The following is a 72,089-nucleotide window of genomic DNA, read 5'->3' on the forward strand; positions in this document are numbered from 1 at the left end:
ATGCTCGATATGAGGCGCGCAAGTGCTCAAGCTTGAGTCCGTTGGTCCCGGCAATGGAACCAAAATGTGGGAGCTTTCGCTCAACCGCCAAGACCCACGGACTGCTTATTGTTTCAAGCATTCCAAGCGAGCTCTAATGGCTATCTCTCACCTAGCCGATGCGTCGTCGATCCTATGAGTGTAGTGAGCTTACCTTGATGCTCGATCGAGTACCCTCCTCTCTCTTGCACTCCGATAGCTCCACGATTCTTGATGCTAGCTCAAGCATCCTTAAGCCTCCTCCATCTCCAAGCTCCATTCTCCATAGCCGCGCGTGCAAGAGAAGAGAAGAGAAGAGAAGAGAAGAAGAGAAGAGGAGATGGTGAAGAGCTTCACCCTCTTGATTCCTCACTCTCACACACACTCACTCCCTCACACTCTCACACTCCCTCTCTCAAGAGCACACACAAGCAAGAAGGAGAGAAGAAGAGAGGAAGAAGAAGACTCTTTTTGCCACACACCAAAGAATGAGCTTCTCATTCACTTTTCAACTTTATATACAAAGCCCTAAATCCTTTTTGGGCGGTCATCCCCTTGTTGAGATGACAAGCTCAACACATGCGGACATTGATGATGGACCGCCTGGTTAGATGGGTCCACACGTCTACACTTAGCACGTCGGTGGTCATTAGGACTCTCACATGGCCACTGACTCATTACTTATTATATTTAGGTCGTTACACCTATTTACAGCTGGCATAGTTATAGCGCCAGTCGACTAGTGTAGTCGGTTATGCATTGTTTGACTTAGCAGGACACTTTCCTTTTATGTTGTATCTTATCTATACTTTGTGTATATTGTAAAGAGTGTGGAAGAAGAAGAAGAAATCAGCAAGAAAACGTTTTGGCCTCCATCTCTCTTCTTGTCTCTTGAGTGAGTTTCTCCTTGTGCATTCTGTGTGTGTTCGGCGCAGCATCTTGAGCAACTCCCCCCATCACGCGATTCTTGACATGGTATCAGAGCCGCGCCATTGAGAGAGGCTGATTTCGAAGGTTGAAGCAAAGGAGAAGAAGCAAGGTTCGAGCAAGCAAGCCACGGGTAAGAAGCTCTCCCATCCTTCAACTCTTTCTCTTGGATAGTGCCTGTGGAGGCACCGGAAGCAGGGCAGAGCAAAAATCTTAGATTGCAGTGAGATTTGGTGTGTGCAAAGAGCACTGTGTATTTTGCAGATAAGCCCTTTTAGGGCTTACCCGCAGTTATTTTGGGCATCTGAGGCCGTTTCAGGGCCCGTTTTAGAGCCACAAGGTTGCGGACAGCAGTTTCAGGGTACGCTGTGACTTCCACTGTATTGACCGAACGTGGGTGCGCAGGTTACAGATTTCAGATCTGTAAGTTCAAAGGTGTTTACCAGTGAGTAAACACAAGGTTTATCTGCAAACAGGTTGCAGATTGCATGTACTATTGAGCAGACAGTGAAAAAGGCTGTCTGGTGTATTGCTGTGCACTACAGGTCGAGTGTTGCAGAAGATTTGCTTGCTGTTGGTATTAATTTTGTGATAATGGCAGAGAACAGTGGAAGCTCCATCATTGAGAAGCTCGACAAGAACAACTATCCTTCATGGAAGTTCCGTGTCACGAACTTCCTTATTGGAAAAGGCCTTTACGAGTTCGTTTCAGGTGAAGAAAAGGAGCCAGAGATGAGTGATCCTCCAACTGCAGAAGAGACAAAGGCACGGAAAGAATGGAATGCAAAGGATAAAAAGGTCATGTATTGGTTGTTTGCAGTAATTGACAATAATATACTGGGACACATTAGAAATGTAGAGAATTCATATGTAGCTTAGACCATACTTGAAAGTATGTTTTCTGTAAATACAAAGGCACGAAAGATTCAACTCAAGCAAGAGTTGAATACATTGAAGAAAGGGAAGATGTCTATCAATGAGTATGCACTGAAAGTAAGAAGCATTGCAGATGCATTGGCAGCGATTGATGCAATGCCCGATGATGATGATTTGGTGTCGTCTACCTTGGGTGGACTTAACAATGAAAAGGCTTGGAAGTCTTTTGTAACTTCCGTATATGTCAAAAAGCCATTTCCAGATTTCGATGAGTTGGTCTCTCTAATGATCACTGAAGAAATCAACATGCAGAGTGAGACATCTGAAAGCAGTGGTGAACAGGTCCAGGCTTTCTACTCTAGTTCAGGAAGGGGACGTGGCAGGTTCTCTTCAAGAGGCCGTGGTACAAGACGTGGTAGTGACAACCAGCAAAACAGATTGAATCAGCAATTTGGCGATATGCAGGTTTCAGGAGGTCGTGGTAACTTTAGAGGCAGGGGGGGCTTTAGAGGAAGAGGTGGATGGCAGAACAGAGGTTCTAACAACTCTGGTATTGTGTGCCACTACTGTGGCAAAACAGGTCATATTGCAGCCCAATGTTATGCTAAGAAAGATGATATCCGCAGTGGTAAGTTGCAGCAAGGAAACTATGCATCGTCTTCACGACAGAATGAAGACAAAAATGAACGTTTGTTCGTTATGCAGCATATGCTGAATGCTGTTACAGGAAAGGGAACACATGAAGATGTTTGGTATGTTGATTCAGGTGCATCCAATCATATGACCAGCCATGCAGAATGGTTTGGAGAGATGCAGAATTTGCAGAATGTAGGTTATGTGCAGACGGGTGATGACTCATGCCACCCAATTTTACACATTGGAAAAGTTCCCTTGTCCTTGCATGATGGTAAGACAAAGAGTCTTTCAGATGTATTACATGTGCCATCTATTACAAAGAACTTGGTGTCAGTCGGTCAAATGGTAGAGCAAGGGCTACAAGTCAGATTTAATGCAAAGGGCTGCTTTGTAGAAGATTTCAATTACAAGTGCAGGTTGGTAGCAAAGGGAAGTAGAGTTGGACGTATGTTCACTCTAGATGCTGGAATTCCTACTATGAATGCTGCTATGTATGCCAAAGGAAAAGGTATTGTTGCAGACATTGAAATTTGGCACAAACGCATTGGACATGCAAATGTACAAAGGCTGAAATTAATGCAATCCAAAGGGTTGGTTACAGGTTTGCCTACATTTAGAGTTGCAGAATTTCAGAAGGTATGTGAAGCATGTCAGTTTGGTAAGCAGGCAAGACAACCTTTTCACATGATAGAGATGTAAGCAGAAATATCCTTGATGTTGTGCATACAGACATTTGGGGGCCTACACAAAATGTATCTCTTGGAGGCAGTTCATACTTTGTCACATTCATTGATGATTGTTCTAGAAAGCTGTGGGTATATTTTATGAAGGAAAAGAGTGAAGCGTTTGACCACTTTAGAACTTTCAAGGTTGTAGTTGAAAGAAAAACAGGCTTGAAAGTAAAGTGCTTAAGGTCAGATGGAGGGGGAGAGTACCTCTCAAATGAGTTCAGTGATTTTCTAAGGTCTCATGGGATAAAGAGACAGTTCACATGCAGGTATACCCCACAGCAAAATGGGGTTGCAGAAAGGAAAAACAGGCATATTGCAGAAGTTGCACGTGCCTTGATGGCTGAAAAGAATATGCCTAAGTATTTTTGGTCTGAGGCTGTTCATACTGCTGTTTATATTATGAACAGAACTCCCACAACTGCAGTTCATGGTATGACCCCCGAAGAATGTTTTACAGGTAAGAAGCCTGATGTTTCACACTTGAAAGTGTTTGGCTGCATTGCGTATGTTCATGTGCCAGATGAGTTGCGGAGGAAATTGGATCCAAAGGCTGAAAAGTGTATCTTTATTGGATACTCTTTAGAGCAGAAAGGGTATCGCTGTTACAACCCTGCCACATGTAAGTTCAGAGTGAGCAGGGATGTCATCTTTGATGAAATGAGTAGTTGGTATGCATCTAGTGGTGATGCATTGGATGTTGATGATGATCATGATACTCATGTGTAGGCTGAAAAGCAAGAATCACAGACTCTTAGTGGACCAGAGACATCATCTAGTAGTCCTTGTTCTGGGAGACTAAGGAGTACCTCTACATCTTCACGTGCATCTAGTAGCACTACAGGTAAAGACAAAGGAAAGAATAAAGTGTCAGAAGGCATTGATGCAGTTCTTGATGGAGACTCTAGTGGCTCAGAGAGCTTGGATGATGAGCTTGGCATTCCTTCAGTGAGGACTCCAGGTGTGCAGAGAGCACGCATTAATGTAAAGACTCCATTGAGTGATCCAGTGGTACGCAGGTCTAGCAGGGTGAGATACCCAGTTAAAAGATTTGGTTTTGAAGGTTATGCAGCTCACCATTATGCTTATATGGTGAAACTAGTTGAGGATGTTGAGCCTACATGTTTTGAGGAGGCTGTTGGTCATGCTCATTGGGATGCAGCAATGAATGAGGAGATGGCTGCATTACAGTCCAATAAGACTTGGGATCTAGTATCATTGCCGAAGGGAAAGAAAGCTATTGGATGTAAATGGGTTTATAAGATTAAGCACAATGCAGATGGTTCTATTAGCAGGTACAAAGCTAGGCTGGTTGCAAAAGGCTATGCCCAAACATATGGTATAGATTATGATGAAACCTTCAGTCCAGCTGCTAGGATGGCAACCGTCAGATGTGTGATTGCTTTGGCAGCAGCCAAAGGTTGGAGGTTGCAGCAAATGGATGTAAAGAATGCCTTCTTGCATGGTGATTTGCAGGAAGAAGTGTATATGGATCAGCTAGCAGGTTATGAAGATTTAGAGCATCCCACGTATGTGTGCAGGTTGAAGAAGGCACTCTATGGGCTCAAGCAAGCACCTAGAGCATGGCCTGACAAGATCAGAGAGTATCTTGTCAATATTGGCTTTTATGTTTCTGATGCTGATCACTCACTTTATGTGAGAAAGGTAGATGCAGGTTTGGTCATCATAGTCATCTATGTGGATGACTTGATTATTACAGGTGATAGTGATAGTGGAATTGCTGAAGTCAAGGGCTGTTTGAAGATGAAGTTTGAGATGAAGGATTTAGGTGAGCTAAGGTACTTCCTTGGCATTGAGGTGATCAGATGTGATGATGGTATATGGCTGTCCCAAAGATAGTATGGCTTGGATATGTTGTCCAAGTATGGTATGATAGCATGCAAACCACTTTCAGTTCCGTTGGAGCAGAATGTAAAGTTGAGTGCTGATGTTGGGGATGAGATAGAAGACCCTACTATGTTCAGGAGGATAGTGGGGAGTTTGATCTACATGACCATTATAAGGCCAGACTTGAGCTACGCTGTTGGTCTTGTGAGTCAGTTTATGCAAGTACCTAGAAAGCCACACTTGGATGCAGTCAGACGCATATTGAGATATGTGAAGTCCACATTACATTATGGACTTTTCTATGAGGCAGGTACAGATGTACAGGTGTTTGGATACACAGATGCAGATTGGGCTGGTAGTATGTCTGATAGAAGATCTACCAGTGGATACATGTTCTCTCTTGGTAGTGCAGCAGTTGCATGGAGCAGCAAAAAGCAATCTATAGTTGCTTTGTCGAGTACAGAGGCTGAGTATAGAGGTGCTGCTGTTGCAGTATGTGAGGTAGTATGGCTGCAAAAGCTATTGGCTGATTTGGATGTGCAGGTGGAAGGTCCAGTTGTCATTTATTGTGACAACATGAGCAGTATACAGTTGGCTAGGAACCTTGTGTTCCATGCCAGGACAAAACATATTGAGGTACACTACCACTTTGTGAGAGAGAAGGTACTAGCAGGTGAGATTGACTTGGTGTATGTCAGCACACAGGATCAGATAGCTGACATCTTCACGAAGGCATTGGGTACAGAGAATCTTCAAAAGTTTCGAAGCTTACTTGGAGTTGCAGAGATGCAGTTGAGCTTGAGGGGGAGTGTTGAGATGACAAGCTCAACACATGCGGACATTGATGATGGACCGCCTAGTTAGATGGGTCCACACGTCTACACTTAGCACGTCGATGGTCATTATGACTCTCACATGGCCACTGACTCATTACTTATTATATTTAGGTCGTTACACCTATTTACAGCTGGCATAGTTATAGCGCCAATTGACTAGTGTAGTCGGTTATGCATTGTTTGACTTAGTAGGCCACTTTCCTTATAGTTGTATCTTATCTATACTTTGTGTACATTGTAAAGAGTGTGGAAGAATAAGAAGAAATCAACAAGAAAACGTTTTGGCCTCCATCTCTCTTCTTGTCTCTTGAGTGAGCTTCTCCTTGTGCATTCTGTGTGTGTTCGGCGCAGCATCTTGAGCAACTCCCCCCACCACGCGATTCTTGACACCCCTTTTCCCTCTTTTACATGGCCGGCCGTAGCCTAGGCCATTTTTCCCATTTCCCACCATTCTAATTTATCCTATTCCTAACTAATGCGTACACTTTGCACAGGAGGGAGCGTGGTACTCTTTTACAAAGATTCGGGGGCGCTCCCGCATTTTAATGGTGCGCTCTTTTTCTCTTTTGTTGCCTCGGGCCGACATCGAGGCTTTCTGAGGGTCGTGCCCGAACATTTAAATTTTTCAGGGGACTGGTTACCGGTCAAGGCGCCTTTTTCTGCTTTTATCCTGCGCCTTTTTTGCTATTTCCCTTTTTTTCCATTTTTCGCTCCTTTGTGTTGTGGGACACACGTAACACTAAGGTGGAGTAACAAGGGTGTGCACTTGTAGCATGTAAGATAACTTGTCTACACAAGCTACTTGTTGGTGATTTGGGAATCTATTTAGAAGTTCAATTTCATTCATAAATTTATATTTAAATGTAATTAAGTTAAATTGGTAAGGCCTAACTTTATTCATATTCCCTTATAATTGTAGGAGCTTCATGGTGAGAGTGACATGGAGAAAATGGTTTGTTAGACTTAAGTGAAAATGGTTTGTTATACTTAGACTAAAGAGAGGAATCAAGAGCAAAAATAGCAATATCAAAGAGATGGATCTTAGGATCACAAGAATAATGATATTGATTCATAGTGCATGTGTATCTAGCTTAGATAGAGGGTTACGATTTTGTAGTATACTTGTAGGTAGTACGAGGAGGCATCATGTTACTCGCTTCATATATCATATCATTGTATGATATCATGTGCTTCATATTTATAGATTTTAGTTTGTTACACATTCAACTGTGTTCAATGTTTCTAATTTTTGTTTAAGAAATTTATTCTACATTTAATTAGATAAGAAAAATGTACCTACTTACTATCTTAGAATGTCAATACGCACCCTTCGATTATAAGGACATCAAGCTATAAAGGTCAAGAGATGGTCTTCATACTATAGGTGCTCAAATGGCTATGGATCACAATCTTCTACTACTTGAGCAATCACAAGAGAGAGAAAGACCACATAGAATTTTGTGTAGTGTTTCTATATGCTTTCTTCTGGTGTGAGAGGAGAAGAAAGTGAGTTAGAATGAGAAAGAGTGAGGGTAGGAAGGGAGAGATAGATTGGGTGCTACAAAAAGTATATTTGATATGTCACTTAAGTGATAGCAAACATGGCATAAGCAACACAAGTTGGCTGATATCACCAAATGTAATGCATAAACAATGGCATATAGCAAACCCTTCAAGGAACCAAGGAGGATTCTGGAAAGTCAGCCATGGAATAATTTTTAGGGGTAGCATCAGAGTGCACAAACTAGAGCATCCTGTTATTGTGGAGGTCAAGTATGCTTTATTGGATCCAATTGTGAACTATGGGCAAGGCATAGGACTGAGAGAGGAATGCTAGTAGTAGCAAGGACCCACAATAATGGAGACTTGCATGAGCACCTCATTAGTAGCATCCACCTATCCTAGTAGCAATAGTCTTAATAGAGCTACCTAGCCAAAATGAAGAAAGGAAGTAGCTAGAGATGCAATCATTCCTTCATGAGACATTAATAATCAAGTTGAATAATAGGGAGTGGTGGATGAGATGCTAGGTAATCTAAATACTATGGCTAGCATACATATGCAATGTGATTGCTCTAACTATATTAAGGTTAAATATTGTCCTGCGGAACCATTAGTGTTGCTAATCATTAGAAGTCGGGCTCAAAAGAAATTGGATTGGGAGAAGGAAAAAAGAGGTATAAAATGACCCCTAACTATACAAAGTAGGTTAAGGAAGAAACTGACAAGTTTTTGAGGGTTGGTTTTATAAAACCTATAAATGAAGTGACATGGTTGTCTTGCATAGTAGTGATTCCCAAAAGGATGAGAAGATCAAGGTTTGTGTTGATTATAGGAAGTTAAATATAGCTACCATCATGGATCCTTTCCTGATACCATTTATTGATACTCTTCTTAATGATGTAGTGAGACACGAGATGTATAGCTTCTTGGATAGATTTTAGAGTTATAACTAGATTAGGATGCACCTACTAAGCTATATAAAACTTTTGGTCCATATTTAACAACCTTTATGAGAGTGCTCATTGATGACTTTTGTGCCTTTGGAAGCAAGAAAGAGCACCTAAACCATTTTAATCTAGTTTACAAATTGAAAGTTGATTGTTGTGCTTATGATGTTTGTAGTACCTAGTCTGAGAATTGTCGTTTTGCACAAGCTAGAACTTGAAAAGCCAGTGCAGCGTCAGTTGGAGCAATTACTAAAGCTTGAAGAGGATAGAGTGCTTGCATGATATATTTTAGGAGTAGCTCACTCACAAAGATCAGCATGGGTGAATAGACACGTAAAGACAAGCGTGGGTGAATGGAAACATAAAGAATAATATTTTTGAGAAGGGAGGTTGGGTTATGGTTTATAATTCTAGGTTGGGTAAATTTCATGACCAATAATATTTTTGAGAAGGGAGATTGGGTTATGGTTTATAATATTTTTGAGAAGGGAGATTGGGTAAATTTCATGACCTTTCAAGATTACCAAGGATTTGAGATAGGAAACATTTTTTTTGAAAGGCCTTTAGGGTAATGTTCTCAAACATATTGTTAAGGGATTTAATTAAAGAGACCGGTCTAGCCTTATTAGCCAATTTAATCATTCCATGAAGAGATATGTTTAGAGAGAATATTTGACTATGTGAAGGGTGGAGTCTAAATCATGAGTGTCATGAATCGCATGGTGGGGGACTTTCTCAAGCTACTACACTAAAGCCACATAATAAATGTAAGGAGAAGCTCACTCATAACACAAAAAGAGAGATGGAGGACAAAACACTTTTTTACTAATTTTTTCTTCTTCTTTCACATATTTTCAATGTACACCAAGTATAGATAAGATATAACATAAATGAGAGTGTCATACCAAGTCAAATAGTACATAATGAACTATGTTAATCAATTGGTGCTATAACTAAGATAGTTGTAGATAGGTGTAACAAACCAAATCTAATAAGTGATAAGTCAATGGCCATGTAAGAGTCATAATGATTGCTGACATGCTAATCGTAGATGTGAAAACCCATCTAACCAAGCGGTCCATCATTAATGTCCACACATGTTGAGCTTGCCATCTCAACACTCCCCCTCAAGCTCAACTATATCTCTAAAACTCCAAGTAAGCTTCGAAACTTTTGAAGCTTCTCTCCACCCAATGTTGTCATGAAGATGTCAACTCTCTGATCCTGTGTGCTGACATATACCAAGTCAATCTCACCTGTAAGTACCTTCTGTCTCACAAGATGATAATGCACTTCAATATATTTTATCCTAGCATGGAGCATAGGGTTCTTAGCCAATTATATGTTGTTGTTGTTGTCACAAGGAATGACAACTAGACCATCCATTTACGCATCCAAATCACCCAATAACTTCTACAACTATACCACCTCACATGTACATCCATATCAACACCTCTATACTTAGCCATTGTACTCAATAAAGCAATTGTTGGTTGCTTTTTGCTACTCCACATAATTGTTGCACTACCAAGGAAAAACATGAATCCACTAGTAGAGCTTCTATATAAGACATGCTACTAATCCAATTTGCATTTCTTTATCCAAATACATGTATATCCTTACATGCCTCATTAAAAAGTTCATAATGCAAGATGGACTTCACATACCACAGTATGCATCTAATTGCATCCAAATGAGGCTTTCTAGGCATCTACATAAATTGACTAATAAGAACAATAATGTAACTCAAATTTGGCCTTGTGATAGTTTTATAAATCAAACTCCCTATTATCCTTTTAAAATAGTGGGTCTTTTATCTCATCCCCAACAACACCACTCAACTTTACATTTTTCTCCAACGGTTCTGAAAGAAGCTTACATGTTGTCATACCATACTTGGACAACATATCCAATCCATATTACTTTTGGGATAAACATATACCATCATCGCATCTAATCACCTCAATACTAAGAAAGTACCTTAGTTCACCCAAATCCTTCATCTCAAACTTCTTGCTCAAAAGATCCTTGACTTCAATAATCCCACTATCACTTTCACATGGAATAATCAAGTCATCCACATAGATGACTATGATGACCAAATCTACATCTCCCTTTCACTTAGTGAGTGATCAACATAAAAAAAATTTACTCAATGTTGATAAGATACTCTCCAATCTTGTTATACCATGCTCTAGGTACGTGCTTCAGCCCATAGAGTGCCTTCTTTAATGTGCACACATATTTGAGATGCTCTAAATCCATAAAACCTATTGGCTGCACCATATATATCTCTTCTTACAATTCACCATCCAAGAAGGAATTGTTTACATACATTTGGTGCAAAATCTAACCTTTGGCTATTGCTAAAGCAATCACACATCCAACAATGTCCATCCTAGCAAATGTGGACTGAATATCTCTTCATAATCTATCCCATATGTTTGAGCATAGCCTATTGTAACCAGCCTAGCCTTATAGATGCTAATAGAACTATATACATTATGCTTAATTTTGTAGATCCACTTACAGCTAATGGCTTTTTTGCCCTTAGGCAATGGTGTTAGATCCCGAGTCTTGTTTGTTATTGTGATAGCAAACTCAATATGTGTGGATATTGATGATGGACCACCTAGTTAGATGGGTTCGCGTATCTACACTTAGCATGTTGGTAGTCATTATGATCTTCAGATGACCATAACTTAGTAGGCCACTCTTCTTTATGTTGTATCTTATCTATACTTTGTGCATGTTTGTATTGTGTGAGAAAGAAGAAGAAGAAACTAGCAAGAAAACATTTTGGCCTCCATCCCTCTTACAATGTTCTTGAGTGAGCTTCCTCTTGTTTGTATGGTGTATGTTCAATGCATTAGCTTAAGCAAGTCCTGTGCCTTGCAATTCTTGACATTGCTGGCCTCTAATGCAACCATCTCCTCATCCATTTCTACATCCCAATGAGAATGACCAACAATATCCTCAAAAGAAGTGGGCTCAACATCCTCAACCCTCATTATCATGTAAATGTAATGGTGAGCTACATAACCTTCATAACCAAATCTTTTAATAGGTATGTGACCCTACTAGATATGTGTACCATTGGATCATTTAGTAAAGTCTTTACATTACCATGCACTCTTTGTATACCTAGTGTCTTTACTAAAAGAATACTATGCTTATCATCAAACTCTCTAAACCATTGGAATCTCCATTAAACCCCAAATGACTAGCAGATGCATCATTACCATCATTTGACACTTTTTCCTTCTCTTTGTCTTTACATGCGACACTAGTAAATGCACTTGAAGATGTGGGATTGCTCCTTGGTCTCCCAAAAAAGGGATAACTATAGATCTAGTAGCAAATGATATATTTAGGCCATAAGATTGTGTGATTCCTACTTTTTTTTGCACATCATGATGATGATGATCATCATCATCATCCAATGCATTGCAACTAGATGCATCCCAACTGGTCATCTCATAAAAAATAACATCCCTGCTCACTCTAAACTCACTTGTGATAGGGTTATAACAATGATCCTTTCTTTTGTAAAGAGTATCCAATAAAAATGCATTTTTAATCCTTTGAATCAAGCTTCTTTTGTAGCTCATCTTGCATATGAAATATGCAATACAACCAAACACTTTCAAGCATGATACATTGGGCTTCTTGTCTATAAATTATCTTTGGGGGTCATTCCATAAACTATAGCTGTGAAAATCATGTTCATAATGTAAATAGTAGTATGAATAGCTTTAGACTAAAAACATTTTAACAAATTCTTTTTAGCCATCAATGCCTGTGCAACTTCTATAATATATGTATTTTTCCTTTTGTAACCCCTTTTGCTATTGGGTATACCTACAAATAAATTGTCTCTTTATCCCATGAGAACTCAAGAAGTCATTGAACTGATTAAGGAGGTACTCTTCCTCTCCATTTGACCTCAAGAACTTAACTTTCAATCATGTTTCTATTTTAACACTAGCTTTGAAAGTTTTGAAGTACTCAAATACATAATTCTCTTCCTTCATGAAATACACCCATTACTTTCTTGACTAATCTTCAATAAATATGATAATATATTTGTTGCCACCAAGATATATGTTTTGTGTAGGCCCTCAAATATTTTGTTAACCCTAGTACAAGACAGAGAAAAATGAAGCAAAAGAAAATTCAAGAAAATGTAAAAATGCGAAGCAAAGAGAAAAATGTGGCCCAATAGAAGGATAAGAGAAGAAAAGGACAAAAGCACAAGGATAACCTTAAAACTCAAGGCAAAGGAAAAGTCATATTTTAAAATGTAAAAGTGCCCCCAAATTTTTGTGAAAAAGTGCTAGGCTTCCTCCTATGCAAGTTGTAAAGAGTAGACGGGCATAGGTGAAGGCATAATGTAAATAGAAGGGAAAAGGAAAAGAGGACCTTGGCAAGATGTTCGATCATGCAAAAAAAGGGATGGGTGTCCAAAGGGATAATGGCATGTATAAAAGCAAAAAAGTAAATAAAGAAGCTCATTCTTGGTATATGGCAAAAGTGGCTCTCCTTCTCCTCTTCTCCTCTTCTCTTCTTCTTCTTGCTTGTTTATGCTTGTGCTTGAGAGAGAGTATGTGAGAGTGTGAGGGAGTGAGTGTGTGAGGGCGAGGGATCGTGGTGGAGAAGCTTTCCATCTTCTCCCCTCTTCTTCTTTTTCTCTTCTCTTCTCTTATCTTATCTTGTGCACGTGGTGTCATGCCACTATGTGGACACGGTGTGAAAAAATTTAGAATGTATCATCATCTAACTTTCTTATTGATTAAGAGAGTCAATGTGATATGAGTCATTAGTATTAGTGCGAGTGACATGAATTATCTAAAAATACTAGATTTTTGGATAATTTTAGCATATTTTTTATATTATTTATTGTTAAAAAATCCGAACAAGTTAAAAAATCTTGTAGATTAGGATGTCATGCAAAAAGCAAGTTGCTTTTTTAGCCAGTTATGAGATTTTTCATTTAAAAAAAAGAAAGATTGGTGAAATCGCGTGTGTTGCGATTATTGTTGATAGGCTGAAAATTGCAGTTTGAACTAGAAGAGGAAGAAGAAGTGATCTGGGAGATTAATGACCAGGCATCCTAGGGTTTTAACCCCTTTCAGAGCCAACGGAGCCATTAGATTTGGGTTCTGAGCAGTAGAGAAGGAGCTGTAATTTTGATGCACGTTTTGTTCTACGAAGAAGCTCCAAGGGATCTAATTGTTGCCTAGAGATTGCTTCTGAGTAGTGCAAGGATTTCAGGTTTTTTTAATACATATTGATTCAGTTCATTGTGCTTTGTCATTATTGTGTTTACCTCTTGTGTATTCTTTATCTTCTCTTCCATCTCATATCTCTACTTCCTTCTACCTCTGATCCCCAGCGGATTCAACCTTTTGACAAAAACCCCTCCGACATTGGTGAACCCGACGTGAAAGGTTGTCAGAAAAAGGAAAGACAAGATGGGAGAACCTTCAAACACAATCTTCAGTGATGTTTTGCAACAGTTGGTGCAAAATATGAATATGCTTATGTAGGTACAACAACAACAGGTGATGCAAGCTTTTGCTCAAACATAAAGTGTTGTGATGAATACTTTGCAAGCAATTGAGCATGAGGTGAAGTTATTCAATGGAAAGAATGTATCTGCATATGTACATACCTATGATCAAAATATGGAATTCTTTAGAGTGGCTCAACTTCATGAAGCTGGTATTTTGTATGTGTTACTGTATATGAACTAAAAGTGCGAATCACTGAATTATACATGCAGGATGCTGACTAGGTAGCTTTCAAGAAGACACTCAAGGAAGAATTTTACATTGAGGATACCAGTTTGATTACACACAAGACTTTTCAAGAGTGGGTTTTACAACCCAATAAGGGTCTTGTGGCTACAGAATTGTTAAGAGAATTTGAAAGTCGATTTGAGCAGTTGGATCTTGTAGGATCAGACTACAGAGATAGGTCTGAAAACAGAGTGGAGACATGTCAAGGAAGCTGTTATTGCACTTGTGAAGAAGCATAGAAGAAGAGAAAGATTGTATGTCTCTAGCTTGCCCACTGTTATGGGCAAGACAACTGATGTATCCAGTAAGCCACCTACTTCCATGGCTAACCCTATGGCTGTACCTGCTATTGTTCCCTATGTTAGGGAAGATGTCTTAGATGAATTGGTCAAAGGGATGCGGGATCTTCAATTGAAGGTTGCAAAATTGGATGAAAAAGGACAAGAGAAAAGGGGACAAGCAGCAGGCCCTAAGCCAGGAAAAAGATGTATGTGGTGTGATAGTTTGTAGCATGAGAGAAAGGATTGTGTTGCCTATCAGGAGGCCTTGGCACGACATCTCATCTTTTGGAAAGATGGCAAGATCCATGCACAAGAAACAGGATTGCCTCTTGCTTTGAATTTCAAAAAGGGAGGTATGCAGAAGTTGTTGGAAGACTTGGTAGTTCGAAATGCTTATGTGGCGGTACATGCTTCTACTTTTGGTCTATAGTTGGATAGAATGCATGACCAAGTGATGGTTGGTACAAAGGCTGAAATATGGACACATGCTTTACGTGCAGCTAAAAAGAGAAAGGTCACTGATAGTGAAATGTCTCATGTAGGGCAAGATATTCATGGCATAACTGGTTGGGAATCACCAGTAGTTGCATATTCAGTGTATGTATGTTTAGCAAAGGTACAAAAGACGGATGTACTTGTGGAAAAAAAGTGAAAAAGAGATGAAGATAATGTAGGGATATCTAAAAGAATGATAAGAAGAAGTGTGGATCAGCCTAAAGCTGCAAGTCGAGGCATGTCCCGAGCATGTTATGAAAGAGGTCAGTTAGGAGCAAAAACAGGATAACAAACAAGAGGGAAAAAAGAATGGTAAGCAGTCAAGATATAAGTTGCAATTTGACATTGCGACAGCCACATATCTTAAGAAGGTTCTTGAAGAACGGATCTTAAACAGTCGGGTGGAATTCACCTTGGGACAGGTTCTTGGCATCACCAAGCGAGAATTTCATGGTGAGATCATTGACATAATTAAGAGAAAGTGTCTGTTTCTTGGTGATACCACTAGTGCATTACTACAATTTGAAGAGAAAATTGGTTTCTTGGGTATTCGGGCTGAATATAAGCATGAAGTAAGTACTGGATTATCTATGCAGGATGCTACTAATCAATGGACAGCATGTGGAAAAGGGAAGAAAGTGGCTGAAAATACATTGTCTTGTAGCAATATGCATGGTGGAGTAAGGCAGATTCAACAATATGGGGAAGAGACTCTAGGATTTATTCCTCAAAGTCACTACACAAGAAATCATTGGGCTAGAGCTACCACTGAAACAATAGTGAAAATAGGGGAACGTGAAACTCCTTGTGTTTCTTTACTTGACCATGGGTCTGAGATAAATGTCATTGAGCGTGGATTGTATGAAAATGGTGCATGGACTGTAGACATTGATCATGGTTGGCGTATAAGGGCTACAAACAATTATTCGGGAGAGCTTTATGCTGCATGTCCTAATGTAAAAGTGACAATTGGTGATGTACAAGAAGAGCAACACTTCTTTGTGCAAGATAATTCCTCATATGCAGTGATTTTGGGATAGCCCTATATTACAAGAGTGCATATGGAAACAAAGGTGCTTGATGATGGTTCTACTTATGCAAGAGTCAGAAGCAAGGATGGGAGGAAAGTAGTTCAATTTCTTACTGTTTGTGTTAATCATCCTAGAAATCAGGATACAATTCGAGAGTCTCCTTTGGCTCCAAATACAAGGGAATTCAAAGACCTGGATTTTCACTAAGCACTATTGTAATGCAAGTGTGGGAGCTTTTGCTCAACTGCCAAGACCCACGGAGCCACTTATTGCTTCATGTGTTCCAAGCCGAGCACTAATGGCTACCTCTCACATAGCCAACATGCCATTCATATCTACGGGTATAGTGAGCTTACCTCCATGCCGATCGAGTTACCTCCTCTCCCGCGCACTCCAGTAGCTCCACAATCCAAGTGCAAGCTTCAAGCAAGCTCCATCCTCAAGCTCCAAGCTACAAGCTCCATTACCGCAAGCAAGACAAGAGAAAGAGGAGAGAAGAGAAGAAGAGAGGAGAAGATGGAGAGCTTCTCCTCCTCGGTCCCTCACCCTCACACACTCACTCCCTCACGCTCTCACTCTCCCTCTCTCAAGCACAAGCTCAAGCAAGTAAGAAGAAGAAGAAGAAGAAGAAGAAGAGGGGAGCCACTTTTGGCCACACACAAGAATGAGCTTCTCATTCACTTTTCAACTTTATACACAAAACCCTAAATCCCTTTTGGGCGGTCATCCCTTGGTAACCTTACAATCTAATGAGAATTCTCCTTCCCATAAAGAAGTGTTGAGTACAATTCTTTCAACTTTGTTGAGCAAGACATGAATTTCTTGTTTAGAGTTAACTTACCCAATATAAGTGAATTTTCTGAAAGTTGATACTTAGAAAAATATTGCGACAATAACTTAGCGAGAGGATTCAAAAGACCCTTAAATAGGCTTTCACTTTTTAAGCGTTAATGAACACTTAACCTTGTCACGTTTGACAATAAATATATTAAGTTATTTTACTTATCTCAAGTGTGTATATAGTCCTTTACTCATTTCATGCAATATTCTCCTATAACTATTTTCATCATGATTCTACAAATTATAATCTCAACTAATCTAACTACAAATCATAGGTAGCATTTAATCCTAGGCCCTTTTTCCCATTGTCCTCCTATCTTCCTAGCTTCCTTTCCACCGCCTATCTACATTTACAAATTGCATGGGTGAGAGGCCGATGCTCCTTAAATTAAATCATGATGTGCTTGTGCTCTTTTACAAAAGTATTGGCTTGCGCTTTTCCTTGTGCACCTTTTCCCCTTATTTGGGACTTTTCTGCGCTTCTTGTTTTCCAGATTTTTCTTGGCGCGCCTTCATCTTTCGTTTTACTTTTGCATTGGCCTTTGTCTTCTGCTTTAGCTTTTCCAGAATTTTCACCTTGTTTGTTTGACATTTAACATTACCCCCCTCCTAGATGAGTGCTAATCCCATGGCACTTACCGCCGTAGGTAGCAAGCTTTGGCATGCATTGAAGATGTGGGTGGAAGGGACATCTGTGGTTGCAGTGGAGGAGTGTTAGTGGTGGTGTGGAGGAAGGTTATTGGGGACACGTTGGTGGCCTAGGTGGCTAGTGGTAGGGTTGTTGGAGTTGGTGATAGGGTTGTTCTTTGTTGGGGATTGCACTGATGGCCATAACAAGTGGCGGTGTGTTGGGGATTCTGCACATGACGATTCTTGGCGGGCTTGTAGGAGGATAAAGGATAAGAATTCAGAGTTGAGTGTCGATGAAGAGCGAGTGACACATTCGTTGGAGTCTTCAATACCTGCAATTGGAAACCTCTCATATGTGGTCTCTCCCTAGGGGTAGTGCTAGTCTTCTTTATCGTGCACAAGACGTAGTTCAATTAGTTTGGGAGACATGTCAAACTCTAAGCAAGCTGAAAGTATTTTCCTGCACTTGAGGACCCAAACTGTATATATATTTTGGTACAGATATTATGTGAGTGCTCGTGCATACTTAGATATTACGTAGCATACTTAGAAGACTGTGGGCTGGTTTCTTGTAACAACGTGTGGATGAAGCAAAGTTGTCCATGTTGAGAAGAAGTACACGTGAAGGTTTATGAGTCATTCTTTGCGTTGTGACTGCACGACATAGCATAATTGAACACAGGGACACCGCACTTTCGGTAGTAGAGCTAGAAGCTATTGGACTTGCGTGATGAGGACGGTGTACTTTTCATAGCCATTCTTCGTGCGGTGCTTACCACGATTGATTGCAATGCTATTAAGGCAAAGTACAAGAGGGAATCGTGCGAATGGGTCAGGGTGACAGGTCTAACCATAGGTGAGACAAGCTCCCTGGGTATGTCCTGCCCTTGATGTGCCCTGAACAATTATGGGTGATGTGAAAGGGCGAGGGGACTAGGGACGAAGCCAACCGATCAATGTCACTGGACGTACCTAATTTGAGGACCCCTAGGTGCTATGATGTGATTGTGGTGCTTCTTATCTTTTCGTCTCTTTTCTTTCCTTTTTTCCTTTTTGTTTTTGTTTGTATTTTTTTTTGACTTGCTTGAGTACAACCATTGCAATATGTTGAGGCTATCAGCCTTTCAATGGGTTGGGAAATGTCAAGCTTTGAAGGCTCAGGAAATGGATATCATAGCGATGATTGTGCCCTAGCCTCGTTGTTTAGAGAAGTAGTTATTGAGATGGGGAGATGCACTTGAGATTTTGCAACCCTCTTTGGAACGTGTGATGTTGGTACAATTGAGGTAACATCTGCCTTGAGCCAAATGTAGAGCTTGACCCAGAAAGAGAGTGTAGCCAATGATTATGATTTGGGCCATGCGATGTGGGTGATTGGCAAGGGAGATGTTTGCTTTCGGCAGCGTGACTTTATCATGGCTCTTTGTGAGGTTGGTGGTCTTGGGCATTGAACACTTTTGCACAAAGGCCTGCATCATCCTGCATCCACTTGTCACTTCATGAGAGTATATGCTAGTCGCATGCATCAAGTATAACGACAGATGAAACACGATAAGATATTACTTTATCAAAATCCTATGATGCTGACTGTGATGCATATTCCAACGCTTGTTAAAGACGTGGCATATATTAGCAATAGGTAAGGGAAGTGTATATAGGTGGGGATCTTGCCCCTTTAACCATTTAAAGACAAAAAGTTATGGCAGGATGGCCTTTGTTAAGCAACTTGTACAATGTAGGGGCTGCTCTATTTGTACGAGGTGGGGTGAGTCCGGATGGTCGGGCGACTGGGGTTGTGCCAGTGAGGGGCTCCTGTGAGACTGGGTGGGGAAGATATCAGTCGGGACCCAAATGGTGCAATTGTTTCCAGAATGCTTTTGAACAATGCATCAAATTCTTGCTTGTCTCGAGCTGCCCTCTCCTCTTTCGAGCACCTAGTGTCTGAGCGTCTGATGGGGGCCTGCACGGTTAGTGTTGCCATGCCATGTGTGCTCCCTTGAGCCCTCGTTCTCTTGGCTTGGGGACTTTTTGATCTGCATCCTGGGCAGTGTCGTTTGGGGCCTCTTTTCGGCACGTACCTCTTTAGAGTAGGCACCTAGTATTCTGGTGGGGACACTAGTGCCTTATGCTCCCTTCAACAGCAGAGAGCTTCCTTGCAGGCCAGCTACACTATGTGGTCCATGACTGCTACCATAGGGAAACTGCAAAATGCGAACTAAGGTTTAGGCCCTGAGGCAGGATAAAACTATTCGCATGGAAGGGATTGCACAGTGGGTTATCAAGCGCATATGATGAGGAGGGGTGATGTGAGGCATGCAATGTTTGTTGTAGAGGGACGGCCCCCGTGATGATGTTTGTTTTGCCGCTAGCCATTAGCAGATCTTGGCTTATGCTAAGTTGCGTGGACTGGTTGTCATGGAGTGGGGCAGGGCTCATCCCCGGAAGGATAGATCGAAAAGGAGAAAGGTGTATAGACAGGGATGGTGCCCCATCTACACCATTAGAGATGTTGGTCAGGGCTTCCTATGGAGGTAATGAGGGTTGCATGCCCTCCACTTGGAGGCGGGAATGGTCACACAACTTCTAAATGTGTGGTGAGAGGAGGACCTGAGGAGCTCAGCCTGTCAAACCCAACTCTTCTCCTTGCACTTGACTATCATTGCTTGAGTGTATTGACATTATCTATACAGGGTCACAAAATTCAATGTTTATCTATGTACATATTTACGAATCCATGTCACTTCATGAGGATAAAAACCAATTGTAGAATTCTGGATTGTACTAGAGTGTGGCACACATATCCAATACTCGTGGTAGCTTACTCAATAACGATAGATATTTTGCAACATCGAGTAGCATGGTACCTTGTCCGAGTCTACTGGCAACATGTAACTCCTCCTCAGTGAGAACCTTATCAACCAGAGAGTTCTCTTGGCTAGTTCTAGCTAAGTTCATACCCCGAATGGCAGTCAGCACTCGAAAGGAAGTTGGTGCCACATAGGTTGGGTCTCTTTGAGACCGCCATTTGGCCAATCACTCCTTTGAGACTGTCATAATTTGGGCTCCTAGTTCAGCCATTGCCACACGGTTTTCAAATCAATGTTTTTCAAATTGACTTTGACCCTTTGATTGTCACTTTAGTTGCTCTATCTCTAAGAGATTTGGTCGGCAGAGCACATAATTGAATGTTACAGTTAAGCATAGTTCATCAGCTTCCTCGTCAGAGGTGAGTTACATGCATTCATGCAGGAGCCTGTCATAGTGCTCGTCAAGATGTTCTTGCTCTTCCCAGGATAGGGGAAATGGAAAGTGTTCTTCAAGCTGCTCCTTAGGGATTGTGCCCATGTCTGCAAGGACATAGATACGTGCAAACACCTTGAGCTTAGCATCCAACCCAATTAAGCATTCTGCGACACTTCTATGTTCAATGAGGGCCTACTCGGTTGCTATCTCATGCAAGGTTCTAAGAGTTTCCCTAGGCTTTAGCATAGCTGGGGGGACTCAAGCCTAGATGAGCAAGATTGGTCAATGCTAGGATTGCTTATGCTCTCGGGGTTTGTGCATTTTTCCTGAGGTTTTGCTGCTATTGTGTCATGGTTCTCCTCGACTGATATAGATTTGTCACCCTGTTGTGACAGTGTTGTATCCACTCTTGATTGGTCAATGTAAGTTCTGTTGTCAGTGGATTAAGTGTTGCAAGCAACCGTTGATGGTAATGGTTTCTTTGATTTTTTAGAGCATATGGATGTGTCTGAGGTTTCACCACTGTTAGGAGAGACATCAATGGGTCCATTGGTGGATGGGCTTGATGTTTTATTCCTCAGCTTTTGAGTGCTCTTGGTCTCGATCTTATCGGCGTCTACCACCACTTGTAACTGCTGTCGTTTCCATTGTTTTGTCCTCTTTTTCTTGGGCAATTGCGGCCTCTCCTTTAAGGACTCAAGACCCTGAACTAGGTCAATCATTGATGTGCTTGGTTGGGCCTTAGCACTCTCTTTCTCTAGTGTGCTCTCATGGGACTTAGCTGCGACCTGCTAAATAGCCTTGCTAGGTTGATTTGTCGGATGCGCCATCTCCTTGGCCACATCTTTGAGAGGTTTCTCCTCAATCCTAGGCTTTAGGTGCTTTGGACGTGTTGGAGTTGTCAAGGGTGCTAGTTGCGGCACCTCCTTCACAGGTGAATTGCTAAGGACACGTTCCATAAGGGGCATTGTCACGGCTAAGGGTTGTGGTGGCTACTGTGATCCCTGATTGGAAGTAGTAGCAGCTAGTTCAGTAGACTAGCTATGATTAGTGGGTTACAATGTCAAGTCCTTAGGCCGATCGAAAGTGATCGTGTCTTTTGTTGCCCTTTGAGCATTCACTTGTGTAGATTGATGGGCTAGCCACGGTGGATTGCACAGGAATATCCTTGGGTCGAGAGCCATGCGTGGTGTCATGTTCCACCTCTTAGGCATTTGGAAGCTTAGTTGGAGATAGAGATTGGGATTGAGCAACTGCACTTGACGACTATTGTTGTGCTTCCTGTGTCCGTTTAGGAAAAGAGGGTGTAGGAGATCTGGGACTCTTAGGCGGACTTGGCACTGACTGAACGATTTGCTTGTGGCTGTTAGACGATTGTGCCATTTGCTTTGTTGAGAAATCCACCGTCGTATGAGCAGCGTTGTGCCTCTGGTGCTCATTATCCTCTTGGGAAGTCAAAAGCTCCTTAAGCACTAGTGGTCTTTGTGCATGCTCAATGGTTACATCTGACATATACTTATTAAGCATGCTAGGCTGAGGCTCTTCCTTTCGAACACTCATGTTTGGTTTCTTGCCTCGAGACCTGGAGTTCCTCTTAGATTTCCTCTTGTGCTTCTTTGCTTATGATGCAATCTAGCCTTCAGCTGATAGAGGTGGTTTAGTAGGGGGTTTTGGCACCCAAATCCATCAGTTACCTGCATAATACCCTTGAGCACATAGCAACGCTTTGGATATCCATCGCGGCGTTGTGTTGGCTCTCCATCGATACCTTTGTCTATAAGGCTTGGGCTTCTTTTGTGGTCTTCTACAATATTTGTAAGTCTAAAGCCTGTCCTTGGCATTGGCTCCTGACCTCCTTGTTTCAAGCATGGCCTCACTCATTAGTTCTCGTTGTTCAACCTATGCTTGTATCAACTCTTTCAAGAGGTCCTTGCTCTCATTACCATGCTTGCCTGTTATGTCAACACCTTCCTTGTCTTTTTCTCAAGGTTCGATGAGGTCACCCTTACTAAAGGTTGTGACTATCCTCACACCTGGTAGTGTCAAGTGTATCCTCTGTGCTACGTAGTCAGCCTCACACTTGGTTGCCCTTTTGAAAGATCGTCCGAGGAGGGTTTCCTTTCCACAATTAGCACTATTTGGAGGAACATGGAATAGGATATGCAAGCTTTCCGTTTCAATAGTTACAAGGATTTTTCACTTTCCTATAAGTGCTTGTGAGTGTCCCCCATAAGGACTAAGAGTTGCATTAATCGGTGTGAGCTCTGGTTGGCCTAGTAGGGTCCATGCTTCATAGGTTAAGATATTAAAATCTGCCCCTTCATCAATGAGAGCATCAACATTGTGCTGTCTTTTTGCGGTGAGTTTGAGCCTAAGATAAGCAGGTGATACTATGTCTTTATCTGCCGGGTCTTGGCTTATAAATTTAAGCCTTCTAACAAATGCCCTTGAGTCCCCAACTACACAACTAGATGTGGATTCTCCACTGATGTCTTGGGTCATCTGTGCAGTGTTGCTCAAGGTGCATCTATCATCAAGACTGTCATATCTAGTCATCCTCACAGTTGTAGCTTGATGTTGTTCCATTCCGCTTTGACTAGATGCAGTCTGGGAGCAATCTATACATGTTTTTGTGTTATGTCCTTTGTGCCCTTGTTGGCTAGATTGGCCCATTGAGGTTCTAGGGTCTCTGTTTGTCTTTGTTTGGGTATGGGCTTTTGATCGCTCCTTTGCAAGCGAGAATCCGTGCTTGTATAGAGCCATTACTACACCGGGATCTAATTTGGAGGACTTGTCATGATGTGTTTTCTCTCCAATCTACTTGGGGGAGGTGCAGAGGGGGCCCTTTGCGGGGGTCGGGGGGGCATCCCCCAACCCGTAGGGCCATTATAGTAAATGCCATGTATGATTTAAAGGACCATTCGTAGCCAAATTTGGAACTACTTGCTCTAAATTTCAACCTAGTGATCGATCTATGATATGGTTTCAGCTCTATATGGTCTCTCGATTAGTTTCAGGGTCTATAGGTTAAAATTTGAAAAAATCCAAATTCGGCCCAACAGGTCTGAATTGTAGGGGCCGAATGTCTGATTTGGCCTGTCCGAGGGCCGAGGGCTGAATGTAACTGGTCCAAATTGTTGAGATATCGAGCTCCACTCGTGATATGCCAGGGTGACCGTTGTGCATTTATGTCACCAACTTGTTAGTTGTAGATGCGGTTGGTACACCGCCCATGAATAATAGCTAGATGACAACTATCCTTATCTACTCTAGTTCGTGGCTCAGTTAGTATGCCACCTTAGTTAGTTGAGTTTGGTTTGAGACCCATATATAGGGTTCTTCTATTTCTTTGTATAAGAGTTCTTTTGGCTTACACAACTAAGAAGAGGAAAACTGTTTTCAGCCTCCACCTCTGTGTGTATTCCCCCATTGTGCAAGCAAGAAAGCTACAAGCGAGACTCCTTCCTTCTCTCCCACAATCTTGACATGGTATCAGAGCCTTGTTCGTGGTAAGGAGCTCAAGAAAGCAAGCCAAGCTCGCGGTGTTCTGGTAAGAGGAGCAGTGTTGCTTTCATTTTATGTTTTGGGAGTAGATCTCTGCAGGTAGCACAGCCGGAAATTGCAGGAGTGCATTGTCTCAGGTTGAGACGCCCTTCGTGGTGAAGCAAGAGGGCAGTATATGTTGCGGAGGAGGGCTTTAGCCCATGGTGACCCTGTTTTTTTGATTTGAGGCCATTTCAGGGCCTATTTTGGAAGTGGAAGTTTTCTGCACGCACTCAGGAAAAGGCCTAGTTTTATGCTGTGCGACCACTGTTCTACAGGTCGGTGAAAAGTTACCACAGAAATTGCATCGTATGCTTGTGTGCAGAGACATTGGGAGTTACAGAATCATCCTTGGTTCCAGTTTATGCAAAATCATCACTAGGAAGTGACTGTGTGGTCAAATACCACTTTCGCCAGTTTTGCAGATTTTCCCTTGTGAGGGTGAAGCTGTGTTTTTTGCAGTGACAGAATTTTTTGCAGTGTTTTGTAATGGCGTCTGATTCTCTTTCACAGATTGTAACTGAAAAGCTTGACAAGAACAACTTCCAAGCATGGAAGTTTAGAATGACGAATTTCCTTATGGGAAAAGGATATTGGGAATTTGTTGCAGGAAATGAAGAAGAACCAGTTCTTCCTGATGTTCCCAATCAACAGCAAATGCAGGCATTTAAAGCATGGCATGAGAGAGCCAGGAAAGTTATGTATTGGCTGTCTATCAGCATTTCAGACTCTATGATTGTGCATATTCAGGATGCAAGTACGCCAAAGAAGGCATGGGATACTTTGTCAAAAATGTATAGCACAAATACGCAAGCCAGAAAAATGCAGCTCAAGCAAGAGTTGCACAATGTGCAAAGAGAAAGTATGAGCATCAATGACTACCACATGAAGGTGAAGAAGATTGCAGATGCACTTGCTTCCATTGGGTCACTAGTGGAAGATGATGATTTAGTCTCAGTGACCTTGAATGGTTTAGGAAAGGATTATGCACAGTTTCGGACATCCATTTCAGTTCGTGAAAGATTTCCTGATTTTGAGGAGTTGATTGCCCTTCTAATTTCTGAGGAGCAGAGAAATGGTGGTGCATCTTCTTTAGGAGGAACTTCAAAAGAAATTGTCTTCTACTCAAATACTGGAAGAGGTAGAGGCAGAGGTAGAGGAGGCGATTTGGAGGCTGTGGTAGAAATCAAAATATGCAGCAAACTCAAGAAAACTAGTCCTATGGAGGAGGACGTGGTAACTCTAGAGGCAAGGGGAGCCAAAGAGGTCGTGGTGGATGGCAAAGAGGCCAAAATGCAAACAGCAATGTTGAATGCTACTACTATGGTAAAATGGGTCATATGGCTAAAGACTGCTATAAAAAGCAGAATGACATCATGAATGGGAAATTGCAACAAGGGAATTATGCATCTTCTAGTAGACAGGGTGATGACAGAAATGAGCATTTGTTTATGGTGCAGCACATGAACAATTCTGTGACAAGTGCAGAAGAAAGCAACAATGTGTGGTATGTTGACTCAGGTGCATCAAACCACATGACAGGTCATGCAAAATGGATGGAGGATACAAGGAAAATGAAAAAACCAGGATTTGTGGAGACTGGTGATGATACTGCACATCCTATTGTGCAGATTGGAAAAATTCCTTTGTCTATGCAGGATGGGAAAAAGAAATACCTGTTCGATGTATTTCATGTCCCGAATATCACCAAGAATCTGGTTTCTGTTGGTCAAATGGTTGAACAGGGCTTGCAGGTCAGATTTAATCCTCATGGATGCTTTGTTGAGGATATGAAAAATAAAGGTCGCTTGATAGCAAAAGGAAAGAAGAAGGGCAGAATGTTTACATTGGATGTGCAGACATGCCTGAATTGAGTGCAGCAATGTTTGCACATGGGACCGGTGTAGTTGCAGATATTGATATCTGGCATAAACGCATTGATCATGTTAATGTACAACAACTTAAATCAATGCAGGTCCAAAATATTGTTGCAGGATTGCCTAAATTCAAGGTTGCAGAAATGTATAAGGTATGTGAAGCCTGTCAATTTGGAAAACAGGCAAGGAAACCATTTCCTAGACATGTTCAAGAGAGTAAGAAGCCATTGGAATTAATCCACTCTGATGTGTGGACTACTAAAGATGCATCTCTTGAAGGCTGTCATTATTTTGTCACTTTTATTGATGACTATAGCAGAAAAGTTTGGGTGTATTTTATGAAAAAGAAAAGTGAAGTTTTTGGGCATTTCAAAACTCTTAAAGCTATGGTTGAAAAAGAAACAGGCCTGCAAATAAAATGCCTAAGGTCAGATGGAGGGGGAGAGGACCTCTCAAATGAGTTTGCAAGGTTCCTGCAGGAGCATGGCATAAAGCAGCAATATTCATGTAGTCATACCCCACAACAAAATGGAATTGCAGAAAGGAAAAACAGGCATATTGGAGAGGTATCTCATGCCATGCTCAATGAAAAAGACCTACCAGATTTTTATTGGGCTGAGGCAGTTGCTACAGCAGTCTACATAATGAATAGGACTCCCACTGCAGCAATACATGGGATGACTCCAAAGGAGAGGTATACTGGTAGGAAACCAGATATTTCTCATTTGAAGATTTTTGGTTGCATTGCCTATGTTCATGTGTCAGATGAGTTGAGATCCAAGTTGGATCCAAAAGCTGAGAAGTGCATCTTTATTGGTTACTCTCTGCAGCAAAAAGGGTATAGATGCTATAACCCTTCTACTCGTAAGTTTACAGTGAGCAAAGATGTTGTTTTTGATGAGATGAGTAGCTGGTATAAACCAGTAAATGTGATTGATGATGTAGATGCACAAAATGGTAATGCTGCACAGAATTCACAGCAGCAGTCACAAAATATTAGTGGACCTGGAGCGTCCTCTAGCAGTGGTTCACATTCTTCGCCATGGACAGGCAGATTGAGATCAGGAGAATCTTCTCAAAGCAATGTAGATAGTGGTATGCAGGTATCACGAAAAGGAAAAGAGAAGGTAGATCAGCCCATGTTTGATGTGAATGCAGGTCACTCTTATGTGGATGGTGAATCCAGTGGCTCAAAACGAAGCATTGATGATGAGTTGGGTATCCCTTCTATTGTTACACCTGGAGTAAGGAAGACCAGGGATTTTTTGAGAGCAACTGGAAGTGAGCCTACTTTGCGTAGGTCTACCAGATGCATCAGTCTACAGATGGGCCAGTTGTCATTTATTGTGACAATATGAGTAGTATACACTTGGCAAATAACCCAGTCTACCATGCTAGAACAAAGCACATTGAGGTGCATTATCACTATGTGCGGGAGAGGGTTTTACTAGGTCTTATTGATCTAGTTTATGTCAGCACAGAGGATCAGGTAGCTGACATATTTACGAAGGCATTGGGCGCAGAGAAGCTGCGCAAGTTCAAAGACCTGCTTGGTGTGCAAGAATTGGGACTGAGCTCGGGGAGTGTTGAGATATTGAGCTCCACTCGTGATATGCCAGGGTGACCGTTGTGCATTTATGTCACCGACTTGTTAGTTGTAGATGCGGTTGGTACACCGCCCATGAATAATAGCTAGATGACAGCTATCCTTATCTACTCTAGTTCGTGGCTTAGTTAGTATGCCACCTTAGCTAGTTGAGTTTGGTTTGAGACCCATATATAGGGTTCTTCTATTTCTTTGTATAAGAGTTATTTTTGTTGAGATATCGAGCTCCACTCGTGATATGCCAGGGTGACCGTTGTGCATTTTTGTCACCGACGTGTTAGTTGCAGATGCGGTTGGTACACTACCCATGAATAATAGCTACATGATAGCTATCCTTATCTACTCTAGTTCGTGGCTCAGTTAGTATGCCACCTTAGTTAGTTAAGTTTGGTTTGAGACCCATATATAGGGTTCTTCTATTTCTTTGTATGAGAGCTCTTTTTGGCTTACACAACTAAGAAGAGGAAAACAGAGGAAAACTGTTTTCAGCCTCCACCCTTGTGTGTCTTCCCCCATTGTGCAAGCAAGAAAGCTTCAAGCGAGACTCCTTCCTTCTCTCCCACATTCTTGACATGGTATCAGAGCCTTGTTCGTGGTAAGGAGCTCAAGAAAGCAAGCCAAGCTCGCGGTGGTCTGGTAAGAGGAGCAGTGTTGCTTTCATTTTCTGTTTTGGGAGCAGATCTCTGCAGGTAGCACAGCCGGAAATTGCAGGAGTGCATTGTCTCAGGTTGAGACGCCCTTCGCGGTGAAGCAAGAGGGCAGTATATGCTGCGGGTGAGGGCTTTAGCCCATGACGACCTTGTTTTTTTTATTTGAGGCCATTTCGGGGCCTGTTTTGCAGACGGAAGTTTTCTGCACGCACTCAGGAAAAGGCTCAGTTTTATGCTGTGCAGCCACTGTTCTACAGGTCGGTGAAAAGTTACTGTAGAAATTGTATCGTATGCTTGTGCGCAGAGACATTGGGAGTTTCAGAATCATCCTTGGTTCCTATTTATGCAAAATCGTCACTAGGAAGTGACTGTGTGGTCAAATACCACTTTCGCCAGTTTTGCAGATTTGCCCTTGTGAGGGTGAAGCTGTTTTTTTGCAGTGACAGAATTTCTTGCAGTATTCTGTAATGGCGTCTGATTCTCTTTCACAGATTGTAACTGAAAAGCTTGACAAGAACAACTTCCAGGCATGGAAGTTTAGAATGACGAATTTCCTTATGGGAAAAGGATATTGGGAATTTGTTGCAGGAAATGAAGAAGAACCAGTTCTTCCTGATGTTCCCAATCAACAGCAAATGCAGGCATTTAAAACATGGCATGAGAGAGCCAGGAAAGTTATGTAGTGGCTGTCTATCAGCATTTCAGACTCTATGATTGTGCATATTCAGGATGCAAGTACGCCAAAGGAGGCATGGGATACTTTGTTAAAAATGTATAGCACAAATACGCAAGCCAGGAAAATGCAGCTCAAGCAAGAGTTGCACAATGTGCAAAGAGAAAATATGAGCATCAACGACTACCACATGAAGGTGAAGAAGATTGCAGATGCACTTGCTTCCATTGGGTCGCCAGTGGAAGATGATGATTTAGTTTCCGTGACCTTGAATGGTCTAGGAAAGGATTATGCACAGTTTCGAACATCCATTTCAGTTCGTGAAAGATTTCCTGATTTTGAGGAGTTGATTGCTCTTCTAATTTCTGAGGAGCAGAGAAATGGTGGTGCATCTTCTTCAGGAGGAACTTCAAAAGAAGCTGTCTTCTACTCAAATGCTGGAAGAGGTAGAGGCAGAGGTAGAGGAGGCCGATTTGGAGGCCGTGGTAGAAATTAGAATATGCAGCAAACTCAAGAAAACCAGTACTATGGAGGAGGACGTGGTAACTCTAGAGGCAGGGGGAGCCAAAGAGGTCGTGGTGGATGGCAAAGAGGTCAAAATGCAAACAGTAATGTTGAATGCTACTACTGTGGTAAAATGGGTCATATGGCTAAAGACTGCTATAAAAAGCAGAATGACATCATGAATGGAAAACTGCAACAAGGGAATTATGCATCTTCTAGTAGACAGGGTGATGACAGAAATGAGCATTTGTTCATGGTGCAGCACATGAACAATTCTGTGACAAGTGCAGAAGAAAGCAATGATGTATGGTATGTTGACTCAGGTGCATCAAACCACATGACAGGTCATGCAGAATGGATGGAGGATGCAAGGAAAATGGAAAAACCAGGATTTGTGGAGACTGGTGATGATACTGCACATCCTATTGTGCAGATTGGAAAAATTCCCTTGTCTATGCAGGATGGGAAAAAGAAATGCCTGTCCGATGTATTTCATGTCCCGAATATCACCAAGAATCTGGTTTCTGTTGGTCAAATGGTTGAACAGGGCTTGCAGGTCAGATTTAATCCTCATGGATGCTTTGTTGAGGATATGAAAAATAAAGGTCGCTTGATAGCAAAAGGAAAGAAGAAGGGCAGAATGTTTACGTTGGATGCAGACATGTCTGAATTGAGTGCAGCAATGTTTGCACATGGGACTGGTGTAGTTGCAGATATTGATATCTGGCATAAACGCATTGGTCATGTTAATGTACAGCGACTTAAATCAATGCATGCCCAAAATATTGTTGCAGGATTGCCAAAATTCAAGGTTGCAGAAATGCATAAGGTATGTGAAGCCTGTCAGTTTGGAAAACAGGCAAGGAAACCATTTCCTAGACATGTTCAAGAGAGTGAGAAGCCATTGGAATTAATCCACTCTGATGTGTGGACTACTAAAGCTGCATCTCTTGGAGGCTGTCATTATTTTGTCACTTTTATTGATGACTATAGCAGAAAAGTTTGGGTGTATTTTATGAAAAAGAAAAGTGAAGTTCTTGGGTATTTCAAAACCCTTAAAGCTATGGCTGAAAAAGAAACAGGTCTGCAAATAAAATGCCTAAGGTCAGATGGAGGGGGAGAGTACCTCTCAAATGAGTTTGCAAAGTTCTTGCAGGAGCATGGCATAAAGCAGCAATATTCATGCAGTTATACCCCACAACAAAATGGAATTGCAGAAAGGAAAAACAGGCATATTGGAGAGGTATCTCGTGCCATGCTCAATGAAAAAGACTTGCCAGATTTTTATTGGGCTGAAGCAGTTGCTACAGCAGTCTACATAATGAACAGGACTCCCACTGCAGCAATACATGGAATGACTCCAGAGGAGAGGTATACTGGTAGGAAACCAGATATTTCTCATTTGAAAATTTTTGGTTGCATTGCCTATGTACATGTGCCAGATGAGCTGAGATCCAAGTTGGATCCAAAAGCTGAGAAGTGCATCTTTATTGGTTACTCTCTGCAGCAAAAAGGGTATAGATGCTATAACCCTTCTACTCGTAAGTTTACAGTGAGCAGAGATGTTTTTTTTTATGAGATGAGTAGCTGGTATAAACCAATAAATGTGATTGATGATGTAGATGCACAAAATGGTAATGCTGCACAGAATTCACAGCAGCAGTCACAAAATATTAGTGGACCTGGAGCGTCCTCTAGCAGTGGTTCACATTCTTCGCCATGGACAGGCAGATTGAGATCAGGAGAATATTCTCAAAGCAATGCAGATAGTGGTATGCAGGTATCACGAAAAGGAAAAGAGAAGGTTGATCAGCCCATGTTTGATGTGAATGCAGGTCACTCTTATGTGGATGGTGAATCCAGTGGCTCAGAGCAGAGCATTGATGATGAGTTGGGTATTCCCTCTATTGTTACACCTGGAGTAAGGAAGACCAGGGATGTTTTGAGAGTGCCTGGGAGTGAACCTACTTTGCGCAGGTCTACGAGAGCTAGGTATCCTGTGGATAGGCTGAAATATGATGGATTTACAGCCATTCACTATGCATATATGGTCAAAGTAATACAGGAACCAGAACCCACTTCTTTTGAGGAAGCCATGGGAAAAGAAAAATGGGAGAAAGCCATGGATGAAGAAATGGATGCCTTGGAAGCAAATGCTACATGGGAATTGGTACCTTTACCTAAAGGTAAGAATGCAATTGGCTGTAAGTGGGTTTATAAGGTGAAACACAATGCAGATGATTCTGTGAACAGATACAAGGCAAGATTAGTAGTCAAGGGGTATGCACAAACATATGGAATTGACTATGAAGAAACATTCAGTCCGGTTGCAAGGATGGCAACCGTAAGAGCAGTCATTGCTATGGCTGCATCAAAGGGATGGTCTTTACATCAGATGGATGTAAAGAATGCCTTCTTGCATGGTGATTTGCAAGAAGAGGTCTATATGGAGCAGCCACCAGGTTATGTGCATGCTGTTCATCCTGAGTTTGTTTGCAGGTTGAAGAAAGCTTTGTATGGTTTGAAGCAAGCACCTAGAGCATGGTCTGACAAGATAGGACAGTATCTTGTCACTATTGGCTTTCAGATTTCCAAGGCAGATTTCTCACTTTATGTGAGAAAAACAGAGAAAGGTATTATGCTGCTTGTCATTTATGTTGATGATTTGATTATGACAGGTGACAGTGATGAAGATATCCTTCATGTGAAAATGCTATTGAAGCAGAAGTTTGAGATGAAGGATTTGGGAGAGCTGCGTTATTTCTTGGGCATTGAGGTGATTAGATCACCAAGTGGGATACAGCTCTTGCAGAGGCAGTATGGATTGGACATGCTGTCCAAATATGGGATGACAGGCTGTAAGCCTATTTCAGTTCCTTTGGAGCAGAATGTGAAGCTGAGCACAGATGCAGGTGAGCTTCTGGAAGACCCTACTATGTACAGACGCATAGTAGGAAGTTTGATTTATATGACTATTACCAGGCCAGATTTGAGCTATGCTGTTGGATTGGTAAGTCAGTTTATGCAGGCTCCAAGGAAACCACATTTGGATGCGGCTAGACGCATACTCAGGTATGTGAAGTCCACATTGCAGTATGGACTATTTTATGAGACTGGGGTTCAGATACAGTTGCATGGATACACTGATGCTGATTGGGCTGGTAGTATTTCTGATAGACGATCTACCAGGGGATATGTGTTCTCTTTTGGGAGTGCTGCAGTCACTTGGAGCAGCAAGAAACAGCCTACAGTTGCCTTATCGAGCACAGAGGCTGAGTACAGGGGTGCAGCAATGGCTGCATGTGAGGTAGCTTGGTTGTATAAGCTACTTTATGATATGCATCAGTCTACAGATGGGCCAGTTGTCATTTATTGTGACAACATGAGTAGTATACACTTGGCAAATAACCCAGTCTATCATGCTAGAACAAAGCACATTGAGGTGCATTATCACTATGTGCGAGAGAGGGTTTTACTAGGTCTTATTGATCTAGTTTATGTCAGCACAGAGGATCAGGTAGCTGACATATTTACGAAGGCATTGGGCGCAGAGAAGCTGCGCAAGTTCAGAGACCTGCTTGGTGTGCAGGAGTTAGGATTGAGCTCGAGGGGGAGTGTTGAGATATCGAGCTCCACTCGTGATATGCCAGGGTGACCGTTGTGCATTTTTGTCACTGACGTGTTAGTTGCAGATGCGGTTAGTACACTGCCCATGAATAATAGCTACATGATAGCTATCCTTATCTACTCTAGTTCGTGGCTCAGTTAGTATGCCACCTTAGTTAGTTAAGTTTGGTTTGAGACCCATATATAGGGTTCTTCTATTTCTTTGTATGAGAGCTCTTTTTGGCTTACACAACTAAGAAGAGGAAAACAGAGGAAAATTGTTTTCAGCCTCCACCCTTGTGTGTCTTCCCCCATTGTGCAAGCAAGAAAGCTTCAAGCGAGACTCCTTCCTTCTCTCCCACATTCTTGACAATTTTGGCTTACACAACTAAGAAGAGGAAAACTGTTTTCAGCCTCCACCTCTATGTGTATTCCCCCATTGTGCAAGCAAGAAAGCTACAAGCGAGACTCCTTCCTTCTCTCCCACAATCTTGACACAAATGCCAAATTCGGCCAGTTTGAGTGTGGTTGTCCGAGGGCCGAGTGGGCCGAGGGCCAAGTGGTCGAGTCAAGTGGGCTGAGGGCCGAATGGTAACTAGTCCGAGTGGGGTTGGGCCAAGTGGGCTGAGGGCCGAGTGGCCGAGTCAGGTGGGCCGAGTATCAAGTGGTCCAAGTGCTTCACTCGGATGGGCCGATTGAAAGGCGTACGAGTGGAGTGGGCCGAGAGCTGAATTTTGATTCATCCGAGTCGAGTGGTCCGATTGAAAGACGTTTGAGTGGTAGTGGGCCAAGGGTGGGCCAAGGGCCGATTCTAGGACTTGGCCCAGAATAGCCGTCACTCGGACTGGCCGAACGCGGTGCGATTTTGGCCAGCGTAACAATAAATCACTCAAATCACACGACTTAGGCCACGGCCTATTGCACGCACCTCTAGATCAAAGCTATGGGTGGAGGGGAAGAGTTATATATACCCGAAATAGCAAATAAACTCCAAAATGTAAATAAAAAAACAAATCAATCCCTTATGCCCTGTTATGACAACATAAATCCTATTGCTTATTTTCCTTTGTTTTTGTTCGTTTTTTTCTATCCTAATGCATCTGAATCACAAGAAAAATACATACACTACTCCAATATTCTTTCCCAAATCCAAAAAACCAAAAACCTACTTGCTAAGGAGATCGAATACCTCTTCAAACTCCCTCACTTCCTACCTACCTACCTCAAGCACCGGTTCGGGGAAAACCCTTACTTCAATGCTCAATTTGAAGTGTGCAAGTGCTCAAGGCTTGAATCTGTTGGTCCCGACAAAATAGAACCAAAATGTGGGAGCTTTCACTCAACCGCCAAGACCCACGGACTGCTTATTGTTTCAAGTGTTCCAAGTCGAGCACTAATGACTACCTCTCACATAGCCGATACACCATCCATATCTACGGGTGTAGTGATAGTGAGCTTACCTCCATGCCGATTGAGTTACCTCCTCTCCTGCGCACTCCGGTAGCTCCATGATCCCAAGTGCAAGCTTCACGCAAGGTCTTTCCTCAAGCTCCAAGCTCCAAGCTCCATTGCCATGAGCAAGACAAGAGAAGAGGAGAGAAGAGAAGAAGAGAGGAGAAGATGGAGAGCTTCTCCTCCTTGGTCCCTCACCCTCACACACTCATTCCCTCACACTCTCACACTCCCTCTCTCAAGCACAAGCTCAAGCAAGCAAGAAGAAGAAGAAGAATAAGAAGAGGGGAGCCACTTTTGGTCACACACAAGAATGAGCTTCTCATTCACTTTTCAACTTTATATACAAAACCTTAAATCCCTTTTGGGCGGTCATCCCCTTGTCTCCTTTTTTACATGGTCGGTCGTGGCCTAGAAGGCCCTTTTTCCCATTGTCCTCCTATCTTCCTAGCTTCCTTTCCACTGCCCATCTACATTTACAAATTGCACAAGTGAGAGCTCGATGCTCCTTAAATTAAATCATGATGCACTTGCGCTCTTTTATAAAAGTATTGACTTGCGCTTTTCCTTGTGTGCATTTTTTCCTTATTTGGGATTTTTCTGTGCTTCTTGTGTTTTCAAATTTTTCTTGGCGTGCCTTTGTCTTCCATTTCACTTTTGCCTTGGCCTTTGTCTTCTGCTTTAGCTTTTCCAGATTTTCCACCTTGTCATCTAACAGTTAACAACGGGGCTATAGTAGGGTTTTTTAGAGGATGTATTTGCCTCTTGATGGAATGAAGCATGTATTTACTATTGGTTATTCTCAGTTTACAACAAACACTTCATGTTGGTTTGGCCTTATGGGCAAAGACCATCACTAGCAAAAATAGATGGGATTGATAGAATGCAAGATGTATGCATGAATGTTTTAGAGGTGCATAGATTCTTGGGTGCATGTGTGTTCTATTTGATATGGATTCTTCACTTTGCACATGTAGCCGATGCTCTTTATCAACTTCTGAGGAAAGGTCAGAGATTTCATTGGGAAAGGAAGCGTCAGAAAGCAATGAAGAAATTGAGGCATATCTTAAAATGTGCTCCTACATTGAGAAATGTTGACTATTCACATGGAAAGCCTATCATTATTACTATGGATACAAGCCCAATCGGGATTGGATGGGAAATTGGGCAAGATGATGAGGAAGGGAAAAGATATGCAATACGCATTGGTGCTAAAGTATTGGCTGAATGACAGAGAAGGTATCCACAGGTTAAAAGAGAATTATGGGGAATTGTGATAGCCCTTAAATGTGATAAGGAGTATTTTGTGGGTGCTCATGTAGTCATTGAGACCGATTGTTTGCCAATATTGGGTATGATTACAAGTTATGTGCTACCCCGAACATTGCTATGCTCCGGTGGATTGCATACATCAAATCTTTGAACCCTGGATTTCAGTATATTGTAGGAAAAGATAACCCAATGGCAGACATGTTATCTTGAGCAAGCTATGAGAATGGAGATGGGATGATGGATGAAGAGGATGAAGATGACTTTCTTGTAGCTGAAAATGATGTTGCAAGAGTGAATTTAGCAATGCAAGCTATTGCTACAGCATTAACAGAAGCTTGGACAACAAAGAGAAGACACTTTAGATGTTTTGCATCTTGTGTAGAAGTGTTTCTGGAAGACAAATATGTAGGAGAGTGGTTGAGAATTGGTCAATACCTCAATACATTAACAAAGAGAGATGAATGATCAGATGAGGAGTTTAAAAAAATTAAGAGGAAATCCTATGGGTTTTTCTTAAAAGATGGATACTTATGGAAACATGCTAAAAAGAAACAGGGTATGGCATTGCGAGTTTTGGGTGATAGAGCTTCAGAAGTAAATGTTATGCAAGAATTTCATGAAAGCTTATGGGCTGGTCATAGAGGTGTTTGGGGTACTTTTTGCAAAGATCAAAGAAAGATATTGGTGGTAGGGTATATATAAGGATGTCGCTCACTTTGTGGAAACATGTACGACATGTCAAATGTATTCATCTGTGAGACATCGGTGTCGTGCCACTACGCACACATCATGTAAAAAAATCTAGAGTGTGGCTTCCTTTTAGATTTAGAGAGCCAATGCCACTTTAGGCATTAGTATTAGTGTCCATAGTTTAAAATATTGGATTTTTAAAGACAAATTTTAAGTCAGTTTTTGATATTCTAGATATTATCTCTTGTAAAAATCCATAAAACTATAGATAACTCCTAGATTAGGAGGACATGTAAAAGAAAGCATGTAGATTTTAGCCAATTTGAGAGGATTTTATGTAAAAAAGAGATTAGCAAAATTGTGTGACACGCGATCGCTATTTTCAGGCAGTGAACATCACTCCGAAAGTGGGAGATGAAGGAGTGATCCGGTAGGATTCTAGCCAGGTGTCCTAGTATTTAACCCCCCTTTTGGAGCCATTGGAAGCATCAGATTGGCGATCTGAGCAGCATAGAGAAATGTATTATTTTGTACACGTTTTTGTCTATTAGAGTTATATTTTCTCATAATACTGAAAAAAACTTACAGGCTTCATCTCTGTTAATATTCTTCTATATTTTCTAATTCTTTTTGGGAGTATTCTTCTACATCTTCAATCTCTTCGATCCCCTTCTCTTCCGTCTACTCCTCTCCTTGAATCTACCTACACCCTGATGTCTCGTATCTTTAAGAACTTGGCTTGAAACCTTCAACCCTTCTCTTATCTCTACCATCTCCGAAGTCTAAGCTCTCGAAAACCCCCATACATTCTTCTCTTGCCAAACCCCTGTGGGGGTGACCTTCAACCCTACGCGTTGCAACATTGGTGAACCTGACATGAAGGGCAGTGTAAGAGAACTCCAAGATGGGGGATTCTTCAGGAGATGCTCTACAACAATTGGTGCACATACTGCAGTAGCAGACTCAGCAACAACAAATCCAAATGTTACAACAACAACAACAAAGGCAAGACGAAGAGAAGATTGATTCCACAGCTATCAAGGCCCTACAGGAAGTTGGGCGTGAATTAAAAAAAATTAATGGTCAAAATGTATCTATTTTTATTCGCTTATATGTTGAAAAAATGCTCTTCTTTGGTGTACCACAACATGCATGGAGCCATTATTTTACCAGACTAGCCAAGCATGGTCTTCAAGAAAGAATCCATGGTCTTTTTCAACAAGATGTGGATTGGGCTGCATTCAAAAAAGCCATATGCGAAGAATTCTTCTTAGAAGACTTTGGCCTAATGACGAAGAAAAGTTTCACTAAATGGGTTGAAAAACCCAACAAAGGTTTTGGTGCAACAGCTCTATACCATGAGTTTGAAAGTAAATTTGGACAACTTGATGCTGAAGACCAACAAAGTATGGATGGTCAGAAGATTGAATTATTCCTTAAGGCTGCAGATCCCATTCTGCAAGAGAAGCTTGCTGATTTCGTAGAAGACGCTACCTCTGAATCAGGAGTCAAGACTGCATGGACAGATGTTACTAATGCAGTTAACATGATTGCTCGAAGAGAGTGGATGAGACTAAGATTGGGCTCTACTTCAACTTCAACAACTCCATTGATGGAGCTTGTTCCACCTTCAAAATCCCCTATTCCTTTGACTAATCAACCAACTCTTTCTTCTTCTGTTCCTTCTAAAAATGATGTAATGGATGAACTCATAAAAGCATGTGTGACCTTCATCTGAATCTTACAGAAACTAGTTTGAAAGTAGAGAAGCTGGATGTCAAAGTTGAAGAGCGAGGATGAGCATCAACTCAAAGACCCATGAGAGAAGGCTTTAAGAGGAACTGTATTTGGTGTGATAGCCAATAACATGACAAGAGGGAGTGTTCTGCCTTCCATGAGGCTGAAGCACAGAAGCTCGCTTTTGGAAAGATGGAAAAATTCATGCGACTGAAACTGGTCTTCCACTGGAGCCAAATTTTGGCAATGGTGGAATGAAGAAAAGATTAGAAGATTTAGCTGTAAAGAATGCCTATGCAGCAATTGATGCAGCTACTTATTGGATGCAAATTGAGCCAATTAAATCAAGTTTGAAAGCATATAAAGCTAATGTGGAATCCAAAGTATGGATGCAGGCACTAGATCAAATGGAACATGGTAAAGCAGCCAAAGAAGATTTAGCTAACGCTAGTCAGTATATTCAAGGAATAACTGGTTGGAAAGAACCGATAGATTCTTTTTCTACCTTTCCACATTTGGCTGACGTCAATCATAAAGAAGTCTTGATTGAAGAAAAGAGAAGATGAACCAGGGCCTTCCTCTTCTGGCCCTCCGAAACGGGTAACTAGAAGAAAGCATGAACAACCAAAGCTTACTGAAAATATAACCGCAAATCAAGAGTTGGAAGATGTGCCACAAACAAAGAAGACCGAAGGAAAGAAGAAAGGCAAGTAGCAAGGCTACAAATTGCAGTCTGACATAGAATTCGCAATCGATCTCAAAAAGTCCTATAAGAACGAATTCTAGGAAGTAAAATTGAATTCACCTTAGGCAAAATTCTTGGAATTGCCAGACGTGAATTCCATGATGTAATTATTAATGTAATCAAAAGGAAAAGACAATATGTTGGTGATGAAGCTGAAGAAATAATGCATGCTTTTTTGTAAGTTCTTTGAGTTTTTGTGTAGGATGAAGAGAAGCTGACTTCACAAGGAATTCAACTTGAAGCAGTTAAAGAATTAATTGCAGCAATTGAAGCTGAAGATAAAGAAAACATGAATGCAAAAATTAAAGAAGTGAAAGTTGAAAATGTAATGGTCGGATGGTCCAAGCTAGTTGGACAGCCCACCTCTAAAAAAGAAGGCCATCTACAGCACATGCATGAGGAAGAAGAGGCTCAGTTCATTCCAAGCAATCACTACTCTCGTACATATTGGGCAAGAGTAACAACGGAGACAGTCGTCAAAATTGAAGAAAAAGAAACACCATGTATTGCACTCTTAGACCATGGCTCGGAGATAAATGTCATGGCAAGGAGTCTCTATGAAAGTGGCAAATGGCCCATAGATGTTGATCCAGGTTAGCGAATGAGAGATGCAAACAACTCTTCTGGAGAGTTATATGTTGCATGTCCTAATGTGCAGGTAACTATTGGAGACATAAAATATCATTTTCACTTTTTTGTTCAATACTATTGTAGTTACCCTATCATTATTGGGCAACCTTACATTTCTGAAGCCCATTTGAAAACAAAAGCTCTTGATGATGGTTCTTCCTATGCTCGAATCCGCAGCAAGGATAATGAACGTGCTATCCAATTTCTTACTGTGTGTGTTAACCATCATCGAAACAGAGATCGACTACGTGATTATCCTGTGCCTCCTAATGCCCGAGAATTCAAGGGTTTTCGGGCTGCACTACTATAAAGGGAGGCTATGGTAGTGCGTCATGTAAAAAGATTGAACCTCCTTATGCTATAGAAACTGTGTCTCTAGCAAATTTGTATGTATGTACAGCCAATAGTATGGGCTGTTATAAGTCTTTTCTAGCCATGACTAAGACTGAAAGAAAATATTTATGTCATGTAAAAAGGGAGCTGAAAACTTATGACATGATGGCTGAAAATGAAGATATTTCGGGTTTTTTTTTTGACTGATCACAACTGACACATTGGCTGAAATACATGCAGTTGCTCATGCACAAAATCAGGCTAAAAATCAATCCATAGAAGTATGTACATTGGATTTTTATCAAACAATTCAAGAATTTGTTGAACAGGAAGGTCATGGTTTACTCAACAAGGTTGAAGCACAAGTGGAGAAAAATACAAGACAGTGGATAAGAAAGTCAAACCTATGCAGTCCCATTGCCTCCTAAAAGTGAAGGGCTCGTTGATAGGGCAGCAAATAGCCAAGTCTTCGTGATCCTTCCAAAATTGGTCACAAGTTCACATCTAAAAGTATAAAAGAGCTCAAAATAGGTGAAATTTTTTTCATTTCGGCCAACTGAAAAACACTCTTTTATGCAAATGCTAATGAAACATGGAAAAGCTTTTGCATTTCAACCAAGTGAAATAGGCTGTGTGGATCCAAATATTGTGGCTCCTATGGTCATTTTTACGGTCCCACATGTGCCTTGGAACCTCAAGCCCATTCCCGTTCCAAGGGAGCATCCGCCCAAATTATTGGAACTTCTAAATGAGAAGATCAGAATGAAGATTTTAGAACCTTCTTCAGCACCTTACTCAAACCAATGGTTTACTGTGCCTAAGAAAAATGGATCTTTACGATTCATTCAAGATCTACAGTTTGTTAATCATGTCACAATCCGAAATGTTGATTCGGGTCCAATTGTTGATGAGTTTGCTGAAGCTTTTGCAGGTAGAGCAATTTATTATATGGGCGACCTATATTCAAGATATGACCGATTTTAGCTTTCATTAGAAAGCCGAGACATTACCACAATGAAGGCACCTCTTGGATTGGTCCGCATGTGCACTCCACCACAAGGTGCAACAAACTCCGTAGCCCATATGATGAATGCCATGCACAAAGTCTTAAGGGACTTTATTCCACAACTTACTCTTCCATTTCTTGATGATGTACCTATCAAGGGATGTGAAGTCAATGAAAAGAATGAGGAGCTTGACGAAGATGGTTGCAAGACATTTGTAATTAACCATATTCATGATTGTGACAGGATTTTGAAAAGGCTAGAAGAGGTACATCTTACCCTTTCTGGAGCTAAGTCGATTTTTGGAGTAGAAGAAGTCCTAGTGGTCGGGGTATGTGGCCCCTATGGACGCAAACCTTCTCCAATCAAGATAGATGCCATCAATAGAATGCAAGAAAAATGCACAAACGTTTCAGAGGTGAAAAGATTTCTTGGCGCATGTGTATTCTATCTCATATGGATACCACATTTTGCTCATGTAGCCGAAAATCTTTATCAATTATTAAGAAAAGGCCAAAGATTCTCTTGGAATAAAGAGCATACTCTCACTATGCATAAATTAAAGAAGCTATTAATTTTAGCCCCCACTCTCAAAAGGGCTAACTATTCAAATGGTCAACCCATCATCCTTACTGTGGATACAAGTCCCATTGGGATAGGATGGGCTGTTAGCCAAGAGGATCTTGAAGGTAACATGTATGCAATTCGTTTTGGAGCAAAAGTTCTCAATAAACGTCAAAGAAGGTATGCACAATAAAAAGGGAATTGCGGGGAGTTGTAACAGCATTAAAGTGTGATCGTGAATACTTTATAGGTATTTTCGTAGTGGTAGAAACTGATTGTCTTCCACTCTTGGGCATGATTGCCAATTGCTCTACACCCGACATTGCTATGCTAAGATGGATTGCATATATTAAGTCTCTCAACCCTGAATTAAAGCATATTGCAAGAAAGGAGAATCTAGTTTGCTGACATGCTATCATGTGCAAGATATGACAATGAAGAAGAGTTGATGGAAGAAGATGAAGCTGAAGAATCTATACTTGCTGAATTTCATTCCATGGCTGCTGAAAATACCTTTTTAGTTACTGCATATACTGGTCCAAAGCTGAAAACAACAGGATGGTCAACTAGAAGCCAACATGTGTTAGAATATCAAGCTCATTTAGTGTGTGTTGACCGACATGAGCTGGACACAGCTAGTCTAGCCATAGTAGTTAGATACATTAAATAAGTCGGTGCCTTTGGTGTGAATGGTCTTATGACCGTAGGTTGTATCTTTCACTATTGAGTGTGGTATAAATAATAGAGTGTGAGAGAGGAAGCTAGTTGCTTCACTCTGTCTGTCATCTATCTGCCTCTTTGAATCTGAACATGGTATCAGAGCTTCATCCATGAGGCTGTGGGAGAATGGGCATGACAACTTGCAGTGCAAAGGAGATGGAAGTAAGGAATCAGGAAAAATCGTGGACTGCCTCCTGAAACCTGTGTTTGAAAATCGTGGACTGTCTCCTGAAATCTGTGTCCTGAAATCGTGGACTGCAACCTGTGTCTGAAAATCGTGGACTGCCTCCTGAATGGACAGCAACCTGTATCTAAAAATCTGCGCCTGCTGATCTGAATGGATAGCAACCTGTATCTGAAAATCTGCGCTTGCTGATCTGAGTGAATAGCAACCTGTCAATCTTCAGTGGGGCACCTGGACAAGGTTCATAGAGCATGTATGCTCACTATTGAAGGTATTTGAAGTGTGCAAGGAGTAAATGCTTGTGTGGGAGCTCTGTTATGAGCTGGAGTGACAGACACAGACCTGTAATCATTTCTGAACTGCTATAAACATGAATGGACAGCATGCATTCAGTCATTACTGACACACAGGAGCCTTGTACTACACTCAGAAAGCATCTTTGGAGCACAAGAATGTGTCAAAGCATGTATACATTGGATCAAATGTCTTGGAGCTGAGATCTCTTGCTCAGAATACTCAGATCTGAAAATCTGAAAACTGTCATACACAGTCAATGACAGAATACTCAGATCTGAAAATCTGAAAACTGTCATACACAGTCAATGACAGAATACTCAGATCTGAAAATCTGAAAACTGTCATACACAGTCAATGATAGAATACTCAGATCTGAAAATCTGAAAACTGTCATACACAGTCAATGACAGAATACTCAGATCTGAAAATCAATGATAGGCTGAAAACTGTCATACACAGTCAATGACAGAATACTCAGATCTGAAAATCAATGACAAGCTGAAAACTGTCATACACAGTCAATGACAAGTACTGTGCATTACTGAAGCAATACATGTCATCTTGGGGGTTCCATCATCTATATGAACTGGCCTATACATGCTAATGCATGGAGAATTGAAGCAAGCAATGAGCATCATTGAAAACTGAATTTTGAAGCTGAAATAAATGCAGTTACACTGTCCTGGCTAATTACAATTTTGGAGCTGCTTGGAGCTTGGTATGCTGAATTCTGGTTGACTGCAACCTGAAACTGAATTTGTTGACACACTCAGTTTTGGACTTGAAATTGCTGCTGGTTACTCACAGTTTACAGTTTTCAGACTGCATGTATGTACCCTGGCAGTGAGGTTACATAAGCTTAAGCTGAAGCAAACACATAGCTTATGTATTGACAGTTATATCTACAGTTGAGACCACTTGTTTGTGGGTTGTTTTGGGGTGTCAGTGGGCTGAAATACTGTGGTTTTTTTACTGCAATTAATTGCAGAAAACTGTCATAAACAGTTTCGGGCTGAAGTTGAACTGTTAAGAAAATCTTGGTTTGCAGGTAGTCAGGCAAGGTCTGCAACATGGCAAATGCTGATAGAACTGATAATGTAACCCAGATTGTGGGAGAAAAGCTTGATAGCAACAACTATGCAATATGGAAGTTCCGCATGGAGAACTTTCTGATAGGCAAAGGATACTGGGACTTAGTGACAGGTGTTGAGGCTGAACCTGAAGTTCCAGATAGGAATCCTACAGCTGATCAAAGACGAGCACATCGAGCTTGGACGGAAAGAGCTCGCAGAGTTTTACATTGGCTGTCATTATGTATATGGGATGCTATGGTGATGCAGATCATGAACTGTAAATCCCCAGCAGATGCATGGAACATATTGGTCAGGTACTATGGCACAACTACAAGTGCCAGGAAGATACAACTGAAGCAAAAATTCAACAACATAGAGAGGAAGAACAGATCCATACAGGACTATGTCACAGAGATTAAAACCTTAGCAGATCAGCTCGCATCTGTTGGCTCACAGGTAGAAGATGAGGATATGGTTGCAGTGACCTTAAATGGCTTGGGTCTGGAGTATAAGTCTTTTGACACTTCAGTATCTGTGTGGGCTGAGATGCCTGATTTTAATGAGCTGGTTGCATTATTGATTCATGAAGAGGTGAAGCTTGGCTTAGCTACAGGGTCAAGCAGCTCTAAGAATAAGGATGCAGTTTTTTATTCGAATCAGCGTGGTTGTGGTAGCCGTGGTAGAGGCTATGGATCTGGCAGAGGAGGCCAGCAGAATGCATCCTATAGTAATAGCAATCAGCAGTCATCAAATGCAAGAGGTAGTGGCAGCTTTCGAGGTAGGGGGAGATCGAACTCCCGTGGCAGAGGCTCATGGCAGCAGCAGCGTCAGTCAGACAATCCAAATAAGGACAAGGATTGTCACTACTGCGAAAAGTATGGGCATATTGCAAAGGATTGCTGGAAGAAGCAGGGAAATCAGAAGGGCAAGCAGCATGGACATTATGCTACGTCCAGTCAAGCAGATGACTCTGGTGATAGACTGTTTGCCATGCAATATGTCAAAGATAAGGCTGCTCAAAAATCATCTGATGATGTAGTGTGGTACATTGACTCGGGGGCGTCGAATCACATGACCCCTCATGGTGATTGGTTCACGGATATGGTGGCTGAAAAGCATGGCTATGTATGCACAGGTGATGACACACAGCATAGCATTGAGCATAAAGGCAAAGTGCCTCTGGTTGTACATGATGGCAGGAAGAAGAATCTTCATGATGTTTTGCATGTTCCTTCGATTACGAAGAACCTATTGTCTGTGGGTCAAATGACAGAGCAGAACTTGCAGGTTCGCTTCAATAAGCATGGCTGCTTTATTGAAGAGTTTGGCAATGGATGCAAGTTGATCGCGAAAGGCCACAGAAATGGAAGAATGTTCACTCTTGATGCTACACTGCCAGAGCTGAATTCCGCTATGTTTGCTCAGGGTTCTGGCACTATCAGGGACTTAGAGATTTGGCACAAGAGAGTGGGGCATGTCAATTTGCAGAGGCTGCAGACCATGCAGAAGAAGCAGCTGGTAACAGGGCTACCTAGATTCCAATATTCAGATATTGGTCATGTCTGCGAGGCTTGCCAGTTTGGTAAGCAGTCACGATTGCCGTTTGTCAGGCATGTAAGACAGAGTACACGACCACTGCAGTTAGTGCACTCTGATGTTTGGGGACCAGCTCATAATGCATCTATGGGGGGTTCCAGATACTATGTATCCTTCATTGATGACTACAGTCGATATACCTGGCTTTACATATTGAAAACAAAAGATGAGATCTTTGCTGTTTTTCAGAAATTTAAGGCACAGGTTGAGAAGGAATTTGAGTGTTACATCTCTTGCTTGAGATCTGATAGCGGTGGGGAGTATGTCTCCAATGAATTTGCTGATTTTTTGGCTGAAAATGGCATTCGTAGGCAGCTAACCTGCAGCTACACTCCGCAGCAAAATGGAGTAGCTGAAAGGAAGAACAAGGTTCTAATGGAAGCTGCCAGGGCCATGATGAATGAGAAGCATATGCCGCTTTACTATTGGGCAGAGGCTGTTGTGACATCCGCATATATTCTGAACAGGACTCCCACTGCAGGCATTCATGACATGACACCGTTTGAGAGGCTCTATGGCTATAAGCCGGATGTAAGACACATGAAGGTCTTTGGCTGTCTTGCTTATGTGCACATTCCAGATGAGAAGAGGAAAAAGCTGGATCCCAAAGCGCATAAGAGTGTGTTCATTGGATACTCGCAGGAGAAGAAGGCATACAAATGTTATGATCCCTCTACCAGGGAGACTTTGGTAAGCAGGGATGTCATCTTTGATGAGCTGGGCTCTTGGTATGTCTCACCACTTGCAGTGCTATCCGATCTGTCTTCCACTCATGTCTCTACAGTTGATATGCAGCAGAGCACTGCTATGACAGGCCCTATCAGTCAGACAGTATCCCAAAGGACAGGGAGATTGAGGAGCTCACCGTCCACTGACACGGGTATGTCAGTGAGGGGGAGACATGATGTCTTGGACAGCAAAGGAAAAGAGAAAGTTAGTGAGGATGGTATGATGACACCTGGCAGAATGACTTCGGGCTATGAGTCTAGTGATACTTTAGACAGCGAACTTGGTATCTTGGACAGCAAAGGAAAAGAGAAAGTTAGTGAGGATGGTATGATGACACTTGGCAGAATGACTTCGGGCTATGAGTCTAGTGATACTTTAGACAGCGAACTTGGTATTCCGACTGTCTATACGCCTGGCACGAGGCAGAACAGGTACATTCCGCCTCATGAGAGAGGTGAATCGAGTAGTGCACCACAGCCTAGACGATCGCAGAGGGTTAGATACCCTGTTGACAGGTTGACGTACTCTGGTTATTCTGCAAAGCATTATGCATACATGACAAAAGTGATGGAGATCAAAGAACCAGGTACTTATGCTGAAGCTGCAAAGGAGGAAAACTGGTGCATGGCTATGGACGAAGAGATGAAAGCCTTGGCTGAAAATCAGACTTGGGATTTGGTACTACTGCCTGAAGGGAAAAAGCTTGTTGGCTGCAAATGGGTGTATAAAATCAAATGTAAGTCTGATGGCAGTGTAGAAAGGTACAAAGCAAGGTTGGTCGCTAAAGGATATGCTCAGCAGTATGGCTTGGATTATGATGAAACATTCAGCCCGGTTGCAAAAATGGCAACCATACGAACTGTTATTGCCTTGGCTGCTGCAAAAGGCTGGAAATTGCAGCAGATGGATGTTAAGAATGCATTCCTCAATGGTGATTTAACAGAGGATGTATACATGGTTCAGCCGGAAGGGTATGAGCACCCTGATTTTCAGCATTATGTGTGCAGGCTGAAAAAGGCACTGTATGGGCTGAAGCAGGCTCCGAGAGCCTGGCATGCTAGGATCAGCAGTTACTTGCAGAGTCTTGGATTTGTTGTTGGCAGGGCTGATCATAGCCTGTTTACAAAGAAGACTGACAGTGGCTTGGTAGTGCTGGTCATATATGTTGATGACTTGATAATCACTGGAAATGATGACATGGGAATTCAGCATGCTATGAAGATGCTGAAATCTGAATTTGACATGAAAGATCTGGGAGATCTGAAGTATTTCTTGGGTATTGAGGTCGTACCAGCTGAAAATGGCTTATGGCTGATGCAGAAGCACTATGCCATGGAAATGCTTAAGAAGTATGGCATGGCTGAATGCAAACCACTGGATACACCTCTGGACCAGAATGTAAAGCTAGACATGAACACTGGGGCTGAAGTAGAAGATGTGACTATGTACAGGCAGATGGTCGGCGGTCTGATTTACTTGACCATCACTAGACCTGACTTGAGCTATGCAGTAGGGCTGATAAGCCAGTTTATGCAAAAGCCGAGAAAGACGCACTTGGATGCAGTTAGACGCATCATGAGGTATGTTAAGTCCACTGTAGACTATGGGCTGTTCTATGTCAGAGATAAGCCCTTGATACTGATTGGATACACAGATGCAGATTGGGCAGGATGCTCAACTGACAGACGATCTACGAGTGGCTATGCCTTTGGCTTTGGTAGCGGCATGATCAGTTGGAGTAGCAAGAAGCAGCCTACGGTTGCTTTATCTAGTACTGAGGCAGAGTACAGGGGGGCTGCATTGGCAGCATGTGAGATTGCTTGGCTGCTCAAGCTTATGGCTGACTTGGATATTCAGGTTGATGCTCCAGTGAAACTGTTATGTGATAATCTGAGTAGTGTACTCCTGGCCATGAATCCAGTTTAGCATGCTAGGACAAAACACATAGAGGTACACTACCACTTTATTCGTGAGATGGTCCTTGTAGGAAAGGTTGATCTTATGCATGTGAGGACTGATGAGCAGGTAGCAGATATCTTTACCAAGTCTCTGGGTAAAGATAAGTTCTGTGGTTTTAGACAGCTACTTGGAGTACATATGCTGTCTTGAGCTTGAGGGGGAGTGTTAGAATATCAAGCTCATTTAGTGTGTGTTGACCGACATGAGCTGGACACAGCTAGTCTAGCCATAGTAGTTAGATACATTAAATAAGTCGGTGCCTTTGGTGTAAATGGTCTTATGACCGTAGGTTGTATCTTTCACTATTGAGTGTGGTATAAATAATAGAGTGTGAGAGAGGAAGCTAGTTGCTTCACTCTGTCTGTCATCTATCTGCCTCTTTGAATCTGAACAACATGCTCATTGCATTGCTCAAGTTCTAGTTCATTTCCTTGAAGAAGATTGGCTAAAGATCAGCCAATATTTGAGCACAATGAAGAAGAAGGAGACTTGGACTGATGAGGAGTTCAAGCATATCAAGAGGAAAGATTATGGCTTTTTTCTTAAAGAAGGACATCTATGGAAGCACACAAAGAACAATAAAGGAGCGCCTATCTGAGTTTTAGGTAACAAAAGATTGAAACAATAGGTAATGAAGGAATTTCATGAAAGACTGTGGGTTGGCCATAGAGGCATATGGAGAACCTTTAGTAAAGTCAAAGAAAAATATTGGTGGCAAAACATGTATCGGGACATAGCACATTTTGTTGAAACATGTTATGTGTGTCAAATGTATTCTATGGTCAAGCATCGAGATGGGTTACAACCAACTTATCCTTTGTCTATACATTATAGATGGGTTATTGATCTTGTAACAATGCCTACAAGAATATGGAATATGCGGTATTTAGTGCTTGCAAGAGAGGATCTAACCAATCAAGTTGAAGGCAAAGCCTTAATAACCAAATCCACTCAAGCTGTTTGTCGTTTTTTGCTTGAAGAAGTGTTTTGTAGATATGGTTGTGTGGGTAAAGCAACTGCAAATAGAGGAGAGTTGGATGCTGATGAGGCATGCAACTTCTTTGCTCAATTGGGTATTAAGTTGGCTTTAACATCATCCTACAACCCTGAAAGCAATGGAAAGAGTGAGAGAGGTCATCAACCTATTCTCAAAGCTCTAGCAAAGTCTTGTAGAGGAAAGATCAAAGAATGGCCTAAAATGCTACCTTTTGCATTATGGGCTGATCGGACTACTCACAGTTTAGTGACTGGCTATATGCCAGCTAAACTTATGCATGGACAACAACCAATTATGCCAATTGAAGAATCTATTCTCACATGGAGTCTTCTACCTTGGGAGGAAGGCATCAATAGAAAAGAGTTGCTAACTTTGTGCATATGGCAGCTAGAAAGAAGGCCTGAAGATGTTCAAGCAGCTATTGAGAAGATAAAGACAGCAAGACTAAAGAACAAAAGAAGATTTGATAAGCGACATTGACTTCGGCCAAGAGCAATTCAAGAAAATGACTGGGTGCATGTCTATGACAGCAACCTAGACAATCAATACAGTGCTTCTAGGAAGATAGTAAAGCGTTAGTTTGGCCCATATCTTGTAAAGGTCATTCATGACAATGCCACATATTCAAATGAAGAGAAAGTTCAATATATGAGCTAGAAGACTTGAATATAATTTAAGAGCATGAAGTTATAGAGGAAGAAGAAGAGGCAGAAGATGAAGACATTGACATGGCAGAAGATACTTCTTCTGACACTGCAAATCCGTAAGACTTTGGCACATGCCAGAGGATGTGCAGGTTAGGAGGGGGTGGATGTCATGCCACTACGCACACACCGTATAAAAAAATCTAGAATGTGGCTTCCTTTTAGATTTAGAGAGCCAATGCCACTTTAGGCATTAGTATTAGTGTCCATGGTTCAAAATATTTTTTTGGACAATTTTTTAGTCAATTTTTGATATTCTAAATATTATCTCTTGTAAAAATCCATAAAACTATACATAACTTCTAGATTAGGAGGACATGTAAAAGAAAGCATGTAGCTTTCAGCCAATTTGAGAGGATTTTATGTAAAAAAAGAGATTAGCAAAATTGCACGACGTGCGATCGTTGTTTTCAGGTAGTAAACAGTACTTTGAAAGTGGGAGATGAAGAAGGAGTGATCTAGCAGGATTCTGGTCAGGTGTCCTGATATTTAACCCCCCTTTCGGAGCCATTGGAAGTATCAAATTGGCGATCTGAGCAGCATAGAGGAATGTGTTATTTTGTACACGTTTTTGTCTATTAGAGTTATATTTTCTCATAATGCTGAAAGAAACTGACAGGCTTCATCTCTGTTAATATTCTTCTATATTTTCTAATTCTTTTTGGGAGTACTCTTCTACATCTTCACTCTCTTTGATCCCCTTCTCTTTCGTCTACTCCTCTCCTTGAATCTACCTACACCACCCTGCTGTCTCTTATCTTCAAGAACTTGGCTTGAAACCTTCAACCCTTCTCTTATCTTTACCATCTCCGAATTCTAAGCTCTTGAACCCCCATACATTCTTCTCTTGCCAAACCCCTATGGTGACCTTCAACCCTACGTGCTACGACATCGGCATGGATTGCAGCCCACATATCCATCATCTCTTCATTTTAAGTGGGTAGTGGATTTGGTCACAATGTCTATAGGTCTTTGGCAAATGAGGTATCTTGTGCTTTCCCATTAAAACTTGACTAATCAAGTGGAAGGGAGAGCTTTACGTACTAAGATAACAAATGTTGTGTGTACTTTTCTCTTGGAAGAGATCTTTTGTTGATATGGTTGTGTGGAAAAAATTACTGTAGATAGGGGTGAGATGGATGCTGATGAAGCTCATGATTTCTTTGCACGGTTGGGAATAAAGCTTGCTTTAACTTCAACCTATAACCCTGAAGGAAATGGAAAAAGTGAAAGAGGTCATCCACCTATTGTGAAGGCATTGGCAAAAGCATGTGGAGAGAAGGTAAAAGAGTGGCATGATTTCTCCCTTATGCTTTGTGGGCTGATAGAACAACTCATAGTGCCGTTATAGGATATATGCCTATAGAATTGATGTATGGTCAAAAACCTATCATGCTGAGAGAAGAGATGATAGCCACATGGAGTGTGCTACCTTGGGAGGAGGAGTTGAATCGAGAGGAGTTATTGGCCTTACGCATTAGAAAGTTAGAAAGAAAGTCAGAAGACATAGAGGCATCAATTGCAAAGTTAAGGGTAGCAAGGATACATAACAAGAAATGGTTTGACAAAAGACATAGACCGAGACCAAGAACCATACAAGATGGGGATTGGGTATTGGCTTATGATAGCAGTTTAGAGAACCAACATAGTGCCATGCGTAAAGTTTCCAAAAGATGGTCTAGACCCTATGTGGTAAGAAAAGTATTTGACAATGCTACTTATGCATTAAATGAGCTTGATGGGACAACCATAAAACCTCCGGTAGTAGGGAAAAGAATCAAATTATTCAAGAGGTGGGAATCTACTGCCTATGAGCTGTCAAAATTAGAAGAAAATAGTGGCCATGATATAGGAGCTAGCCAGGAAGATATGGAAGATGAAGAAGCGAAGGATATGGTTGCAAAGGATGAGGAGGACTCAGAATCTAGTGACAACTAGGATTTTGGCACATACCGGCAGATGTGCAGATTCAGAGGGGGTGGATGTCATGCCACTATGCAGACAAGGTGTGAAAAACTTTGGAATGCATCATCATCCGACTTTCTTATTGATCAAGAGAGTCAATGTAATCCGAGTCGATCTGAGTCATTAGTACTAGTGTGAGTGGCATGGATTACCTAAAAATACTAGATTTTTCAATAATTTTAGCCTATTTTTGATATTATTTATTGTTTAAAATTTTTGAAAAAGTTAAAAAAGCTTCTAGATTAGGATGGCATGTAAAAAGCAAGTTGCTTTTTCTATAAGTTATGAGTTTTTTTTAATAACAAAAGATAGATTGGCAAAATCGCGCGCATCGCGATTGCTGTTGACAAGTTGAAAACTGCAGTTTGAACTGGAAGAGGAAGAAGAAGTGATCTGGGAGATCGGTGAGCAAGTGTCAAGACCAACAGATTCGAGCCTTGAGTGCTTTGCACTCTGAATTGAGCATTGGAGGGTTTTCCCCAAACCAGTGCTTGAGGTAAATAGGTAGGAATAAAGGGCATTTGATCTTCATTGCAAGTAAGGGTTTTGGATTTTTGAAGTTTGGATAAGTTGGCTAAATTAGCAGTGGTGTTTGCTTGTGATTTGTAGGCATTTATGTAATAAAAATAGGGGAAGAGAGAGAAAACCACAGTAGGGTTTTGTGCAAAAGCCGGCCTAAATCAAAGGAAAACAGGGTTGAAATTCGGCAAAGAAGAGGAAAGGGCACCCAAGGAGTGTTGGAGAGGGGGTCTAAAAGCTTGAGAAAAGGTAAAGAGAGAGCTCATTTTCAGTTTTAGGGCTTTGAGAGAGAGAGAGAGAGAGAGAGAGAGAGAGAGAGAGAGAGAGAGAGAGGGAGAGAGAGAGAAAGAAAGAAAGAAAGAAAGTTATATTAACGTCTTCTAAAGACCAAAACTGGCCTATGAGACAAACTGTGATACAACTGATGAGGTCTAGCTATCCAAAATAAAAGTGCTGAATGAAAAGCTAAAAACTGGAAACTGAAAATACAATGCTGTGAGTGTGATAAGTGTCGTGTATGTGTATGTGCGTATGTAGCTCTGGTACTCCAGATAATGGCTACAAAAGGGGAACAAATGTCGGCTGTGATAGGGGAACAACTGTCGGCTGTGATAAAGTGGTGCAATGTGTATATGTAACAGATGTAGGGAGATATACTATCCTGGGATGTAGTTGCAGTCATCGAAGTCGCTAATAGCAGGTGATCCCTCCTAGATGCAGGATGTGGTACATCGGCGGTGGAGAAAGAGCAAACTGGAGATCTGAGATCCAATGTGTTGAGTGTCGTCGGATCTCAGTCTGCTGTCGATGTAGATCAAGAATCCTCCCGATCTCCTATCGGTGTGGCTGTGGGGTCCGAAACCCACGAATCCTCGTGCGGCGTCTGGTACGCTGGTCCTCAGCCTGCTGTAGTGTGAGCCTGGAGGTCTGGCTGGAGGCTGGTACAGTAGCTCCCACTCTGTCTGCCTGAAAGAACTGTGTAATAGTCGTCTGGGTGGGCCTCTCTCTGACTAGGACCCGCTGTGTGCTCTGCTCTCTGATGTGCCATGCCTCTCCCAGAAAACGGCCAAATGATCTCTGATCCATATCAGTCATGCATCCCTGAAGTGAGCTGCTCAATGTGTATCTAGATCTCAACTCTGAGTATGCCGGGCATCTGAGAACAAAATGCTCCTCACTCTCCACCTCTGATCTGCAAAGGGGGCATATCCTCTCCTCTCATGGGATGCCACTGGCTCTGCCACTCTCAATCATAAGCTGATGTGATGATACCCTGAGCTGTCCAATAAGAACTCTCAATCGATGTGGCATATAGATCTACATATATCTCGGAATCTCTATGAATCCCTGCTCTGATATGCTCAAGAATTGTGTATAATAATGTGCCATCTTCAATTGTGTGTGAGAGAGAGAGAGAGAGAGAGAGCTCTAGGGTGAAGACAAGATCGAGCACACTGATTTGGAGGTTTTCGACTACTCTAGGTACACACAAACCTTCCTTAGAACTTAATCATTGATTTTGGAAGCTCTTAGTACTTAGCATCAACCACGGTGTTGTGTTGCTACACAGACACTGTGTAAAAAAATCTAGAGTATAGCTTTCTTATTGATTTAGAGAGCCAATGCCATTTTAGACATTAGTGTTAGTGTCTATGCTTCAAAAATATTATATTTTTGGACAAGTTTTAGTCAATTTTTGATATTTTAGATATTATGTCTTGTAAAAATCCATAAAACTATAGATAACTTATAGATTAGGATGACATGTAAAAGAAAGCATATAGCTTTCAGCTATTTTGAGAGGATTTTATGTAAAAAGAAAGACTAGCAAAATTGCGCGATGCGCGATCGCTGTTTTTAGGCAGTGAACAACACTCCGAAGTGGGAGATGAAGAAGGAGTGATTTGGCAAAATTCTGGCCAGGTGTGTAGTATTCTACCCCCCTTTCGGAGCCAATGGAAGCATCAGATTGGTGATTTGAGCAGCATAGAGGAATGTATTATTTTATACATGTTTTTGTCTATTAGAGTTTTATCTTTTCATAATGCTGAAATAAACTGATAGGCTTCATCTCTGTTAGTATTCTTCTACATCTTCTATTTCTTCAAACCCCTTCTCTTTCGTCTGCTCCTCTCCCTGAATCTCCCTTCACCCTGTTGTCTCTTACCCCCATGGTGGACTTTTGACACCAAATGCTCCGACACCGTGTTAGGGGAAGTTTATGGTATCATCAGAGGTGAATTCTAGAAGATATTTGGGCTGAAATCTTCAGCCATATTTAGAGAATTAGCTACAACATTGTTCTTTTAAAGAGGAGTCTTTAGAACTGAATGCAATTGCACTTGGCTGGATCGCTTAGGTGTGATGGACTATGAGCAAGCATGACTAGTCCAGCCAAGTGTTGCACCTCTCTTTAGGACGGAGTCAACCTCAAGCTTAGAACCACCAAGGGAAACTCCATCCTCTAGTGAGGGTTGTAAGTTCAACTTAGAATTGGAGGTGAGCTCTGAGAGTGATCGAGAGATACCTTGATTGCCCAAAACCAGATGCACCAAAGGGGACATGCTAGTCCACCTAAGGCACAGATGGTTGAAGGAGGAAAGAGAGGATAGCCAAAAGAGTCAGAAGTCGAACATCAAAAGAGACCCCAAGACCTACCAAATCCATTCACTAAATTCAAGAAAGGGGATAGGGTAGTGTTCTTGTTGGGCACAAAGAGATAAGGATAGACAAGTGAGTCAATAGAAGGACCTACCAAAGTCAAGGAAGTTGACTTAGCAAAGGAAGGGGAGAAGCCTCGACCTTTGTCTATACTTGATGACTTGACCAAGCAAGAAGATGCTAATCTTATTGCTCTCTTTTGAGAGTACATAGACATGTTTACCTAGTCCTTATATGAACTCAAAGTAGTCGATCAAAGGGTTGTAACACATAACATTCCAATGACTCTTGATGCAACACCAAAAAAGTAGCGACCTTACCTGATGAATCCAAAGCATGCTCACACGATTAAGGAAGAGATCAATAAGCTATTGAAGGCACGATTCATCTATGAGATTGGGCACACAGACTGGGTGTCACCCATTGTGGAAAGTCAATGCCGTGACTAAGAGAGATAATTATCCGTTGCCTTACACAGAGCATATCCTTGAAAGAGTGGAAAGAAAAGAGGCCTACAGTTTCCTAGACAGCTTCTTAGGATCCAACCAAGTTCAAGTACACCCCGATGACCTACATAAGACAACGTTCACCATGGAGTGGGGTGTATTCAAGTATATAGTTATGCCATTTGGGCTTATGAATGCACCTATTATCTTTCAGCGTCTAATGTGTGTCATCTTCAAAGACATGCTTAGGCAAGAGCTAGAAGTATTTGTTGATGATATATGTGTGTACTCTAGCTAGAAAGAACGCATGGAGAAGCTTCATGTAGTCTTTGAACGATGTAGGCTCTATAGTCTCTCTTTGAACCCCCTAAAGTGCCAATTCTGGGTGAAACACAAATGTATCTTAGGGTAGGTGGTTTCGAAGAACAACATTGCCACTCACTCCTCTAAGATTCGGTTATTGTCGACTTGCCACCACCAATCAACTATAAGGGAGTTCAGTGATTCCTAGGACACGCAAGGTACTATCGGTGCTTTATTTTGAATATGCATTGATTGCTAGGCCACTCTAAAAGTTGCTGATTGTATTTGAGTGAAGTGAGAAGTACCAACGCGCTTATGAGGAATTGAAAAATGCTCACACTATCGTACCAATTTTATGAGCCCTAGACTGGAACATAACATTCCATGTGCATATTGTTGCGTCAAATTTTGCAGTTGGAGCCGTTTTGTGCCAATGCCTAGCAAACATAACCTTGATTATTTAGTGAGCTTTGCTAGAAAAAAACTCACAAATATGGAGATGAACTACTCCACAACAAAGAGGGAGGTTTGGGCCATGGTATTTGCTGTAAATAAATTTCAGCATTATCTTTTGGCTACACCCTTCACCTTCTTTGTTGATCATCAAGCCTTGCTTTATCTTGTTAGCAAACCTTGCGCTCTTGGACACATATCTTGATGGTTACTTCTACTTCTAGAGTTTGACTTTTTGTGGTTGTAAGCAAAGGCAAGCAACACTACATGGCAGATCACATGTCCTACATACCCCCACAGGAGAGACTACTGGGCAAGGCACTATAGATGACCTACCTGATGCACATCTTTTTAGCATAACCAGAAAGAAGGATTTATTCATAGCTAGCTTGATGCCTTATTGGACTTATGAGATAGTCTAGATCCTAGAGCACGAACTACTAGAGAGACCTATTGAGAAGGCTAGGCTAAGTTTTCTTATCCTTAAGATTCAGTTCTATTAATTGATTGCCAGTCAACTCCATAGGTTAGGGCAAGATGGCCTATTGTGGAGATCTATATATGAACATGAACTGCATGATTGCTAGCTAACTCCATAGGTTAGGGCAAGATGGCCTATTGTGGAGATCTATATATGAACATGAACTGCATGATGTGTTGACTAAAGTGCATGGTGGAATTGTTGGAGGACACTTCAATGGAGATACTATAGCCCGTAAGGTACTATAATCTCATCTATGGTGGCCCACCCTATTCTGTGATGCTGCTAAATTTGTAAAGCATTGTGACGAGTGTCAAAGGACTAAGGTTTCTATTTGTAAAGATAAGATGGAGTTGACCTGAGTCATAGCATGCCAACCATTCAAAAAATGAGGAATTGACTTCATTGGGTCAATTAGTCCCATACAACACAATACTCCTAAGCCAAATACATCATTGTGGCACAACGGACTACCTCACAAAATGGGCCAAAGCTCAAGCCAAGCTATGAGAAAGAATGATGCTAGAACTATGTCTAACTTCCTTTGGGAGAAAGTGATCTCATGATTTGGCTGCCCCATCGAATTAGTTAGTGACCAAGGCACTCATTTGATTAATGAAGTGATCGCCCACTTGCTTTCCACCTTCTTGATCATCCATAGGAAATCATTGCCTTACTATCCTCAAGCTAATGGTCAAGCGGAGTCCACGAACAAGATCTTAGTGAATGTCTTGACTAAGGTATACTCTCTGCCTCGTGCAGTGACTTGGATAACAAACTCATGGCAGCACTATGGGATTATAGGATAGCCTATAAGATGGAAGTTAGGCAAACACCCTTCAAGATGACCTATGTAACCAAAGTGATTTTGCTAGTAGAGTTTTTCATTCCTAGCCTAAGAGCATCAGTGCAAGAGCGATGGGATGGGAAAGAAGCATGGACCAAATAACTAGTAGCACTGGAACGTCTCTCAGGGACATGACTCCTAGCTACTCATGCACTAATCTATGAGAAGGTAAGATGCAAGAGTTGGTTTGACAAGCATGTCAAACAACATGACTTCAAGTAAGGCAACCTAGTATTGCTATACTCAATGAAGGGCCATAAGCAAAAGATGAAATTCAAAGGATTAGGGCCTTTCAAAGACCACAATATTAGTCAAACAAGCAATGTAGAGCTCGAAACCTTAGAGGGAGAAGGTATAGCTTCTTTAGCGACAGTCATCTCAAGAAGTATTATCCCCCAACCATCCATTGCACAAGTCGCCAATGCTGCAGCTCATTGTCAATGTGAGAGTAGCCACCATCACAAAAATCAAGGATATGAATGAGGAGATAGAAGAACGTTCTTATTTTTGAATCACAGCTCGTTGCTCAAAAGACATGCACTTTTGATGATGTGCTCATTGATGTTAGGGAGTTGACTTCAACATCCTTACTTACGAGCATTGGACTCTAATTGTTCAGCCCTAGTTGCAACCCACTAATGCTAAGCTCAACCTATTTGGGGGATAGTCCTACCCTCTACTAGGGAAATGCAAAGTAGCGGTCTCTATCGAGACTAAAAGCTTACCCATGATTTTCTATGTGCTACCTAACACCAAGGCCACTAGTAAGGAATTGCTACTAGGATGCACTTTTAAGAAGCATGCACATTGTAATATCAACTACGATTTGTAGCATATTTACCTTGCTATTGGCAATGTAAGGATAGTAATGGCTTTCAGCAAGGGAAGCGTGACTCCATCCAAGCTCGCAATGCCACCAATAGTAGTACCTAAAACAAAGTCTAAGGAGGGGGGTCATGACTTGTCTTGCCTTGCCAAGTCTGACCAATTGTAACCAAGACTACTAAATAACAACTAAAATGGGTGCCTAAACGCCAATCACTGCCATCTAAGAGCTGACTCGCATGGACCCATAACTCTCGAACATCAAATCCTAAGCATAGGAGACACATTTTGGCGCTCTAGAACTCGGTAGACAATCAAGCTACAATGGGTACCTATGGCCCTATTGCATGCACAAGGCTACTACAAGGGAAATAACTAGATTTGGGTGCCTAAGATCAAGAGTAGCACATGTAACCCCTAGCCAATTGCTATTAGCCCATCTCCAAAGACCAGTGAGCCAACTAAACTTGCTAAACCGCTTGGGCCAAAAACCAAACCCATCAAACCACAGTAGGTCTACTGATCAAAACTGTAATCAACTGCCCCTAAATTGACTTAACCTAACGTTGCTAGTACACCAACGGCTTCACAACCAACAAGTAGCATAACATTTGAACCCCAAACACAAGTGGATAGTCCACATCCTAAGGATCAACTAAATTGGTAGATACCACTTGCTGAGTTATACAACCTAGTCAAACCCCAAACCTCTATAGGCCTTTAACCCACTTATGAGTGGAGATGTATTCTTACATTGGCCTCTAATCTAGCTAAGAACACAAAGGATGACTTAGTCACATGCATTAGATGCTTGGATGCTACCTTCACAATGCTTGCTAAAAGCTACGAAAGGTCCTAGGCCTCCTAGATGAGCCTTTAGCAACTGATGTATGCATGATGCCATGTACCTGGGAAGAATTCAAGTTTATATTCATTAAAGTCTCCACAATAGCTAAGGAATTGATCACCACTAAGATTTCTCATTATCAAGCTTGCAAATGAAAGCTAATTACCTCCTATAGCAAGAGCAAAGTCTCTACCACAAGCCAAGAGCTAGAAGAACTTAAAACACTGGCCGTCACTGGTTCCTCCTTTCTACATAAATGATATGCTCTTTATATTAAATGGGAACAAGAGTGCTTCCCAATCATGACCAATGTCGAGCAGAGACATGCCATCAAAACCTTTTGAGTATGATCCAACTTATGTAGCTCCTAGCTTGTTTAGAATATTGGCGATCACTCACAATCGACCCTTAGAAGATCATAACATGGCCCACCCCTATTTAGATTGAGTACCGCAAGGAAGAGCTACACATTGCTAGCAATATCAGCTCTAGTGACTTCCTAATTGATGTTCTAACCTACATTACGCATGTAGGTATTAGACCTCACGACATGGACCACCATGCTCATTTGAAGTATAATCCACACTTCTATGCCTGCCTAATGCAAAAGTGAAGCACCACAAGCCTACATGCCCTTAATTCTCCAATCCTAGGAAGGATTCACATCATTCTTGAGGGGAGGGGGTAAGGTGGGAAATAAACCATGCTTCAAACCTCAACCAATGTCTAAAGGATGGATAAAAATCAACTCATGGTCGAGGAAAATCGTCATAATTGTTTTGGATTGTGTGGACTTCTTGAAGCAAAAGTCTTCATTTTATACTTATGCACTTTTCCTTTCCTTAGCTTACATTCATTATCAACTTATCATCTTGCCAGTGTTATCTCAAGAAACCTAATGGTAAGTTGTGGTATTGTGACATGAACCTACAATGGTAGGCCAAGACAAAGGCAAGCTTCTATTCACAAAAGAAGAACATGCAAAGTATTGCTTAATGGTTGAAATAAGGGCCTTCAATTGGTTCGGGTTTAGGAACATCATGAACTTGGAAGATGTTGTCATGGAAGAACTAGTCGTGAAGCGGCTTATTGACCAATGTAATCTGGGAAAGTATGTGGAGAAGGTCGGATAAGCTATTGACTATAGCAAGTGCATAGAGTTTCTACAGACCTTCGATGCTAATAGGAAACACCGCACTGTAATAGTGAGATAATGAGAAGAACCCCATAGGGTCAAGGTGGAATTGAGCTTAGAAATGGTGGAAAGAGCATTGGGCTTTGTCAACAAGGTCAAGAGTGGCCTAAAAGGGATGTCTACAGCATGTTAGGAATGGACAAAGCAACAATGATCCATGCTTTGTTCTCTAGCCAAAGGTACGACTTAATGAGCAGAATTGGAGTGCCCTTGCTAGAGAGCCTTGCAGCCAAGTCCCTAGATGAAGTGAATTGGAATGGCTATGTGCAAAAAACCATTGAAGCTTTGTTAAAGGCACTAGCCACAAGTATAAGACTAGTGGGCGGGGAGTCTTTAGCTTCCACAACAGGGATAGAAAGGAATATATCATCATCAAAAGCATTAATTATAGGATTTGGTGGGGTGCTAATCGCTATAATCCAAGAGGCTGTGGAAGAGATGGAAGGTGAAGAGGAAGTGGGGGAGACACCTAAAAAATCACCACCCCAAAAGAAAGAGCAGTCAAGAAAAAGGACAATGAGTGAGGGCACAGAGAACTGGAGATACTATCTAGACAAGGAGGGCCTAGGAAGCCAAAAGAAGAAGACTCCTCAAAAGAAGCAACAAGAAACCAGGGAGAGAATGACCAAGGAAGAAAAGGCTGAATTGTAGAGAGAATGCATGTAGAGTCAAGAAGGTCTAAAGAAGAGAGGAGGAGGAAAGTAGAAGTAGAGGCAGAAGAGCTGCACAGGAAGGAAGAGGAAGATTTGGTGCAAGCCATCTGTATATCAGTGGAACAACCTTTCTTTAGGGATGAGAAGATAGCCTCTATGAGTCCACTAAGAGAAAAAGGCCCAAGCACAAGTGCCAAAGTGCTAGAGATTGAATCACCACTGATGATAGAGGGAAAAGGCAAGGGCTTGTTGTATCCAATCCCGCTTGTTCTCGTGCCCCAACCACAACCACCCAAGGCATCACTAGCACAGTGGATGCAAGAAGCCTCATGGATTGGGTGCAATATCTAGTGAATAAAGTGTAAGAAATAGCTAAGCATATCGTCACTTCTTTTCATGCAAATTTTAGGGGTCCCAGGACAAGTTTGGGGTTCTAGGAGTTGGAAGAGGGAAAAAACCCCATTTACTTTTTGCCTCAGCTCTCCTCTCTCCTTCCTGCAAGAAGCTACCATGGTTGCCAACCAACACAACCCCTCCAAGCTTTCTCTAGACATCTCGAAACCATCAGCCAACCCCAAAGACTGATTCCCCTCATCTCCAGCTATATTTTGAGCACCTGGATGGTCAGGAAAACTCTGCCAAAGGTAGTAGGCAGTAGCCTGCAATTTGCGGCACAAATTGCATTGTTGCCCCTGGCCTCCTCTTGCCCCTTGCTCTTGCTCCTACCCTCTCCCTTGGTACTCTTGGCCTCTTGGGGCAAGGATTGAACCCTCTGCAACAAGATTTGACCCTCCCTTCTCTAACATTGAACTCTTGATTGAATCCCTTGTTGTACACTGCATGTGGGTAGCCATTATTGCTTAGTCCAAGCTCTTGATCCAACCCACAACCTTGGAGCTTAGCCATCAGTGCACCCCCACCCTTGGTCCCCCCAACCCGTTTTTCCTCTTTTCTCAATTGAAGTTATGGAGATCAGCATGTAGAGCATTCTTGAGGAAAACCATGAAAGCTTCAATTGAAGCTTTCCTTCTTTGAAGCTCAAGCTCGGGAACAAGCACGAGAGCCATCTTCATCATTGGAAGTATTTGAAAGCTGAAGCCTTCATCCATGATGGGAGTGCTCCAACCAACTAGGCTTGATTGATGGAGCAAATGAGCATCATGATGAGCTATGCTTCCCCAGTATTGAAGAGGTATGTCAATCTGTTCTTAATCTCTCAAATTTATCCACTTGTTGAGCTTAATCCCTTGTTAGAGAGATTAAAGATTACATAGACTTAGTAGCTCAATCCCCTTTGTATGCATGCATCATATCTAGTCCCGAAATTCATTGTATTGGCTGACATTAGCCCCCATCTTATCTTGTGACTTTGGATATGCCTCAAAGTGAGTAATAGCCATTGTAATTGGGTAAGTAGTAACCAGTGAGCACTGGACTGCCAAGGTAACCCCTACCCCAACCCTTGTTCATTCCTTGCATCCCATGAAAAGGCCTAATGTCTCCTTTCCAATGCGTCTCATGCTGATTGCCTAATAAAAATGTATGCCATGTATACTCTGGATGAGGAAAAAGGATGATGTCAGGTGAGGTGGTAAGACAAAAGAGAGGTGACCCTCCCTTACCACTAAAGACCTTGAAGGGGTGCACAACCCGCGGCACGAGGGAAACTTTGCCCACCTCCCGGTGATTCGGAGCCCGATACTTGTATGCACGTGCAGGTACTTCCCCATGATCTCCACCTTCCTTGATGCAATGATCCCCTTTGGACAACTCATCAATGCTAATGACACCCATATATGGCACTTGAAGTGCATGTGGAGCCCCAAGAGGAACACCAAGGAAAAGGGAATTCTCTTGCAAGAAAATCTATCTTGTAACATCAACAAGCTTTTTTATTAAGTTTTATATGATCACAATGAAGAAAAGAACACCAAGCACAACAAATCTTCATGCAGCATCATGTAGATCTCCCACGGATTTGATAGAATCAACCATATTCTTCAATATCTTCACAAAATCCATCAATAGAACAAAGAAAGCAAAGGAATACACCATTTTTGAATGGAAATACATCACATAGTATTCATCTTCAATATCTTCATAGTCTTCTCTCTCAATCTCTCATATACAATCACTCTGTTTTAGTAGAATTGGCTATCTCTGACTCTCTCTCTCTCTCTCCATCAATAATACATCATATCCTCACTACAATCTCTCATAATCACTCTCAATAATCCTTCTTAGGTCGTGGATACCCTTCCCAAGAGGTATGTCTGATATGAAGAGTCACCAGAGCCACTACAGTGTCTTTTCATAGCTCACTACTGTCACTTCACTCCAGTCTTTACTTGAGTCTTCAGCAGCTACTTCTTTCACTTCTTTTAGCTCTTTTGCACTTGTATTCACCTCTTTCCAAGGCTAGAAAAATTTCCCAAGCTACACATACATTCTACATAACACATACAGAAGCATACAGAACAGTCACAGTACAACACCAAAACAGCTACAGTACAGTTATAGTACAGAGACAGAAGCTCTACCGAAGATCTATAGAAGGTTACAGAAGGTCATCGAAACCTCATAACTCATACTCAAACCAAACCAAAAACTCTCAAAAACTATTCAATAATCTTTCACAATATCTCAATCTTCATCAATCATCAATCCATCCCTCCTTGAGAGAAAACAAAACAAAATAGAAGCTATACAGAAGGTATACATAACCAATTAGAACCTATCAGAACTTCACATATCTACTAATAAACATCATGAACTTCCAAAACATAATCAATATCATACAAAACACTCCCAAACCACTTCCAAACCAATCAATCATCTCATAAAATCAACCATTCAGCTCTCAAAAACAACAAAAATCAGCCAAAAAACAAGTCATTTCAACACTCAACATATCCCCACACTTAATAAGGAAGCGTCCTCGCGACCCAAGAAAAAGGGAATACAAGTTCATTCAAAAGCTCAACTTTGATCTTCAATATATATTCAAAAACAGTCCATCCAACCACGACCCCAACTTATCACCTGTATCTGATAGAAAAATACAACGAAAGGAAAACTCTTTATACATTAACACTTCTTATCAAACTAGAAATCACAACAAACTTGTAAAGGATATAAGAGGTTTATTCTTCTTCTTCTACATCAGCATCTTCAACTGTCCAACCATGACCCCATCACCACAATTCTCCAAAAATGTAGCTCGCACAAAAGCCAATCGAATAGGCAACCACCACGATCTTATTACATCAATTAACCCACAATACAAACACTACACACAACACAACCATCTGAATGACTCCTCCAAAAAGAGAGATTTTTATCATTAAAAATCATCCACCATACATTGGAAAAGGTATCAATGAAGATGATCCCTCTTGAAAGATTGGTGATTTCGAAAACGATCCATAGATAAAGATTCGTCTACAAATGTCTTGGGAGGATTCTGAAAAAACTGAAGACAGCACATCCTTTCCAACAGGACAAGGTATCTGCTAGGCAAACACAGGGCATGAAAATACAATATATCCAGCTGCTGGGAATCAATGCTCACATTGACATTCATGCACAACTTTCGAATAGGCTTTGAATCATTATGAGAATGCCTATGCATATACGCCAGGTACCAAGCAAAATGAGTAGTTAATCTCATCGAAGGATCCAGAGACTGTGAATATTGGTGAGCAAAATGAATATAGTTCTGGTATGCTTGACTGGCAGCTGTCCAATCCCCTGGAATTATTGGCCAATTTATCTGAGGTCTTGTAAGAGAATCATTCGAGCTCCATCCCCTTCTTCTGGAAATCTGATGATCAAACCCATCATAGTCACTAACCAACTGAGGTGGTTGAGATATAGAAGTGGCAGGAGATGGAAGTGGAATAAGTAAAAGTGGATGAAGAGATGGGTAGGCAAAATCATAAAATGAAGAATAATTTAAAGAAGGAGCGGCTGAAAATTGTAGGGAATCACTTAGGAAGGGTGTTAACTGATAAATAGGAAAGGTAGAAGGTACATGAATGGATGGAGAAGGGCATGGTGGAGAAGGAAAAAACACTCTATCCTCGATAAAAGAACAGTATGTAAATATGGGAATTTGAGGAAAAGATTGAGGTTGAAAAAGAAGGGGTAAGATGGTTGTGGAATTGGTTTGATAGAGGGAAAGATATATAGCATAACGGTGAGCCATTTGTTGATAATACAGTAGGGTAGGAACAGAAGGACCTAAGATAGATCTTCTCTGATAGGCATAAAAAAAGATAGAATCAAATGGATTATGTTTGGAAAGATAAGCTAAGAGATCCACCCTCAGTTGATTAGTGCTCTGGACATAGGTAGGGGCTATGTTCTGTCTTTGATTCAGGACCACAGAATCAATCATGATATGCCAGGAATTATCAGGGCAAGTAGCCACTTTGGAGGAGTAACTCTAAAACATGTCATCTATTCGCAACTCCAAATGGTTGACATACAAAACAGCTTGTAGAACCACGTCTCCCACATACCAGGCCATATCCACTTCATCTGGAATCAACAAGTCACCTCGTAGATACATATATGATATCAACATGGTATCGGTTGTGACAGAATCTTCAAACACCATACGGACCACCTCTGTCAGCAACTGAGGAGACCAAGCCCCACTCCAACCATCCTCTGGAAGAGGTAAATCCATCGTTGAAAGCTTCATGTAGAATGCCAACTTCTGTAATTGATAATGGACAAAGAAAGAATGGTCCAGAGGAACATATTCCTGGTACTGCTCAAATGTAGACCATAGCAAATCCATTCTAGATTGTAATCTTTCCACTTTATCTTGGAAGAGAGGACACAAGGTAGCCTGTCTCTGAAGAGCTGCCAAGTCCTGCTGTGAGAGAGAAGGGATCAAGGGAACATGAGGGCTTGGAGGAAGAGACCGTGACTTTGCCAGTTGATCTTGCAACTGCTTGATTTGGGAAGCTTGTGATTCCACTGTGTCATTAGCAGTCTGTAAGGCTGAAAGTTTGACATCTAAAAGAGTTTGGAACTCCTGCGCTTCTTTGGACATCCTCTCCTTCTCCTCTAAAAGGCTAGTAACCTCTGATTGAGCCTCTATTAATTGAATCTTCAAAGAAGATATCTCATCTCTTTGGGTTGCAATCAGTTGGGTTTGTTGCTCCATCTGCTTAAACAAATCTGCTAGGGTATCCTTAGTAGAGGCTAACTCGGATGTTGCCTTATGCAACTAGTCCTTAGACTACATCAGTTCTTCATAAAAGGAAGCGTACAGCTGTTGAATACAGGCTGTCACTGACAGTTCAATGGAACTCTGAATGTCTTTACATAGGAAAGGAATGGTATCTCCCGAGACTAGACTGTTTAGTGAGGGGACTGATATGTCCAACGAACCTTCTCGATGTGCTCTGAACAGGTTATTACATGTGAGATAACCAGGGAGATCACTGCGAGAGGTAGCAGGAATGGGCACTGAAGGAAGAAGTAAAGGAGCTTTATCTGCTACCCGCTTCAAGCGTTTGCGCTGTATGACCAGGGGAGGCGGAGAATCCAAATCCTCTATATCAATTGGTTCTGACTCATCTGAAGGTGGAGGAGGAGGTACTGGATCAGATGGAGGAGGTGGAGGCACACTCTTCTGTAAAGCTGAGTAGGTCAAGAAGGCAGACAAGCATGATCCATAGGTGACATTGGTAACATTGCCCCTGGTGACTTTGACGAACTGTTGATCCATCTTAGTGAGTAGGTAAGTGCTCCAATCAATAGCTACTCCTTTTAACACCATCCTTGAATCTATAAAGAGCTCTTTGGACAAGTAATGGGATGGCGTTTTTGCAGGCATAAACCTGTCTTGGAGAAACTGATAGACCAACTTCCACACAGGATCAGTCATCATGGAAAATGTAACTCCTGAAGAGTTGATCACCTTCTTAACATCCAGAATTTCCCTTGTCTGTTTTTGTAACAGCTTCAAAATCTCTTCGTTAGAGAAAAACTGGCGAGTTGTAACAAAGGGTTCACCTTTGGAAGAAAGAGACAGAGCCTTCCCTAGGCCTCGAGGTGTCAAAGTCATGGAAGTACCCTGGACCAGTCCCGACTTCTTGCTGTAGGAGGCCAGAAACTCATCACACATCGATGGATCCTCTAGAAGCAATGGAAAGGAGGCAGCCACAAAAGTGGCGAGTCCCGCCTTCGTGAGAGGCTCAAAAGTGAGTAGGGAAGAGTAATCCCTACTGACTAGTGGGACATACTGGATAGGGGGAGGAGCGTGAGAAGGCGCCATTCAGATAGTTACACACACACCACAACACAGACAAACAAGAAGAATGCCTGCAAAGCAACAGACAAAAACCAACGATAAGATATCAACCAATATGGTAAAATGTGACTTGACCAACTATCCCCAAGCAAACCACAGCCTAGAAAAAATTCGACATGACCTCTGGACATATGCAACCGAAAGCTTCATGCTATGCAACATGCAAACACCCAAATCCCCGTATCAGGCAATAAAGAAAAAAAAACTACACACCGTACCCTTAACCGTATCAAAGAAACTGAACCAAATCATAACAACAACCCACACATATCAAGACCACAACTTTGATAATCAGGTTTGACCATGGAGACAACTCCGAAGACTTCGCGTACCCATCCCACGAAACGAGTTCAGTAAAAAGGGGAAATAAGTGCAGTGAGGGGGAATTATTTTAATGAAATGTTCATTTTAATAAATTATTAAGAAATGGGTGAATTTTTATTAAGTGATAAACCTTATCAAGAAAACGGCGGTTCCTTCTTAAAAATTTTAATTACCAATTATTAGGTTAAAGCGGTGCTTTAATCCGAATCCCAGACTTCGATACCTAGACTGGGTCTCTAAATGCGAATTCATTTATTAAAAATTAAGGTGATGTGGAGCGATTTTTTGCCAACGCATGCTTTTGTGATGGCTGGTTCATTTTAATTAACAAATATTAAAGTGCCTCTTAAGCGCACTTAGCACGTGCTAAGTGAACGGCGGGTTTATTTTTATTAAAAAAATGGTGTGTTTAGCGCGAATGTGCATGCCATGGTGGTGTTTAGGGTTCATTTGAATAATTAACTATGAGTTTTGGGGTAGCAGGAAAAAATAAGAATAGAAAAGGAAAAAATACCTGGTAGTGGGTGTATGTGAATGCAAAGAATGCACTCTCCTCAATCCAAAAAGGTATCTGGATTTTTTTTCTAGAATTTTCAGTTGTGTTTTGAATGAAAAATGATTTTTTTTATTTTTTATGAATTTAGGTGTTTAATAAAATATTTTGAAAGCTTAGAAAATATGTCAAAAATAAGTAAAAATGTTAATAGAGTTTTTTTAGGAATTTTTTCATTTTTTGGGTATTTTTAAAAGATTTTTTTAATTTTAAAATGGTCTAAAAAAAATTCAGCAATTTTTCAATGCAAAAAAATATGGCAATTTAGTGCAGAAAGATTAGGAAATTTTCAAGATTTTTCTGTATTTTTTTGTGAATTTTAAGTGTTTTTTAATGAGTTTTTTTAAATTTTCAATGTTTTTTTTTAAAATGTTTGCGTGTATTGGAATTAAAAATCCGGGAATATACCCAGAAATAAGCTGCGTGTCAGCTGCGTGTGAACAGCCAGCTAACGATCTCCCACACCCGCACACGAGCAATCACGAACAACCACACATGCAGGTGGCAAGCGCTAAGAAAAGGTGTCTGCATGTGTCTCGGGGGTCTGCGGTTGTCTGCGGGGGGGAACAGGGGTTATGGAGGGGGTTAGAGGGGATCTGTGTGTTGTGAGGGAAGGGGGGCTTAGGTGGGGTAAATGGTGGGTTGGTTTGTGTTACAGTGGAGGGAACAAGGGCTTGTGTGGGGGGTTGATGGGTGTGTGTTACAGTGGGGGGGAAGGGGGGCTTAGATGGGGGTTAGGTGTGTGTGTGTTTGTGGGGGGGAAGGGGGGGCTTAGATGGGGGATTCAGTGTGTGTTTTGGTGTTTGTGGGGGTGAAAGGGGGGCTTAGATGGGGTGAGGGGGATTGGATTTGGTTGCAGGGCACGTGGCGTGTCGAAGGTCAACGGGGCGTAGGGCGGCGGGCTTCACGGCGGGAAGAGCGTGCAGGAGGGTGCCACGTGGCAGCGTCCACGACGCCCGCGGCTACAGAGGGCGACGGGTTGGCGTGGGAGGGAGGGCGGCCTCGAACAGCACATGGTGGGCAGGACGACAATAGGCTGCGGACTAGCGGAGAGGCTGCAGGCGGCAGAGGCGCAGGGCACAGGAGGTCCACAGGGCCACGTGGTGGACAGTGGCGTCGGCGACCACTGGCGAAGGCGCCGAGGTGGATAGGGCGGTGCACAGTCGGTGGCACAGGCACAGGGCCACGTCATGGCAGCGGGGCAGGGCGGAGACGAAGACGGCGCGGGCTGCACGGCACGGTGAGGAGGGGGCGCACGGCGGGCATCGTCAGAGGCACAAGGTGGGGCCACAAGAAGGGCGACGGCGGGCGTTGTCGTCAGGCGGACAGGCCTCGACGTGGCAAGCAGCCCACAGGTCCACAGGGCCACAAAGGAGGTACAGTGGCAACCCACGAAGAGAAGAAGGAGGGGCGTCACTGAGAAGGGAGGGAGGAGAGGAGGAGGAGGGAAAGGAGGAGGAGGGGAGGGTGAAGAAGAAGATGAAGGAGGTGGAGATGATGGAGGTAGAGATGAAGGGAGGGGAGAGAGCACGTAGAGGCAGGGAAGAGAGAGAGGGAGGGAGGCAGTTGGGGGGGGGGGAAGGGGTCGGGGAGAGAGAAGGGTGGGGGGGATAGGGAAGGGTGTGTGTGTGTGGGGGGGGGGGGGGGGGGGGGGGGTTGGAAAGGATGGGAGGGCCCATGGGATGGGGGGTGGGAGGGGCCCGTGGGAGATGCCCAGAGGAAAGAATGGGCGGGGACCCATGAGAGAAAGGTAAAAAAATTTACCATGACGGGATCGAAATAGTGCCGGGATGGCGGTACGGGTCACGCGGATGGGACCGGGGCGCGTTGAGATGCGGGAAATCGAAAACGGGCGCGTTCACGCGCGAGACGAGTCGCGCGAAAACACATAAAAATAAAGAAAAATTAATATCGCCCAATCCAAACTTCAAAACGAAATGTCGTAAAAATAAAAAGTGGGCAGAACAGCAGGGGGAAGACAGGGGAAATGTGCAACGGAGGTTCCGGGGGGAAGACAGGGCGTTCACATGTAAAAAACGCAAAAAATGGGTCCAAAAACGCAATTAAAAATTAATATCGAAAGATCCATGTGTCGGAGCGAGGTGCAGAAAAAAGAAAAAATGTGCAAAAAGATGTGGCCGACAATCCTATCACATCAAAACTTAGTTCCGACTGAGATAAGACGTGTTCACATGGGAAAAACCCAAAAAACAGATCTGAAAATGGGATCGAAATTTAATATTGGACGAACCGCTCGCCAGAATGATAGGCAGGAAAAAGAAAAAATGTCCGCAGAAAAGGGTGGCACAGGATGATCATGTGAAAATGCAGCTCCGGCTGAAGTAGGAGGGGTTCACATGCGAAAAACACTAAAAATATGTCTGAAAACACATTGAAAAATTAATAATTAAAAATCCAGAAGTCGAAAGAGGGTGGAGGAAAAAGGAAAATGGTGGGGGAAGGCACGATGGACACGGCTGTCAAATCCAATTGGAATTCTGATGCAAACAGGGCAGATTCACATGGAAAAATGTCAAAAAGACACACGAAAAAGTCTCGAGAAACCGCAAAAATTAATATTGGACAAACCGTGCATCGGAAGGACATGCAGTAAAAAGGAAAAATGTCATGGAGAAAGTGTTTGTCAGGGCTATGATGTCAGATCATGGTTCCGAAGCAAGAAAAGCATGTTCACATGGAAAACCGACTTATGTGCGTAAAATGCTTCAAAAATTAATAACTCGAAAATCGTGCACCGAAACAGGGGTAGGTAAAAAGGAAAAATGGTCACTTAAAAGGGAGAAACAAGACTATAAGGTTGGATGTAGATTTCGGTGAACGTAGGGTACGTTCACATGGCAGGACCGCAAAATCACGGAATAAAGGAAAACTGTAAGGGAACAGCCCCGAGGGTGGTTGGAAAATGAACGGGTGGGTGGGAAGGGACCCCATCAGGGTAAAAGCAAGGCATGGCATAGATGCATGAGCAGGTTGAGGTATATGCAGAAGGATATGCAATGTAGACGCGCAGGGACGCGTCCCCACACTTAAAACCTTAACGGATAGGGTGGACCGAGCAACAGGGACCTAATACCACACCACAGCAAATCCACTAACGTCCCCACACTTAAAACATGAATGTCACTAAGAAACACAAGGGGTAGGGTTAGAGAAACTTGGCCCATATGGTAGAGAATCAAGGTTGATTGTCGATGGCACGTCTTGTGTTGTTGTCGGCTGCAGGAGGTACCAAGACTCACTCCACCACACGTCCTTCATGGCAAGGACCACGCGGCAGCACCCAGGGAGGTAGCTGGTTGAAGGAATCGCATCGAGTCGATGTCGAGGGATATTGCACTCAACTCACAATCACTCAAATGGAATGAAAGAACTATCACTCGCCCCAGGACTAATATCACTCGAGGAAGAATGATTCAAACCCATATCTCATACCCAATTTAGAAATCGACAAGGGAATGGTGCAGAAGGAGTATGCCAGCGTGCACAGTTGATGGTGCATTAGTGCATCCAACCCGTCTGGCATAAGTGCAAGGAGGAAGGCAAGAGAGCCTTACAGTGCAGTGTACAGAACAAGGTGGTGTGTCCTGTGATGACGGTAGAGACCCATCCCGTGGGTGCATAGGGAAACGGGAACATACCTGACTCCAAAGGTCGTAACGTCCCTCAATCTCACCTCTCGGTAATTGGTTGAAGAAATTCCAGTCACACTCAGCCCACCCTCTGTCTCACGCTCTGCTGATAGATACAGGAGGGCATCCCTTTCCTGAAACCCATTGATATAATCCTCACAGTCACTTGTGCAAAGGTTGTATGCCTTGTGCACATTTGATGGTGCAACTGTGCATCCCGCCTTGTGCCAGCATACGGTGCGAGAAGGAAG

Source organism: Lygodium microphyllum, chromosome 4 (assembly GCF_053477565.2).
Source record: "Lygodium microphyllum isolate KBCC chromosome 4, Lygodium_microphyllum_v1.1.10, whole genome shotgun sequence".
Classification (NCBI taxonomy): Eukaryota; Viridiplantae; Streptophyta; class Polypodiopsida; order Schizaeales; family Lygodiaceae; genus Lygodium; species Lygodium microphyllum.